The following is a 72,089-nucleotide window of genomic DNA, read 5'->3' as shown; positions in this document are numbered from 1 at the left end:
GCCAGTAACTGGTTGGCTCAGTACTTAGTTTTTATAAAAATAAATCATTTTTTTCGTTTTTTTACTTTTTAAAGTTGCAAGAGCCCAGCAGCTCCCTGTCACTTGTACCAGGTGTTATTGTTGGTTGCAGTGCGCCACCTCCTTCATGGGCATGCAGGCAGCATCAGTCCTCAAGAGGGCTTTAAAACCAATATGAGATGATAGTTCATGTGTGTTCAGCCATACTCATTCACGTGTGGCCAAATCTGAATGTGTTTTTAGTAAGGTATAGCAAAAACATTCCAAGATCAACACCCTTGATGTGCATGTGTGCAAACGCACTATATTAAATAGTTTCTATTAAGCTGTATGAAGCTTGCATGTTGGCAAGCAAACTTGTATGTTGGTAGCCAAAGCCAGACCTATCAATGTTGCCTACACTTGTTTGTTTGTGCTGCCGGAAGTCATTTTCATCCTGACTTTATGTGTCAATTGTTTGGGGCTTCGTAGGCCGGTGTGGGGTCTTGACTTCGTTCACCATGTGTTCCCTGGCTGCTATTTCTAGTTTGTGAGTTTTCATCACACATTCCCTATAAAGGGGCACTGGTGTCGCCAAACTAGAGAGAAAAGGGAAAATGTGGTATGTGTGTCCGTGCCCCTGCTTCCTTGATGGCAGTGTGTAACACAATCTTGTTGCAAGTGATTCTACAGCTTAATTCCAGGATTGCTGGCATCCTTTTTTTCTCACTGGTACAAAGGAGATGGGGCTTACCGGGATGATCATTTGAAACTCTTCGTGCCTCAAAGTCCCTCATTAAGAGACAATGACTGCACTGCCATCTCTGTACAAACATGAGTTTGCACAAAGGTCGATTTTTGGAGTTGTGAGATAATTATCACACTCTTGCAGTTTTCTCCTGATAAATTCCATTAGATCAAATCCACCAAATGTATCAAGGGAAAAGTTCCAGAAAAGAGGCAACCCATGCAGAATTTGGTGTGCTAAAAATGATTTGGTATCTTAAGCCTCCTTTACCTGTTGCAACCTTGAAATAGGAGGTATTTACCCCCATGGTAAATAATACCTCATTTGGTGATAACAGTATTTACCATGTGTTATTAGTATCCCACTTGTTACCGTCAAACTTATAACGGGCTTTCTTCTCTTCTCTAGCACATTTTAGGAGGCGTTGTCTGAACTCTGTCAAGGAAAGCTAAAGGCCTACTATCCATAATTGATACATTAGCTGGGAGAGCTTAGAGATTTGAAGAGAATTGGAAGTATGTGATGACTTGGTGATGGCTGCAAACCCTTTCACTCTACTGGTGATCAGGGATATAGGAAACTGGATTGATAATTGGGTCAGTGAGAGACCTCAATTTTGATATGAAGTACAGGTAGCTCCTGCTCTCACAATCTTGTGCCAAGAAGTAAAAGCCATTTATTGTTGAGAATCCTGGGTCATGCACTTGGTAACTTCACAAAAGTGCAAATGCTTCCCTGAGAAACAACGTTTCCCAAAACAACACCATAGTTAAGAAATAAACACAATACAATTCTCAGTTAAAAAGAAAACATTTTAACTATTAAATGGCACAAAGTTGAACTCCTATCATGGGAGATTTTCAACACACTAATTTGGAATTTTTAGCTTTTAAACAATTTCTTTTTTTTTTTAATTTCAACGTATTTTTATAGATTTTTTTACACATACAGACATGATTGCTTTATCGTTACAGGGAAAACAGTAAAACAGTGCCCTGGTTATCATTATGAAAATGGCACTCCGGGGCAGCAGTGGGATTGTTTTTGGTAATAAAACACGCAATTCCCTCAGTTAAAGGTCTTAAAGCAGTCCAATTCCATGTATCCACAAACACAGTCTTACCCACTTGAAGCAGTACATTTTAATTTGTATGAGGGCCACTTAAAGCAAATGTCACACTTGTGGCAAATGTTCTGCCCTTCTTTTATGATGCACCCAAATTACCCTCTTCCACGGATTCTTTTATGAATTCCAGGGCAGGTTTCAATGAACAAGAGCTTCTCAACCACTCTCTCAAGTGCGTTAGCTAAAGCCAATTTCTAACTGGTTCTGCTGATTTTTTCCAGGTCAGCACACATTTGATGATCCTTATGTCTCTCCCCATTCTCAACTCTGTGAAAAGTAGTCCATAGAAGTAGGTATCATGGATAATTCCTGGAATTCATGCAGCTCCCAAAGCCCGAGAATAACTAAAAAGTAGAGATTCAAGGGATGCCTGATGTCTATCACTCTGTAGTCTCTTCCGGTGTCTCAAGAATTCTTCTATATAAGGGTTTTCCAGTAACATTTTGGCTGATAGGTGGTGGGTGCTTTAACTTATACGACTGGCCTACTAATGATTGGTAAGACTGCAAGCCGGGTCAGGTGGCTCAGTGGACTAATGCATTAAATATTTTCAATTCTAATTATTTGCAACAGAAAATTTGTTGTTAATCAATTACTAGATATTGCTAAAAAGCATTGTGATGCCAATAGCAAAGTCAATAGCACTGGCTTATTTTTAGGCGTATGTCTGTTGTGTTATATGTTTGAGTGCAATAAAACACAACTCAGAGATATGCACCCAAATATTGGCCAGCTGGCATGCTTAGTGAAGTGCAAGGTTTTAGTTTTCAAATTTTTAGCCACACTCTTAATTATGTAGTCAAAACCTCTTGGAAAGGATTCCTAGTTATGCTTCTTTGCCAAAATCACTTTTAAAGACTCCGCAATTTTTAATTTCACTGTAAGCACTGGCCACTTGAGACAATGACCACAGTGATCTGAATCAACACACAGGTGTTGTTGCTTCACACCCCTCTCAGGCCTTTTGTGAGTGCTTGGACACTTGGGACATTGGGCTTCAGCAATTGAAGTTGGCTTTTAAATTACGTGTTCCGCACAGCAGCATCAGTTTTCCTCCATTCAAGTACGCTGGTGTATTAGAGAAGTATCTGGCATAGAAATGTATTCCAAAGATCTTCTCTGGAACTCTGCTCCTAACAAAATCAAGCTTTGTTCACTTTCACCGGGTACAAGTATGATCTTCCAAGCCCCCACCCCAGCACCACCTGCTTCCCTTAGGCTATGCCTGGGCTGACACACATCTGACTCAGCAGTGTGACAAATAGGACATAATGACAGTGTTTGTGGTGGTTCCATATCTGCTCAGAGATTAGCAGTGCAAAGAGGTACACTTGACTGGCAGGTCATTTAGCAACAATTAGTTCTTATAGCGCTTTACGCTGTGTCACTCTGAAAGGCTAAAAATAATAAATGTTCTGATAAATCAGGACACATGCTTAACACAATTTCTGAAGTCACAGTTGCATGTGGAACCTACTTGTCAGCCACATGCAGTACATCATTCTGAAATTGGTTCACTGCTATTCTTACAGCCAGCAATGGCCAAGTCACAGTGTTATATCAAACACATCATGTTAGTAATTATAGAATCATAGATCAGTAGGGTATTACTCATAAGTGCACATAAGACAACATTCAGTAACTGTGCAGTATCAGGATTCTTCATGAGATGTAGCAATGGTTCTTTCTCATTATTGTGCCTCACTGTCAGAAGGTTGAAGGTAAATGCTCATCAAGGATACTAGCCCCTTTGTACAGCTCTTTGAAAAATCTCCAAATACGTGGGACCCGATTTATAGAACTAACTTAAGACAAAATCCTAAACTTACTACCATTTTGGTATTCACAGAAGGCACTTACTCATTTTGGTATTCACAGAAGGCATTTAATCATTTTGGTATCCAACAGAAGGCACTTACTTATTGATGAGTAAGTGCCTTCTGTGAATATCAAAATGAGTAAGTTTGGTATTCACAGAAGGCACTTACTCATTTTGGTATTCACAGAAGGCACTTACTCATCAATGAGTAAGTGTCTTCTGTGAATACCAAAATGAGTAAATTATAGTAAGTTTAGGATTTTATCTTAAGTTAGTTCTGTGAATCGGGCCCATCCATCTGGGCACATGTGCACACTCAAACATAAGACACACATCCATACACACAAACCACAGGCATACACATTTACCACATACACAAACTGACCTTTTATTTATCAATGCACTCAAACAAGCATCAAACATTTGTGCACAAATACCCATTAATCCACATCTATTTTCCAGTCGGAATAATTCTTCAGCCTCATTCTCCATTCATCTGCTCATTCATCTGTCCATAAAAAATCTGCATTCCTCAAAACATAAATTCAGTCTACCACCCATCCAACTATTAACTAACTAATATAACCTTCCAACTCTCCATCCATCAATACAGCCATTGACGCCTCCACACATAACATAACACAACGCGACATATGTATTTGTAAATGTGTGTTCACCGTTTAAGGCATATTAGTGCTGAAATAACAGCTGTTGACACTCAACCATCTATACTTAACTGTTTTATTTGCTCAACCATTCATGCACTTATACATCCACACAACAATACTGAAACATGCACATTACATAGGCAAGGGTGTTTGCACTGCTGTTGTAGATTGTGCTGTACCTGTTATTTAGAAGATGAGGCATCACTGTTACTTCCTTAGTTTTATCTATTCTATGACAGTAGTAGGCTTGTAATGCTGCTGTAGTGTCAGGGAGAGAAGGTTTTGGTGTGGTTACCATGATCTACCTGTTTCCTGATAGAGGGAAGCTTGCCTTTCTGCCCATGATGGACCCGTTCCTTAAGGAAAAGTGTTGGACTTAGCCATCTCTGAAGGGTCAACCCCAAATTTGAATTTTTTGCCTTGGCCCTCCATTTTTCTGAACATGTTTTTGATTACTTTTTGGACTCTGCACACTTTACCAGTGTTAGACACTGCTAACGTGCTTGTGTTCTCTCCTTCAAAACACAGCGACAGTGGCTTACACCCAAATGACACATTCATTCAATTTACTTGTAAGTCCCTCGTAAAGTAGTACCAAGTGTACCCAGGGCCTGTAAATGAAATGCTACTAGTGAGCAAGCTAAGTGCTTCCCCCAAAAGTGCACACTTTTGAGAAACTAGTGCTTAAAGATATTTCCAAATTGGAACAGCAAAGGGCCTTTGTCCCATATAACATACCCTTAGCAGAGAAAAATGCCTTAAATTAGCTCAAATCCAACAATACTCTTATTATCAAACCATATGATAAAGGTGGTGGCATTGTACTTCAAGACGTGGGTCAGTACAAAAATGAGATAAGTAGACAAATATCCAATACTGACAACTATGTGATTCTCACAGGGGACCCCATGAAAGAGCTACAGATTGCCATCTCTTCCATCAGTAAAAAAGACCATGAGGTACGATATATCACTCAAAATGACGACCTCTTTTTGAATACCAAAAAACAAGAACACTAATAGTAGACAACCTCCCGAAAATACATAAGAATCAGACAATGCAGGCTGATCATTTCGGGATGTGGGTTAAGCCCATTGGCCGATATATTGACTTTTTCATTAAAGATTACGTACCCACTACCAACTGTTACATCAGAGATAGTACAGATATAATAAACCAAACTGAGCACATGCCCTTTAATTATGAATCACGCCTCTTGTGTACCTTGGATATTGAATCCATATACACAAACATACCTCAGGCAGACGGAATCGGGTCATTAGACAAATTCTAGAACAAAGAGAATGCCCACATGCTATTCCAACTGACTTCATATATGAACTTTTAGAATGAACACTCACTGGAAACATTTTCCTCTTTGATGGGCAATTTTACCAACAAGTTAAGGGTACATCCATGGGAGCAGTATATGCCCCAAACTTTGTCATTCTTTCCATCAATGATATTGAGACTCAGATCATTCTTACTGAGAAAAATCCTTTCAACACTTATATCCTTATATGGAAAAGGTAAATCAATCACATTTTCCTCATTTGGAAAGGTGATGAGCCTTCTCTCTCTGCATTTATTACATTGGTAAACACTCACTGCAAAGGACAAAAATGTACCTTCAAATTCAGTAGGGATGAGAGTCCTGTTATATTCTCTGTATTGTAATCAATTGTGATGTATATTCATGTGGAACTATTTAGCTCCTTGGCAACCGGTTTCTCTCTGGTCATGGTTCTGGAGGAGCAGTTGCTGAGGAGAGTGGCCTGTGTTTTCCAGGGGTCATTGACATATACTTAATAAATCAACTTCAGCTTTCCAGTGTGGAGTCTTCCCTTCCCATAACTGGTGACGAGCGTGGGAATGTCTTATGAAGACTTCTTGGAACAATCATCACGATCATTTGTAAATTAATTAGAGAACACCGGGATTTGAATATGACTACATGCGACCTCTGGAATAATTTTGCTTTCAAAAGGACATCTTGCCGCTAGCTTGGAGGTACCTGCTGCGCTGGACACCATCTTCACTTAGTGACTAAATTTGCCCTTACCTGCTTGGGCAACGGTCCGCTGGAATGCGCTTACAGCTCGAGCCCTTTCCATACTTCGCGCGCATCCGCTTCTGCTGAGTGCAGAATTCCGTGAAGCTGCTCATGAATCGATTACGTGACTTCTTACGTCACTGTTGCCTGAGTCTCGAATGTGACTCCTGTGTCAGCACGTCTACGCATTAACGTGCCGCCATATTGCAGTCAGGCAGAACTAATTTGACGCTGCCCAATTTGTACGTGCCGCCATATTTGAATTTTGTTCCCGTATTTTGAGTGAGGAGATACAGAGATATCATGTCAATGGATCGGTTATACGCGCACCATCACATGAGTAGCGATTTACTCTGCTGCCGTAAATTCTGGGAACAGCGGGGCATATTACCAAGCAATAGCGATAATTATCGCTATTGCTTGGTTAGAGACAAAATTTTACCGCTGAGCTGTGGCGATTTTTATCGCAGATAAACCTTGGTATTACCAAGGTTTATCGCAAATGCGATAAAAATCGGCCGCAATGCATGAATATCGCTGTAAAGTCAGCGATATTCATGCATTACCGAGCTAATGCTCTTAGCCATGTTATCCACCTCCCATTGGATAACATGGATAAGAACTGCTCAGGGCAGGTGTTAGCTTTTGGAGATATTCGCGCTTAGCGCGAATATCTCCAAAAGTTGGTAATAGGAGATAGCGATGTTAGCGACTGTTTCCAGTCGCTAACATCTTGGCACTCCCACTTTGCATGTCATTAGTGATAAATATCACTGACATGCAAAGTGGGGCCCAAGATGGTCGCTATCTCCTACTAGCTGTCGCTAACTGGTGTTAGCGACAGCTAGGTAATAGGGAGATCATTTTATCTCCGCTTTCTTGGCTTTTAAAGCCAAAAAAGCAGAGATAAACCCCCTTGATAATATGCCCCAGCGTATCTAGAATCCGTGATACATACACCTTGTGAGCCTTTTAATTTGAGTATGGTGAGCGTTTGTGAGTTATTTTGTTTTCAATTCATGTATTACGATTCCAGATTGGTGATACACACACCATCTTTTCAAACAAGAAACACTGTACTCTGTTGTTTTTGTCTGGTGACACGCATCGCTTGTCATGGATTACACAATTTGAGGAACATCTACAGGTGCTCTGTATCCTGGGCGACATATACACAGTGCACCCTGCTGTTTGGAGTTACTAGTGTCTTGACTGTACTGCACGTTACATAACTTTAGGGTCCAAGAGAGAAGCTATATATATTCTTTGGTACTAAATACAACGGAGTTGTCATGATGACACAAGCAATTCCTGCGCCACTATTTTTCAAACAGAGTCCTGGCCAACCATGCATGGGTTGGGAAGAAACTTTTGAAACATACCTTGAAGCCATAGGGGGTGATGTATATTAGCAAGAAGAAAATGAGCCTTTCTTAAACATTGTTCAGGGTTGGAAGGAAGAAATGTGTCAAAAACCTTACAGATAATTCAAGAAAACAATGCTGAAGTAAATTTGTAGGAGGAGGGTGGCAGTGAAGGTGGTGATGGTAATACTGATGTATACGAAAGTGCGTTAACTGCTCTGGAAGAAAACTTTGGAAAAGAAGAGTGTGGTTGTAGAAAGCCAAAACATTTTCACACACTCAGTCACAAGGTGAGTCCATTGAACAGTATTGGCAACTCTACGTAGGTTTGTAGTCACTTGTATGTTTAAGGATATAAGGGATTGAGATTATTAGGGATCAACTGATCAATAGATTGCATGGTATCAAAGTCCAAGAACAATTGTTAGGCATGAAGGATCCCACGTTGGAAAGAGCCATAGAAGTTGCCAGCAGGATGGAAAACACCTCTAGGTATGTGAAAGAACTGGGTGGTACGAGTGAAAAAAAAGACAACCAAGAAGAAGCAGTTCATAGTATTAAAAAGGGAGTTAAAAATGTGATGAGTCAAAGGAAATTGAAAAGATCCAAAAGATCGTAAAACCTAAATTTAAATCCAGGCTTTAGCATGTTGTTGGGGGTTGCAACACTTCCGAATTTTTGTTTGGGGCACAACATTTTCATTGTGCACTGATCACAAATCCCTTGTGGATCTTTTCTCAACTAGGGGTGCGGCCAAATTGACACCCAGAATAGCCAAGTGGCTCTACTGGTTGCAAAAATATGTTTTTGTTGTGAAGTATGTTCCAGGTACAAAAAATATAAACGCCGACTGTTTATCTAGGTTACCGTTAGATTGTGATCTGGATGAAGATGATGATGAGTGGATAATGGCTCAAATGGAGGATGTATGTGGTGCAATTAGCGAAGATGAATGGAAGATGGCAATTGATGAGGATGATATTTTGGTCAAACTCAAAGGAGTTATCTGTCAAGATCAAGGTTGGAAAATGCACAGAGAACTAGAATTATTCAAACTAGTTTGGTCTGACTTGGCCATTATGGATAGTTTGGTGAGAAGAGGTTGTAGAATCAGAGAAGATTTCTGGTGGCCTGGTATGGACATCCAAATTGAAAGATATGTTTGTGATTGCATAACATGTGCTTGCAGTGACAGGTGCCATTCTTCTCAAGAAACTGCCATAACTTCTTCATCTTTGCCTAATGGTCCGTGGGAAAAGATTGCCATAGACATTTGTGGTCTGTTTGATAACTTCAATATGAGTTATAGATTAGCGATTGTCTTTACAGACTACTTTTCTAAATGGCCTGAAGTTGCTATTGTCAAGGATGTAAAGTCTCATAGGACACCCTTCCGAAGGGAAGGGTGTCCAGCTGAAATTGTCACAGTTAATGGTCCTCAATTTGTTTCTGAGGAGTTTGAGAAGTTTTTAGGCAATTGGGGAATCAAGCATACCTGGACCCCTGTAAATCATCCCCGGGGCAATCGTTTAGTTAAGCGATTTAACAGGGTGCATGTGGACTGCATTCAGTTAGCAAGCGTAAGCAATGTGTTTTGAAGACATGTTGTGGAACTACAGGACCACTTCCTATTCTGTGGCCAAAGAGACACCTTTCACTTTACTCAAAGGGAGGGTTCCTTGTACCGTTGCTGTTCCTGCCTGGATGAACAGGACGGGTAAGCAGTGTGTGGATTTAAAGCTGTTGCAAGACAGAGTGAATGACTATCAAATGGTGTATTGTCAGAGACATAACAAAAAGGTAATGAAACCTGGGCGCGTATTCTCTAAAGGCATGGGTGTCAGAGTGTTCCAAGGTGACAAGGTAAAAAAGAGTTTGTCAGATGGTCTGATCCCAGAGGGGTTGTGGAGGTTCGTGGAAATTGTGTGAAGTTGTCTGATGGCAAGTGGTGGAATACTAGGAAGGTTTCTGTATGTAGTGCCATCGAACATGCACAAAGGATGAAATCCCAATGTGTTGCTGCCATGCACAGTAATGCCTCACACAATGAATGTGTTGTTGTTCCTTCCTCCAGGGTTGTCAGTGGTCGCATCGTCAAAACCCAAAAGATTTGATGACATTATATGGTCATAATTTTTCTGTAAATATTGTATTGTCGGCATGTTGTTTAAGGGGGACATGTGTTATATTCTCTGTATTGCTATCACTTGTAATGTGCATTCATGTGGAACTCTATAGTTCCTTGGGAACCAGTTTCTCTCTGGTCATGGTTTTGGAATGTGTAGAGTCCAGGCAGAAAGGAGCAGATGCTGAGGACAGTGGCAGGTGTCTTCCAGGGGTTGTTGACATATACTTAATAAACCAACTTAAGCTTTCCAGTGTGGAGTCTCACTTCCCAAAATTTCCCTTTTTGGATTTGACAATAAAAAACATTGAAGGGGAATTATACACAACTTTGCACCGTAAGCCAACAGAATGCAATACACTCTCAGCGTATTCCAGTCACCGCCCCAGAGCACTATGTGATTCCCTCCCACATTCCCAATTTTTAGGAATATGCAGGATTTGTTCCTTAAATCAAGATGTCTTTAAAGAAGCAGAAACATTGAAAACCAAACTTCTCGCTACGGGCTATCCACATAAGCTCATTATGAGGTCCATCAAAAGAGCATGGTACAGCCCATGCGAGGTGTTATTGTCACCTAAATCCAAGACAGGGTTACTTCTTTCTCCTAGGAAACCCAGTGCTCCACAGTGACTAAAGAAACTCAGGCCTCTAATTACGAGGGCAGAAGGGCCGACAAAATCCGAGTCCCTGCCCTTCATACTGTTTTAGAACTGAACAGAGGTCCACAGTGCAATGAAGATCCATCCTCAACATTTAAGCAGGCTGTCAAGCAGGAAGAAAGATGACATCCCAGTTTGGAACCACTTCCTGTGATCAACCTTCCTCCTGCTTCATCTCCCTATGTAATTGTGTTAGCTAACATTCCCAGCCTTCCTGCCGACATGAACAAAAAATCATATACTGGTTGAACTCCAACTTGAGTGGCTATTGGGACTTTTTAAAAAAAAACTGTTTACAAGACATGTGTGAGGATTGGTGGGATGGGCAAACGGTATAAAGGCGACATTATAGCTATTAACTTTCGAAACCCCTCTGATGTAAATGAAATATTGGGTCTGGCGACGTTATAGCTATTAACTTTCGAAACCCCTCTGATGTAAATGAAAGTTTGGGTGTAGCGAGGGCCAGAATGGTTAAAGCCAGTCTGGTAAGATCTTACCACTTATTTTTGTTATAAGCATCTGGCAACTTCTACTCTTAGCTCAGATGGGCCAGTGGCAGAGAAGAAAGAATTCTTTAGATCTTTTTTACACCCGTTAGTAACCCCTGAAAAACAGATTGGCAGTGTTGGTAGCGCTGGCAGGGCTGGAGGACAATGTTTGACAGTATAGCAAGGAGATTGACTGCACTTGGGCCTTGGAAAAATGGAGGTGTGTTTAGCTGAGAGACCCCTGCAAACCCCCCCATCCCAATCATCAAGTCACAGTACCTAGGACAGGGAGCAAGCCCATGTCAGTCTTTCAAAAATGCAAGAAAGGTCTGAAGCAAGAGCATCTGTGGCAGAAGGTGGTGAAGATCACCCATGTATTCATTTTTAAGCAGTAATTATGCCGGGCTAGCTTCAAAAGTTCTAACTGAAGATTGGCAATCCATTATTTTAGATTATGATTAGGCTGTGGGGTTTTAGGTTTAAACCTATAATAACTGATAAAACCCCACTGAAAGAAAAATTGCCCTCACCGGTGAAAACATATAAACACTGAAAAAACACCTGCACAACCACAAACTAAACGTCATTCAAAGAAAGTAAAAAGAAAGTGAAAGAGTCATTTTGTTCTTACCGAAGGGGTCAATAAAATGTAACTTTGTTATACAAGCTAGCAGTAAGAAAGACTGGCTAACATTATTCTGCTTGAGTTTTATTCTTTAGGGATGCCACTAAAATATTGTTTCCTCTTCCTTTTACTTTTTTCAGTTTTATGGCCTTTGGTCTAAAGATGCAGGGTTTACTTTCACGTTTTAGGTTTAGTTTAATTATTTTATAAACTGTAGAGAATCAGGACCTATCAAACTCACATTTGATATTTTTGCTGCATTTGATTCTTTCACTGTTAGGTAAAATGGCTAGTTTCATAAAAATCTTTCCTAATATGTGTCATCACATTTGCCCACAGAGAATGGGTAAAAACCCTTAATACATCAGACCATAGTTTCTAGTGGGTCAGTATTGCTAGTAGGGGAATTGCCAACACCTCAGGCTTTAAACATTAAAGCTAAGGTATAGTGACAAGTATATATATTACCAAGCATCTGGGATAGTGGTGAAAACGTGACACCAGACTTTTGGAAAACATGGAACGCAGTGTCACTTGTTATGCTCTGCAAAAAAGGTTCTTTCCAAGTTCAACAAAGATTGGAGTGATATGGTTTGTATTTGTAGTGATTCAGCTACGTATATAAAAAATGTGTGTGATGACCCGTCAAAATTGATACCCGAGCTGAAGTGATTCCCTGTAGGAGATCCTTGCCACTTGTTAGATGGTATGCTGAAAGCTTCTTTACAATCTTCAGAGTTAATGAGGGATGCTATTGACTTTTTAGTCCATTCTGGTGCACTGTTTTCTTATGCCCAGGAACTAAAACGCAAATATTTATCATTTCGTGCTTTATGTGGCATCAAAGAAAGAGTCTTCCAAACTGTGCCCCTTAGCTGACGGTTCTCAGCCCAAGGGGCTATGAATGCTGAGAGGGCCTTTTCACAGAAGTTTACATGGGAAGGAAAGCACGAGCGCACATGACCAAAGACTCACTGAAGAAGTATTGTATGGAGTACTACAATAAGATTAATTTGCAAAAATCTCTTTGGACCTCATCTACACTATGCGTACACTGTCTATATACCATGTTCTTTCAGTGCAGAAATCAAGCAATGACGAAAAAGCAAAATGTTCCATAAACACCGGAAAAACACTTTTTCTGTTGTTTTTAGTGGCGTGAAAATGTGTAACCACTGATAACAACTGTTTTTTAAGATATTGAAAACACTGAAAAAACCCCACCAGAATTTACCAAAAATAGAAACTGAAAACAGGACAGCCTAATTATGATATAGTTTTTATGCAGGAAACTTGGGAATTGAAAGAGGTAGCATTAAATGGATATACATGTTTTAGCTTGCCAGCGGTACTGACACCAGCCGGACGAGCCAAAGGGGGTCTGCCAGCCTGGTTCAAAGTTAATATTGGTTGCTCTATTTCTCCTCTTCATTTGGACCAGGAGGAGGCACAGGCTTGTTTGCCTTTGTTGGATAGTAATTATAGGGTCTATATGGTGAATTTTTATAATAAGATTTTTTCTAGCAAGGGTGACTGTAACTTCCGAGGTTTGTTCTCTGTTATCAATTCATTAGTAGAAAAGGTGACTGGGCAGGCTTCCCCTTTAACCTGTTGGTGTATTGGTGGTAGGTGATTTTAACACCAAACTAGGGCATTTTCCCACTTTATCATCAACTATTTTTGATCTACTTACCAGAGAAGCTGATCACAACACCATGGATGCTAGGGGTCATGTCTTGTTTTCTCTGGTGGCTGAGTGTGATCTAACTAACAAGGTCCCTAACTCTGCCAGCATACAACATACCAACTTTTATAGGGAGGGGTGTCTGGATCATAATAGAATATCTGTTTACCTCCCGGAGTATGTTATCAACTTTTATTAGTAGTGAGGTGCTTGTCCAGATCTATCGCGACAAAAATCCCATTGCAGTTCAAGGAGCGGCCCTGCAAAATTGTTGATTTGGAAATATGTCATCCGGCTCTCTTATTAAATTATTTTATTTACCTTTTGACATGAATATAAGGGATGTTATCTAGACCCACTGCTCAGCCACGTCCCCATGTTATATCTTGGTTTGAAAAAGAGTGTAGAGTGGCAAATGAATGCTTACGTAGTTCTTTAAAGCAATCCCCCATAGACCAATATGCTATTGCTGCCAGTAGAAAGATTTAGCAACTGGCACTAAAGAAAGGGAAACTGGCCAAGAAGGAGGAGAAATGGGAATCTATAGTTAGAGCTTGCCAACTTAAAGATTCTCAAGCCTTTTGGAAGGCAGTTCAGTCAGTTTTATCTCGTACGACATCCCAATACAAAGTAATGGTTCATATTACGACAGAGGATTTGCTGGTGCATTTCTCTAGGATGTATGCCACTGAAAACAGGGTTATTGAAGAAGTGCAAATAGCTAATTCCTCCTGTCTAAAACTCGATTTTAGAGAGGGAGAGGTGCTTAAAGCGATTGTTGAGAGCAGCATGTCCAGTCCTCGCGAGATGTACAATGTACGGGTTTGCTGAATTACCACCGGCAAGGAGAACACGGTGAGGAGGACGGTAGGCCAGGCATGGTGGAGTACACCAGACCAGGTAAGTACGGGTCCCTTACTCCTCACCCCTTGTTTGGGTGTCTCATGGGCAAACTACTCTATGCAGCAAAGTTGGAGTTTTTGCCTGAACTCCGTGTTCCCAGCGGAGCGTGGAAATGACAAAAATCCACTGGCGGAGCAAAGTTGCCCACCCACCGTTAATGCGGCCCAAGAAATACAAAAACCCACACCTTAAATATTGATGGTAAAAATTAGACAGGGTAAGCTCATTTTCATACTTGCCTTTGAATTCGCTGATAGGTGCACCTGATCAACCTGTATCAAAAATAGGATAATTCGCTATACTTGAGCAGTAGGCACTACTTCTTTGCTCGCCATGTCTATTGGCAAATACCTATTGCACTGATTTTAGAAATATACAATTGAAAATGTTTGCCAATTTTAACTTATGGAATGGGTATTTATGCATGCAAAGATGCTGGTGTTATTCAGATGGAGGGAAATAGATTCTGCCGCCAGTTATTAGGCGTACCCCCCTCAACCCTGCACTTCTCCATGCACCAGGAGCTAGCTATGGAGTATGTGCAGGATACTATCAATGCCGCCCATTTGATTCTCTGGTGCTCAGTTTGGGCTAACAAGGAAGCTGATCTCAATCGGGCAGTCATTAGAGATTACTTGTTTTGAGCCCATGGCTTGGCAATTCCAAGGTCAAAATATACCAAAGACTGCTTCCTAACTCTTGTTTGTGCACATTTGTTTGAGCACCCCGAGACCATTATGAAAAAAGAAAAATATTGGTTTCAGGACAGCTTTTTTAACCATAGACAGGCCACCAGGGAATTAACAGAAGTGGCCAAACCCCTGGTTAGAGATTATTGTATAATCCAGTTGGTGCCAGTGATTGCCACTTATTTACTATAAATGTCAAATGTGAACAAGAGAGCATTATTGCTGTTATGTTTTCCTTTAGGCTAATACTCCTCAACAACTTTTGGTACCTGTGCATGTGATGAGCACTCTAGCCAAACTCTATTACATTTTGTATTTTTCTACCGATATTATTTGCCATCTACAAGGAGTTTTTTATTGCCTTTGTTGCGTAGATATCAATTCCCTAAGTGTAAAGCTGCTCCATTTTTTCTATTACAACTCAATGATTGTGACACATGTTACTCAGTTGCTAGCTTTTTGAAAAGCATTTCAGCACAAAGAAGGAGTAATCTGTTTCAATAATAGTCCATAATATATCCATTTTACCATGATGTTGAATTTTTTCCTACGCCCTTTAAATCCCTTAAAGTTGCTGCTGGGGGAACGTGAGTTTATTCGTATAATATGCTGCCATTTTTATCTTGAGTTATTGAACCAAGATCTAAGCACTTTTATTCCCATGAGGGTAAGTTATCAAAGGTTTTTATTGTAAATGTTTTTAATATTCCTGTATTTATTACATGATCTCTTTTATGTATCATTTATGATCTGCCTCTGGAAGATCGAATAAAGACAAAGAAAGAAAGAAAAGCACCAGCATGTGTAGAGGAAACAATGCCTATTCTCAACAAAACTGAACTGATTTGGATTTTGAAAATGGACAGCTTCCGCTATGGATTAAACAGAACATCTACAACTTTCCACCTTCATTATTGGAACCTCTTTTATGTCAATGTAACAACTGTGTCTCGATCTACTTTGGTTAACGTTTTGAATTTCCTTCTCTTGTGTCTAGACATTGTATTACCTGTGCCTTAATTACCTGATTGTAAATCCCTGTAATTACTATATGTCTCCGCATGAAGTCATCCACTCATGATGGAAGTAACAGGGCATCACTTCCATACAATTGTGACTAAATGACACTGTGGTACCCTATTATTATGGGCAGCCACAGGCATATATACTTGTAAACTTTGACCTGAGGACTTTGCTAGCTCTCCTCTCACTTCTATTTGTCCTCGCTATAACTCTTTCTTGCATGGTGCGAGTAACATGGCACTAACTCCACATGATCCAAAAGGAAGACATAGACATCGCTGTAATGGACTCCTGCAAGTATAGCTCCTTTGAATGTCTTTCTGTCAACATCAAGACTAAGGATAACAGCCCATTAGTTTGTCACCTTCTCTATCATCCACCAGGCAACACTCACTCCCACATTTGGGGAACACTTGTCCGACCTGATTGCCCATTGCGCACTCAAAGACACTAACTACCTGATCTCAACCTACGCTGGAACTAAGCCAACAACACACTAATTCAATCTCTTAATAATCTCCTCTGTGACAATAATCTTTCCCAACACTGCTCTGAAGAAATCACAACAAAGAAGCAACCTTGGATGACTTCATTGCCCATCGAGGTGCAATTACCATCGACAACATTCTTCCAGTGGACTGGTTGGATCACCACATGATCTTATTCCACATCAACCAAAGAGTTCTATCCTTGCCTCCTATACAAGAATCCCAAATGGTCCAGAAATCTCACCCAGATTCCCCTGGGTGTCATGGAAGAAAGGCTAAATTTGCTCCTACCCAGTGGCAATAATCTCCTCTCCACAACTGATCTCACCTCGCTCTATAACACGAATATGGTAATCTTGCTTGACCAACTAGCGCATCTGAAACTAAAAAAAAAATGGAGCTGTTCCGTAGTGATCATGGTTCGACTCAGTCTTCAATGAAGAAAGGAGACAACTAAGAGCCACATAAAGACAGTGGAGGATCATGCCCCCTAGCATCCATCACAATCAACTCAAAACAGCCCGGAAGAAATACAACAGTCATATCAAGAACAACAAATCCATGTATTTCCACCCCTCACTGGATAGCGCAAAGTACAGACTCAAGGAGCTCTTTAATATCATCAGACAACAAACCTCCAAACCTGATACGTCCCTAGGGCAGGCTTCCAAAGAACGGTGCGACAACTTCGCAACTTCATCAATCGTAAGATCGCCAAGATTGAGTGCTCTCTGGACATCAATTGCGCCTCCCTTCCCAATAGCAGCCCAGTTGGGGTGTTTGGTAGCGCTCCCTTTCCCATCACTAAACCCAGTTCACTCTTCCAGCCCATTCCAGAAGAAGAGATAGTCAAACTGATCTCCACCTCCAAACCTTCATCTCACGCCCTAAACCCTCTACCTGCTCAACTCACCAAAAAACTGAAACTCTCCTTAGCCCCACTCTGGTGCAGGATTATAAACAGCTCCCTAAAAACCGGAATCATTCCAGATTGTCTTAAAGTGGGACAAGTCACCCCACTGCTGAAAAAACCAGGCCTGGACATAAATGACTTAAACAACTTCAGACCCGTCTCCAACCTTCCTCTTCTTTCCAAAATCCTAGAAAGATGTATACTCCAACAATTAACTCAACACTTGGTCAATACCAACCTCCTCGACTCCCATCAGTCGGGATTCAGGAAAGGTTGCAGCACAAAATAATCGATGACATCCACAAATCACTTGACTCAGACCAATGTTGCCTCCTCATTCTCCTAGACCTATCATCAGCATTCAACACAGTAGATCACAAACTTCTCTTCAAGGCTCTCGAAGAAAGGGCCAGTCTAGACGAGGTGGTCCTCAAATGGTTCTCCTCATTCCTTCACAACCGCTCCCAGAGAATCAAAATCAAAAGCTGTCCGACCTTCACCCAATCAATAAGGGAGTCTCCCAATGATCAGTGCTCTCCCCTCAACTCTTTAACATTTACATAGAGCCCCTCACCACCCTACTCAGAAAAGCTAACATACCTTTCCACCTATATGCTAATGATACTCAAATTTACTTGGAAATCTCCTCTGTTAATGACATTCAAAGACTCAATCAAATACTAAGGGAAGTGCAACTCTGGCTGTCAAGTAACCACTTAAAACTGAATCTGAACAAAACCGAACTACTCCTTATATCGAACAAAGAAGAGAACCCACAAATGGTCGAGTGGTTAAAAGCTATCAATGTGCTCAATGCAAACCTCACCCTGGCTGACTCTGTTAAATCATTAGGCATCACGCTAGACTCAAAACTGGACATAACCAAACACATTAAAATCTCGGCTAAGTGCACCTTCCTCAACCTCAAGCTACTAAACAAAATAAAACCTTTCATTCCGCCCAAAGCTCTCAAACAAGCCACCCAATCATTGGTGCTGTCAAGACTGGACTATGGAAATGCAGTCCTCTCGGGAATAGCTAAAACACATCTTGCTCCTCTGGAAACAACTCTTAATGCAGCTGCCAGAATGGTTACTGGAATAACAGTAGGATAAGGCATATTTGTGTGTAGTAAAACTTTACGATGCCCTGCGCTCTGATTTTAGTTTTGATCAGCTAGGGGGCAAGAACTGGCTCAGCAAGGTCGGCTTCAGGCAACGAGGTCAGTTCACTTTGGGCCATGTAAAAGTCAGCACAAACCCCAGCAAAACGACACGAGTCTTAAAAATTTGTTCAGCCGCGGTCATCGGCCTATGTGAGGGCAACCACAAAATGGCTGCCTTACACAGTATGATAACTATGGTTCGGAGCAGAATCTTCAAATAAACTGCGAATCCTTGTGTTAACATGGCGAAAACACTTGTACTTGCCGAACTCATCAGTTACGGTTCATTGTTACCAAAATCGTAACCGAACCATGATATTTTAAAACACGGGTTCAGAACTCACGGAACCTCAGACCCTCCTTTTGCCCTTACATAGGCAAATATTTAATCTATATCTGGGTCGATGTCAATTCTCATCAGATCACCAAGATGCTGTTGAAGGATTATCTTGTTTCTCTGTGTATCTCTCGAGACAGGCGGTCTCCTGATAAATGTAGTAGCACAAAGGCCACAGATGGCAGGACCGCACTGTATACAAAGACAACAGGAGAAAAGAACCGCTAGAGCCGCACCAATGATCATCAGAAGCTTCCATCCCCAAACGGATAAAAGTTCCCAAAACCATCCAGTTAACGACCAATCTCCTTTATCCACATGTATAGACTCGGAGATCTTATGCAACTTGGAAATGGCCTCGTCTACTGTCGGAGCATTATCTGGGATAAAAACGCAGCAACTCGATTGGATCACTTTACATATTCCACCTCGATCTGCGAGTATGACGTCTAAAACCATACGATTCTGTAACGTCATAAGGCGATCCGCTTGAAGCTCAGCTGTCAGATTACTAAGGGCACCGGCAGTTTCATTTATGGTGGATTCAACCACTCTCGTCAATTGTCGTAAGCCCCTACTGTTAGCCATAGGTCCCCAAAACGGCAAGAAACCCTTAAAGAAGTCTCCCACCTCCTGTCCAGCGGTATCTTCCCGATCGAAAACACCTCTGACAACTCTTGTCTTGTGGTAATCTGCAGCAGCAGTATACGTAGGAGGCAACAAGTATCCAACATAACACGTTCCTGAAAAATCAGGGGGAAACCATGTATATGCTCTGTTGTGACAAACAAAATACGTGCCCTTAGCTGCCAGAAACGGCGGGGAAGATTGAGACGTAAAAACACACGTCTGAGTACAAACACTCTTCCCCAGCTGAGCTCTCGGATTTTTTGCCATTACCTTGCAGACAAAATTGACCTCGGTGGGGTACGACCGAAATCGGAGGTGACCTCTTTCGTTTCTGCCTTTCATTCAGACTAACACTGTATCCTGTCGTGTTCCATCCAACATAAGCCGATAACTCTTCCCTGGGAATAGTCCTGTACGAATCGATATCTCTGCTCATATTCATAACTCCCTTCACCAAGGCTTGATTACTCAAGTTATCTCTCATGGAATGCAGGGGATAGACTTCTAGGGCATAAATGAACATCGTCTGAAAAGCCCATAGCGACCCATTCTGACTAAACGGTAGGATCAGATAGGGAACGACTCTATCTGTAGTATGTGGCATAAGACCACACACCCAACAATTAGTAATGTTCACTACCAGCTGATGTTGGTGCAGCAGCTGTATGAATGTGTTATGTACAAACTCTGACCGTCTAATCTGCTCATGTTCGGGTAAGATATGAAAAGAATGCAAAGAAGTAGTAGTAGGAAAAGTCGTAGGTTGAGAAACGGGTGCAGAAGTTAATTGAGTAGAAAAGACAATCCAACCCACCAAAGTCAACGTCATGCTAGAAAACATCAGAATACATGTAATCAGAAAGTATTTGTTATGCATTATTTTACATAGTTTCATCTTAAAGTTAATTTTCTCAGCAGCTCTCTCGAACCCAAAAAACTCCATTCTCTAACTGGGCTGTTCGCGGCGGTTGGTTTTCTTCTGCTCAGGAGTGCGTCTGTCAGCCCAGGGAACGCCCTAAGACCAACCAGGACTGTCGACCTTGTGTCTACACGGCTGCAATCCCAAGACTTTACACCGCGACCCTACAGCTGGACCCGGATGGCGGTTGGAAAAAAGAAAAAAAAGGTCAAAACAGTTTTTTGGGCTGAGAGAGTGCAGTTCTAAAATCAAAAAAGGAATTATTTGTTCTTTATTAGTCCATTATTTCTAGGTCGTAGATTATAACGTTTTTTACCAAGCTCTGTCTGGTTCTGAAATAGCAGTTCAGGCTCGGTGGTGTCCAATCTCAAAGATGAAGGCACAGCTGCTTGTAAGACATCATCGTCTTCTTTCTGAGTCACTCTCCATACTAACTCAGCGTCGCTGAACGGTGTGAACTTTGGCAATCTTTCGGTCTCGGTGTCTGCAATACCGTAGAGGATCCACTGGTCGTACGGCAGAGGTAAAGGTACCCTCTTACAGTGTACGCTGTGGATCCAATTTTTCTTCCCAAAGACCTTTCCAGAGGTTCTTGTAGACAGCAACACCTGATGAGGGCTGGTCGTTTTTGGTCCGTTGAAAATTTTTCACGAGAACCCAGTCACCAGGATTGATGGTGTGACCTGGGTCCACAGAGGCTGGTGACAGGTTATCGTGAACCTGTTGATGCAAGACACGTAATTTAGCCGTCAGGTCATACAAATAGTCCACCAACACAGGATAGTCAATATCACTAAATTTTGTTGGTCTCGGCACTCCCCACACATTTGCCGGTCGACCAAAGACAATTTCATACGGACTAAGTCCGATTCGGGAATGCACTGTAGTTCTAGTTGACAAAAGTGCCAACGGCAAAGCATCGGGCCATTGGAGACCAGAACTCGCCTGAATTTTGGCTAATTTTAGCTTCAAAGTGCCATTGTAACATTCCACTAATCCAGCTGATTGGGGATGATTCACAGCATGGAATTTTTGTCTTATGCCCAAACCCTCACACACTCTCTTCATGATCTTCCCCACGAACTCTCTTCCATTATCACTCCATACCATTCTTGGCAACCCAAACCTAGGGAAATATTCTTTGAGCAAGACTTTAGCTGTGGACGAGGCCGTATTGTCTTTTAGGGGGTATGCCTCTACCCATCTAGAAGAGGCACAATCAACTACAAGGACGTATTTCAGATTGTTGCATCTTTCCATGTGGATAAAATCCAATTGCAGAACCTCAAACGGATACGTCGGAGGCGCAAAGTGACCAGCCGGAGTTGGAGTTCCCTTACCTGGATTATACATCATTCACACCATACAATTTTTGACCACATTCTCAGCACATTTAGGAATTCCAGCATTCTGTCATACTGGAGCCAACAATTTACAAAATCCTTTCGCACTAATTTGAGACCACCCATGTGCCATCGTAACCACCGCAAGCACATATGCATCCGGCAACATCCATCTTTGGTGTTCTGATAACTCAACCCAACAACCAGTCAAATCCAATCTACCCGTAGTTTCTCTCCACACACTCTTTTCATTTTCAGTGGCTTCAGCCTGCATTGATTTCACACTCTCAATCATGTCTTCACACATTCCAGCTGCACCAATCCATCTCGCAGGCCTTGCAACGTACATTCGACTCATCACATTTCTCGCTGTTTCTTTCGCAACTTCATCCGCAAACCTATTACCACAACCAACATCATCCGTAACCTTCCGGTGAGCACTACACTTCACAATCGCAACTTGCTTCGGCAAAGTAAGTGACTCCAGATGCTCATTCACCAACTGCCCATGTTGGATCTTAGTCCCATGCGATGTGAGAAATCCTCTTTCTTTCCACAAGCGTCCAAAACTGTGTGCTACACCAAACGCGTACTGGCTATCAGTATACACATTCACTCTCTTTCCCTCAGATAAAATACACGCTCCCGTTAATGCAATCAATTCTGCTGCTTGCGCCTTATTATAGCTCACTCGTGCTGTTTCAACAATCGTACATAATGTCGTCACGGCATATGCTGCGGTCGTATCGCCATTTGGGAGCTTGTAGCATGACCCATCAACCCATAGCGTACCATCAGGATCCGCAAGAGGAGTATCTTTCAAATCGATTCTCCCCTTCGTTTCCTCCTCCGTCCTAAGAAAACAATCATGCTGTTCCTGACCATCTGTGTCCACAGAAATCGGCAACAATGTCGCTGGATTCAATACATTACACCGCTTGATGTGTATATGACTAGCCAAAAGCGTCAACTCATAGCCCGACAATCTCGCACTAGTAAGGTGCTGAGTCTTGGTTTTATTTAACAAAGTATCGACTGCATGTGGAAACATCACAGCTAACGTGTTATCCATCACCAATCCAGCAGACTGTCGGATAGAAACAGCCGCTGTAGCTCTTAAGCAACTTGGCAATGCTCTAGCTACCGGATCTAAAGTCGACGAGAAATACGCACATGGACGCTGCTTATCACCGAATTGTTGAGTCAAAACTGACAATGCACAACCCTCTCTCTCGTGGACGTAGAGCGTAAAAGGCTTACTGTAGTCAGGAGTACCCAACACTGGAGCAGAACACAACGCATCACGCAATTCAGAGAAACTTTTCTGACAATCGTCAGACCAAGGAAGAGGGTTCGGTATATCCTTACAAGTCAATTCCAACAGAGGTTTTGCCAGCAAAGAAAAATTCGGAATCCACTGTCTACAATACGACGTGATACTCAGAAAAGCACGTACCTCTCTCTGCGTACTTGGCACAGTCATTTGAGCAATTGCTTGAATTCGTTCTGGGGTCAACCTTCTTCCCTCCGCCGACAAGAGATGACCTAAGTAGGTCACCTCTTGGCGGCAATACTGCAACTTTGAAGGTGACACTTTATGATGCAAGTCAGACAAATGCCATAACAAAGAAAGAGTAGCTTCTTTACAAGTTTCTTCATCATCAGCAGTCACCAACAAATCGTCAACATACTGAATAAGCGCAGTACCAGCAGGCAACACTAGAGTATCAATCTGAGTTTTCAAAGCCTGGCTATAAATGGAAGGACTTTCGCAATAGCCTTGAGGAGCGCGTTTAAACCGGAAGCTTCGGCCTCCTAAAGAGAAGCCAAAAATATCTCTGCTCTCCTCAGCGATTGGGATACTGAAGAAAGCATTCTTCAGATCTATAACCGAAAACCAGGCAGCTGAAGCAGGAATCATAGTCAGCAAAGCAGTAATGTCTGGGACAACCGGAAACTGTGGCACGACAATTTTATTAACCTCTCGAAGGTCAATCACAAACCTGTAGACAGGTGGCTGAGAAGAGTCAGTGCGCTTCAAGACAGGCAAAACGGGACTGTTACACACATTACCTCTCGTTTCTTCAATCACACCTTTCTCAATTAAATCATAAATGATTGCTAAAAGCGCTCTTTCACCATCGCTAGAAATCCTGTATTGGGGAATACGTGGCAATTTAACATTCGCTTTGAGTGTTACAACATAAGGTGGAATCTCCAAAAGACCCACATCATTAGGACCAGTAGCCCAAAGAGTTTTGGGGAGAGAGCGCAATTCCGGTGGAAGCCGATCTCTAGACAAATACATCGGAGAGATCACTTTCTTACCCAATGTAAGCTGTACTCCCGAAGGAGAATAATGTAATGTTGCATTCAACCTTTTCAACAAATCCAAACCCAACAAATTCTCACCACAACCTGTCATTAAAATGAGGTGCTTCCAATTCACAAGGCCCTATAGAAAGAGACAAGGGACTAGAAACTAGATTACGAACTGGGGCGCAAGAGAATCCTACCGAAACATTCGTTAAGCCAGACAAAGGTGCGCCAGGGAGTTTAGAGTGCATGATAGAACTTTTTGCTGCACCGGTATCCAAAAGGAAAGGCGCTACCACACCTGATGTAACTACTGCAACATAAGGCCCACTCTGATCTACTGGAACCGACACTACTCCCTCTCTTTGTCCATGGCTGTCCTAGCAATCATTATAGTCAGCATTCTCACTCTCCACATAATAGTCATCAGCATAGTACTGAGTCGACTGACCAGACGCAATTTTCTGTTGATCAAAACAATTCATAGAATTTTGTGGGGGAAAGGAACGTTCGTTCTGAGGAAATGCACCACGTCCTCTACCCCTAAACACTTGCTGAAAACCACCACGACCTCTTGGGGCCGGCATACCACTCGCGCGCTGTCGTAAAACAGGGCACTCATTTTTATAATGACCTTCCTCCCTGCAATACGCACACTGATTCAAGCCCAAGGGAGGTCTTGGAGGAAAATACCCAGCCGTCTGTTGCGGTTTCTGAAACGATGAGGGTTGCTGAAACTGTGGGCGTTGCTGTGATTCTTGCTGATTCGAGCGAGGCGGATACGCCTGCTGCAAAAGAACCATTGTCTTTAAATATTTTGTCTTTTTCTCTACTCTTTCTTTCTCGTCCTTATCCCTATTCTCGTAGTACTGTGCGGTCCCCAATATCTGGGCCGACGAGGAAACAGCCCAAGAACTCTCCGAATCTTTCAACTTATTACACAGTTCAGGAAGTAAGTTGAAGACAAACTTATCTACGAACAATCTTTGCCCACCTTCCGTACTCATATCCTGACCACTATGGTCGATAAATGTCTCCTCAAATCTAGTGAAGAAGTCAGATACACTTTCGTCCTTCTTCTGCTGACATGCTGCTAACTTGTCCCAATTTACTCGTAACGCTGGCACCATTGTTTTCATAAGATCTATAATTCTGCCAGGTAGATCTGCCACTAGAGGCTCAGGCTTAGAACCACCAACTTGTCTAGCGTCTGCAGCAGCAATATTGACCCATGAATCACCTAATCCAATTGCATGATCCTCATGACGAATGTTTGCCCATAGAGGTTGAGGTACTACATTACCCAACAGCATATAAATATCTGTCAAATTCATGATGCATGCGTCAACTGTCTGGGACAATTCTTTGTAATAGCCAGCTGGATTCTTACGGGGATCAGGTAAAGACTGTTTAAGGGCCAAAACTTCTACTCTCTTCCATGGCACATGTACCCATACTCTCTGAAAATGAGGCAGAACAGGTGGATTAGCGTTTGCGTCCCCTTCTCTCCAAACCGGGGGAACCTCTCTCATTGGATATTGTCGTACTTTTCTCCTAACTGCGGAATCAGGCTCAAACAGTCGCTGAGAAGGGAAATCGCTCCTAAACGCAAGAACCATCGCAACCGCATCCTCAATCCCGGGACCCACTATCGTCCCTTTCGCAAACTCAGACTGGACATTTAGCAACTCTACCGGGATTTAACCCAAATCATTATCTGACCATTCCTCACGGAGGAAAGTAAACATTACATCAAACACATATCTCTGTTTGGGTGCTTCCCACTGCAGGAAGACATCGATAACTGACTCTAAATTATACCTCGAAACATTCGAAATCCACCTGCGAACCAGGGGATCCACATTGTCCGCTCTTCGGGACTAGGTAACTGACTACGCAGTTGTTTACGCGCAGAAACGGGGGTCATACTCGACGACCCAAAGAAAGGAGACAAAAGACCGGTAACAGTTTCGGTCATTCTTTGTCGAGCAGAAGGAGAAGCTGTCATAAGGACGGGAGACAAAGTATTTTGAGGTGATAGAAACGTAGCAGTGGTAGGAAGAGAAATCGAAGGTACAGGAGAGTAGGACGAAGAAGTTTGAGGCAGAACTGATAGCAAAGTCGGCGGCCCCAGAGGAGGCTGCACCGTAGGAGGATAAACTAACTGAGGAGGGGCTGGCGTTTGAGCAGGACCAGGGGGTGGAACTACTGGAGGTAGAACTACTGGGGGTGGAAGAGGTGCCGTAGCGTTCTGTGCATAAGGGGGTGGTAACTCAATAGATGCGACATTAAAGGGTCCTTTTCAGGGTCCTTTGTTGCCTTCTCAAGAATAGGTGGCAATGCTGGGTAACATTTATCAATAGCCATATTATGTTGCCTATCGGATACCTCAATTGCTCTATCTTCCTCGTCGTCTTTAAACTGTCTGGCAGCTTGCATTATCGACAACCCCTTTTCTCTCTTATCTTTTTTAGCTTGTTTGATTTCTCATTGTCTGGCTTCTTTACGCCAAAGGCGAAAGGAGTCAAACATTGCCGGCCGGGCTTTCTTTCTAATTAATTTCGTTTCTAAGTTATCCAAAATCTCAGTATCAAAACTACCATATTGGGGCCATCATAAAACCCCATCTTTTCTGGTATAGCGGACCCATACTTCATTGAACGTAATGGGGCCCACGCCGTGTTTAGAATAAAGTTCATAAGTCGGCGTTCCAACTGGAGGTATCGGACATGAATCCTCCAGTCGGGAGTCCTTGTTACAACCACAACAGAATATTCTCCTAATTTTGCTAAGACTAGGCATCTTCGCTCACTAATCTAGCTTCAAACTTCAAGGGATTATCTGCAACGATAGTCTCGCAAATATACGAGTCCCTCGGCTTTGGAAATTGCAATACCCAAATCAAAGACCCAAAAACTAAGTATTCAAAGAACCAAAAACTAAAGAACAACAAAGAACTGGCAGCGACCCACGTATACTTAACTGAGGTATCAGTCACGTCATCAGAAGACCCGTCTATCCTCTCGCTTTACAAAGCTGCACAAAGAGGGTCCAAGACAGTCAGGGCAGCGGTCCTTCGTAGCCGTCTAGAAAGCGGGAAACCTCGCAGAAAAGACCTTCAGTCCACGTTCGACATACCGGGGTCAATGGAGTGGGGGCCCTCTTCCGGAATTTCCTCACGAAGCTCCTCACAATCTTCAGGCTTGGACCGGTACCGCTTGATGTCGCCCCGCGTTGGGTGCCAACTGAAGAACCGGGTTATTTAGGACCCGGCGGCGCCAGGGGCACGCCCAATGTCTTCGGGTTCACCTGTCTCAGAATTCAATACAGAGACACGGGACTCTTCGTGGTGACGTCAAAGATCGAATTTATTCACTGCAGCCAGTAACAGAAATCCTAGAAATCATCATGGTATGAGTTCTCAGGAGACTGCTCACTCTTACAAAGCAAGTCATCCCTTTTTATGTCAGAAATCGCATTCCAGACAGAACACCTAATATTTACAAACTGTCCAATCACATGTATCCACACCAAAAGTATCACATGACGGTAAAACCCACTTTTCAGTTGTCCGGCCCATGATCAATCATCGGACAAACTCAACATTCTCCTCTAGACAGCCCGAATGAACCCATAATAAAAGAGGCCATGACCCATATCATAAATAGACCATAAAGAAAGAAACAGAGACAGGTAACAGTAGGATAAGGCATATTTGTGTGTAGTAAAACTTTACGATGCCCTGCGCTCTGATTTTAGTTTTGATCCGCTAGGGGGCAAGAACTGGCTCAGCAAGGTCGGCTTCAGGCAACGAGGTCAGTTAACTTCGGGTCATGTAAAAGTCAGCACAAACCCCAGCAAAATGACACGATTCTTAAAAACTTGTTCAGCCGTGGTCATCGTGAGGCCAACCACAAAATGGCTGCCTTACACAGAATGATAACTATGGTTCAGAGCAGAATCTTCAAATAAACTGCGAATCCTTGTGTTAACATGGCGAAAACACTCGTACTTGCCGAACTCATCAGTTACGGTTCATTGTTACCAAAATCGTATCGGAACCATGGTATTTTAAAACACGTGTTCAGAACTCACGGAACCTCAGAAAACCCCTTCAAACAGGTAAACGTGAACATCTGGCAGCCAAACTCAAAAAAGCAGGTCAGAACAGGAACCTCAGAAGCTCGAACACCCTACTTCTCATCCCGCTAAAATCACGAAAACAAAATAAAACGCAGCCAGGTCCTTCGCCGGAAATGCGCCCAAAATCTGGAACTCGTCCCCCCACATCAGAACTATTCCCTCCTTCGCTAAATTCAAAAGTCAGCTCAAAATCCTTTTCCTCCATTGATCCCTAGCGAACAGATAGGAGCAGTCGGAGTGCTGAAATTGACAAGGCACCCCTCTCGGATGCGATGTTAACAAGACCCTGAAATGGAACTCTTCATCATTGTCATTACTATTATTCTTCTCTGGAGTGTCTCGCTTTATTGTACTATGTTCTGCTCTCTTTTGCTCTGCTCTGTAACTGATGTGAATCGCTCCGATACCCTCCGGTCAGGCTAGCGCTATATAAAACTTCTTAAATAAATAAAATAAAAATAAAATATTTTCACCATCCAATATGCCTGGGTGTATACTCAGGTTCCAGTTATGTAAGATCCGGTGTCAACACCCCTTCTCCATATTCCTTTGCTATTTTCTTATTTTTTATTATTTTATTTCAAATAAATTCATTGAATCACATCTTTTCCATGCACAATTCACCAATTCCACGGAAAGCAGCACAATTGCCAGGCACTAGACCAATATGATCACAGTGCTTTGCATGCACAACTCATAATTTCCATGGAAAGCAGCACCTATGCCAGGAACTAGACCAATATGGCCGCCGTAGTTCCTTCCAGCACCTGTCCCATTTCTAGCTTGTTCACAGCAGTAGATGCAAGCCTCATTTGCATAGCGGCACAATTGGCACGCAGCCGGCAGTTCTCCACATGATGCGATCCCATCAGTAATTCATATGGTAAGCACCTCTCCACAGCCTTCGTTTTGTCTTTTGCCTTAGATGGCCCTCAGTGATTGCACTGGACTGTTTCATCTCACGTTCACTACTGTGTTTTAAGAAATTACCAGTGCTCTCTGCACGCAGTAATACTATGTCTGCCTCCATGCTTGATCATTAGATCGGGGACAGGTCCCCATTCCTGATTTTCTCAGATCAAACTGGCCATCACTGACTCCTTGGAATTGCGGGACATGTGCGGTAAACAGCGAATACCCCTAAATGTTAGGTCAACTGATCTCTGTCTGCCGATGTCACTACTCCTCTAGTCAAACAACGTTTGACAGAGATTGCATTACCCCTCATGCGTAAGGTGCATGCAGCATTTACACTCCACTAAGCAACTATCTCCCTTGACAACAATGAGACTATCCTTATACAATCATCTTCCCACAATCTGGTCATTTTTGACACCATTTTCCCCATCATCAAGAACACAATGTCTTCCTGTGTCTTCTAAGCGCTGCGAGGCCTCCGGGTGGTTATGCGCTATATAAGTGGAATTTTCAATTCAATTTCAATTACTAGCCCCGGTATTTCATAGTGAAGTGGGTGATGCCATTCGAGAATATTTTCTATTGAACGAAGGTACCATTATCTCACAGCTAGTGCTATGTGACGCCTTTAAGGCATTTATCCGGGGGGTCTGTATATCGAAACATGCCGGCGTACTCTGGTCCATACGAAATGACATGGAGAGAATTGAGAAAAACCCCAGAATCTCTGCGTGACCGCACAAATTCACGGAGACCTCCGTAAATATACCATGGTCCGAACATACAGAGAAGGGTAGAGACCCAGCAGAACGCTTGCTCCCCTCCTCCGGCCTCAATACCAATTCATATTCATCACACATCTAGACACTAACATCTGCACTGTACTAACAAGGGGGTAAGACATTCCTGCAGACTTCCTCTCATACTACGTTAATCTGTACAATACGCAGGAACCGCCGGTGGGACAGGCCCTAATAGACTATTTACAAGAGATAGCAATGGTCTGGTTGGAGGAGGGTCAGCATAATTTCTTGGCCTCCCCTTTTGATTAGGATGAAATCAAACAAGCAATAAAAGAGATGGGCAGTAGCTGTGCCCCAGGGCCGGATGGCCTTTCAGGAGAATTTTATAAAGCATACCAAAATGAGTTGGCGCTGTGATTGCTGGAAGTATATGACAAAGTTTTTCAGAATGGGTCCCTATCTCCGACAATGCGGGAGGCCACTGTGACACTGTTGCTCAAGCCAGGTACATCGACACACCAATGCTCATCATACCGACCACTGTCAGTACTCAATCATAACTATCAAATACTGGCCAAAATATTAGCGACCCGACTGGGATTACTGGTAAATACGAAAAATAAACAAACGTCCCTACGGCCCAGGGTTGGGAAGAGGACTGGCAGCTGATAAGAGGACCCACTAGTCCCAGCAAGATTTAACTTTTCAAGTTATACAATGTAAGTAGAAAGATTTCTGACAATGAAGTTTTATATTAAAAACATTTCCATTTAATATATCATCAACAAACACATTCGATGCATATAAGTGCCATTACAATAAAACTTTAAAAACTGTGATGTTTCACAGCAACAATTTCTTAAAAATTATACAAAAGATCACATAAAAGAACCAAAAAGTCGACGCAGCGTTTCGGTATGTTGCAATACCACCTTCTTCAGGACAGTTCTCTAGTCAAAGGAAACATACAATTATTGATCTTGTTAACAGATTGTTTTACAACTTATTTCACATTCTTTATTAACATGTACACGGACCCCTATCAGTTTACTACATTGCATGCATTATATACTGTATCAAAGGGTCTCATTAACAATCGATTTTTAGGCACTCTACAGGGTATGCTAGTGGATCTTATCTGTTTCAGCTATGGCCAGTAGTTAGGAGTATTATTTCACCCGACTTACAGTCAGGGAAACTTTCTTCTGGTTGGATTAATTAATTTCCAAAGTCCAGCAAAGAATTATTCATGATTATGGGTCATTTACCTCAATACCAGTATATGCTTTCGCCTAAAAACAACAGTGTAACCTTAATAATGATAAGTAAACTTTACATTACAGATGGTGAATTAGAAAACCACCGGCCGAAAGCAAGCATCCAATATATCAAAAAGTGGAAATCAAAACCACGGTTGGATCTGTTGAAGTGTAATTAATTGTTTAGGTAAGATGGTGCTGAGAGAACCTTGGGTATACTGTGTTGTTCAAGTTCTGAGAAAATAGGACACGGAACACTAAATCAATCCTCAATGTTTCTGTTCACAGCTATCCGTTTTTAATGTACAAATAATCGGTGGCTCCTCCGTACATAAAGAACCCGAAAGGGTACATCACTAAGGTAACTACTAAGTCAGGTATATGTAGTTAAAGAAAACAAGGACTAAAATAACCCGTAGTGTAATAAAGGCTGTTTTCCCCTTTCCCTGCCTTTATTTGATATCATAGCCTCATATCGTCGAATCAGACGAAGACATAGAAATCTGATCATCACAAGACGAAACGAGGGCAAGGGAATTCACTATTCTACTCTTTGAAGGTAAATATCGAGCAATAATCTGAGAACACAGAGAAGAGAGACCCTAGAATGCAAACTAACAGGGAATGCCTCTAACATTATCTCCAAAGGTGGAAGTGTCCGGAAGCGGTAGAAGTAAGACAAGTATAAAGTCTTTTCTCAGCCCCAAAGAATACTCCAGGCTGGCCAGAGATGAAAAACCTAGGCGAAAGCATATACTGGTATTGAGGTAAATGACCCATAATCATGAATAATTCTTTGCTGGACTTTGGAAATTAATTAATCCAACCAGAAGAAAGTTTCCCTGACTGTAAGTCGGGTGAAATAATACTCCTAACTACTGGCCATAGCTGAAACAGATAAGATCCACTAGCATACCCTGTAGAGTGCCTAAAAATCGATTGTTAATGAGACCCTTTGATACAGTATATAATGCATGCAATGTAGTAAACTGATAGGGGTCCGTGTACATGTTAATAAAGAATGTGAAATAAGTTGTAAAACAATCTGTTAACAAGATCAATAATTGTATGTTTCCTTTGACTAGAGAACTGTCCTGAAGAAGGTGGTATTGCAACATACCGAAACGCTGCGTTGACTTTTTGGTTCTTTTATGTGATCTTTTGTATAATTTTTAAGAAATTGTTGCTGTGAAACATCACAGTTTTTAAAGTTTTATTGTAATGGCACTTATATGCATCGAATGTGTTTGTTGATAATATATTAAATGGAAATGTTTTTAATATAAAACTTCATTGTCAGAAATCTTTCTACTTACATTGTATAACTTGAAAAGTTAAATCTTGCTGGGACTAGTGGGTCCTGTTATCAGCTGCCAGTCCTCTTCCCAACCCTGGGCCGTAGGGACGTTTGTTTATTTTTCATACTGTTTCTCCTTGTCCCCTGATGGATTTTTAAGGAGACCTCCTTTTTGTTTATATGTATCTTACGGCTTGTTAGCCGGGGAGGTAGTTCACACAACCTCAAATTGATGTAAATATAAGATAACGATGGAAGGCTTGAAAACATACAGCTATAGCGAAGATCAGTTTAACAAAATTATTAATGGCACTGCCAAAAATATCACGGCAGTCCATATAGATAATACCGATGAAGAGCAATGGAGAACCCTATGGAATCTGAAAAAGAAAGTTATTAGAACAGAACTACACTCAGACTTCCTTATAGACTATTGTAAAAAGGGCATTATACCCAAGGGTCTCCAAGTTACCAACGAAACAGGCATATTCATCAATAATGAAAAATTTATACGAAATTGGACCCTAGTGGCCAACAGATGCAGCCGTGACTGGATGCTTTTAATCATAGAAACTGCCACTGATATTCTGATCATAGAAAGGCAAGAAATCAGAGACTTAGAACAAAAACTGAGTGACAGCACAGCTCTTGAGGATGCAAAACAAAAACTAGATGACATCATGACAGACATCACAGGCTATAGAGATTACTTAATTAATAAGAAATCCAATAAGTTAAGAAATGACATAGCCAAATTTAACCCGGAGCATGTCTATCCATATCTACAGAAAGACTATTACGAAAGACCCCGAGATAGCTTCCAAAATCGTAGAAACAGGCAACAACACCAGACACCACAGTTTCAGAAAAAAAAGGTCCGTTTCTTTGACACATCCTACACTAGTTCAGAATCAGACAATGAAAATCAGGCAGAGAGCAGATCAACTAGGGAAAAGGATATCACAAATGGCCCAAATAAAGAGAGACTATCTTTTTTAGAGCAACGCCAGAACCAGAGAGGCCAGAGAGGGAGAGGGAGGGGACGGGGCAACTTTACCCCGCAACCCCAATTCTACCAACGACCTCATACCAGGAGCCAAAAAAACTGGGAAACATAAGGACAAAAAGAGCCTCAGTCATTAATCTCTCTGACAGGGAACTTACAGATATAGAAACATCAGTCCTAGAAAAGGGTTTGGGTTTTGCAATTGCATCACATGTAGATAGGTTCAATTTAGAAAGAGACCTTCAAAACTTCTTTCGTAAAATTAGGCTTAATTCATATTTTGAGGGTAAAGACAGACTACCTGTTGTGAACAAATCAGGTCTTAAACCTAAATCTACCTGGACTCCGCATCAGAGTCAAATAGACAGGGATATTGAGGCGTTCGAAAGAACTGTAGAAAGTAACATACAAGATCTGTTAAATCAGAAATCATGGATTAGCCATAACCTTACACTAGAAGAAAAGCAGGCTCTGTCGAACCTAGAAACCAGTCACAACTTGATAATTAAGCCGGCCGACAAGGGCGGGAGTATAGTGATCATGAACACCAAACAATACAATGATAAAATAATGTCAATGCTAAATGTCACTGAACATTATCAAAAAATAACCCGTAGTGAATGGACAGATCTTAATTCTAAAATAAGAACCATGTTACAATTGGCCAAAGAAGATGGGGTCATCTGCGATGACGAATACAAATTCCTAATGACCACCAACCCAATAATCCCAGCACTGTATGGCCTTCCGAAGGTACATAAAAACATAGAGGACCCACCAATGAGACCAATCGTCTCTTGCATTGGGTCAATCACTGAGCCTTTGAGCAAATATGCAGACATTTTTCTGCAACCACTAGTCGTTGCTCAAAAAGCTTACATTAAGGACACTGCAGCGATCATTCAGAAAGTAGAGGGCCTACCATTCAATCCTGATACCCAGTTCCTAGTGACACTGGATATCGAGGCCCTCTACACAAATATTCCCCAAGATAGTACCATAAAAATGATTGAATCCTTGTTGCAAAAAGACGATATGGATCTGAGTCCAAATGATGTATTTATCATAGACTGTGTAACCATGGTCTTGAAAAATAATATATTCATCTTCCAAAAAAGTTTCTTTTTACAAACGAAAGGCACCAGCATGGGAGCTACCTGTGCGCCGAGCTTAGCGGGCCTATATGTAGCTCAATTTGAAGATATCCATATTTTTAACGAATCTGCCCCCTTTTATGAAAACATAACGGGGTGGTCAAGATATATAGATGATATCTTTTTTATATGGACTGGCACAGAAGAAAATTTAAATGCATTCATTGACTGGCTGAACCTGGGTGACCAGAATCTTAGATTTACATCCAAATATGACACAAGACAATGTGAATTTTTGGATATAATAATTAAAAATGTAAATCAAGAACTGCAAGTGGAGTTGTTTACGAAAACAACTGACAGGAACACCATGCTACACTACACAAGCAACCACCCTCCATGCCAAAGAGACAATATACCCTTTGGACAGTTCTTACGCTTGAAAAGAAACTGTACACAAACACAAGACTATGATAAACATGCAACAACCCTTATGGATAAGTTCATAGAGAGGGGATACCCGAGACGCATGATCAGACATGCATGGAAACGAGCAAAATATTATGATAGAGAGTCACTCTTAGTGAAAAGACAAAGACAGCCACAGGAAGGGAATCAACCATTGATTTTTGTAATGAATTTTAGTTCAATAAGTTACAAAGTAAAAAATATAATAAACAAAAACTGGCATATGATCAAAAACAAAAAGAGGGAGAAACTGCCTAAACCGATGTTCTCCTATCGACGAAATCAAACAATCAGGAATAAATTGGTCCATACCTATAGAGAAGAAAGTTTCATAACTCAACCAAGTATTGATAATGCCCCCCTCCCAACGGGAACTTTTCCCTGTGGTAATTGTACAAATTGTGAGGCAATCATAAGGGGCTCGGATATAAAACACAATGACACTACCCACAAAGTGCAATCTTTCATCAATTGCAGAACAAAAGGGATAATTTATATGATTAAGTGCCCTTGTGACTTAGCCTATATAGGAGAGACCTCAAGAGAGATCCGGCTTAGGCTTAACGAACACCGATCTGCAATAAGGACAGGCAAGAAAGGGGCACCCCTGACCGAACACTGGACGACAGCCAACCACAGAATTACCGATCTTAGGTGGTGTGGACTGGAGTCAGTCACCATCAATAGTAGAGGTGGTGATCTGGACAACAAGAGGAAAAAAAGAGAACAATACTATATGTCGCGCTTTAATACAGTCAGGAAGGGGTTAAACAGCAGAGAAGATTGGGAGCGTATCTTATAAGACACTCTATAAACATAATAGAACAGTAGCATCGATATCACTTCCAAAGGTATAATTTTGCTTCTTTTTCTTTAAAAAATCATGTAGCCATGAGACTGGGAGCATGGAACAACTATAGATAACGAAGCGCACGGATGTAATATCATAGACCTTAAAAACTATGGAAGGTACGAGTAACTATACCATCAAAAATAGAGAGACACCGTTCCATATTTTTTATTTATATTTTTATTGTTGATATGTTGTGCACCTATTTAAAAACTAGATAGTAAAGTGAGCGTAGTTGATATCAATAAAGTTTTTCCGATCCGATGTCTATATCAATAAAGCTTTATACAACAAAGCAGATAGGAAAGCGAAAGCCTTGCGTGGTTCCCATAGCAATGAACTCAACAAAAGGTTACGTAGTACCGCGAGAGCACTGCCGGAAATAACATCACATTTTTAATATAAAGAAAATGCCGTCAGAATAAAATTCGATCCATCCATAAACTAGAGAACAACACCGGTCAAGTTGATACTAAAAAACTTCTCCGATGCACCGCTCATATCAACTAAGCTTTATAAAATAAAGCCAATACGACGGTAAAAGCCTCACGTGGTTCCCATAGCAATGAACTCAGCCAAAGGTTACGCAGTATCGCGAGACCATTGCCGTAAATGACAATATAAAAAAACGCCAACCCAAACTAAGTAAATGAAATTGGCGCGAAACGGGAGACGTACGAGAGAAGCAGGGAGGCCGACCACATCCATACAGGTGAGGAGATACAAACTCCGCGGTCAGGGAGCATGTTACTATTGATAAAGGATTTAATGAGTGGGAGCAGGGTTACAGATTTGATGAGGTTTTCTTTATAAATCCGCTCTTAACAAACTAAAGAACGCCACTTAAGCTAGAACAGCGTTGCAGGTATGACAAACCCTGGACGCACGTAACATAGGACAGGCATCCAAACTATGAAGGTGACAATAAAGATAGATATTTAGCATATTGCAAACAGAGTACTGATATTAGCAAAGGTAGTACGAGCGAGAGGAAAAGAAGGAAAAAAAACAACAGTGTAACCTTAATAATGATAAGTAAACTTTACATTACAGATGGTGAATTAGAAAACCACCGGCCGAAAGCAAGCATCCAATATATCAAAAAGTGGAAATCAAAACCACGGTTGGATCTGTTGAAGTGTAATTAATTGTTTAGGTAAGATGGTGCTGAGAGAACCTTGGGTATACTGTGTTTTTCAAGTTCTGAGAAAATAGGACACGGAACACTAAATCAATCCTCAATGTTTCTGTTCACAGCTATCCGTTTTTAATGTACAAATAATCGGTGGCTCCTCCGTACATAAAGAACCCGAAAGGGTACATCACTAAGGTAACTACTAAGTCAGGTATATGTAGTTAAAGAAAACAAGGACTAAAATAACCCGTAGTGTAATAAAGGCTGTTTTCCCCTTTCCCTGCCTTTATTTGATATCATAGCCTCATATCGTCGAATCAGACGAAGACATAGAAATCTGATCATCACAAGACGAAACGAGGGCAAGGGAATTCACTATTCTACTCTTTGAAGGTAAATATCGAGCAATAATCTGAGAACACAGAGAAGAGAGACCCTAGAATTCAAACTAACAGGGAATGCCTCTAACATTATCTCCAAAGGTGGAAGTGTCCGGAAGCGGTAGAAGTAAGACAAGTATAAAGTCTTTTCTCAGCCCCAAAGAATACTCCAGGCTGGCCAGAGATGAAAAACCTAGGCGAAAGCATATACTGGTATTGAGGTAAATGACCCATAATCATGAATAATTCTTTGCTGGACTTTGGAAATTAATTAATCCAACCAGAAGAAAGTTTCCCTGACTGTAAGTCGGGTGAAATAATACTCCTAACTACTGGCCATAGCTGAAACAGATAAGATCCACTAGCATACCCTGTAGAGTGCCTAAAAATCGATTGTTAATGAGACCCTTTGATACAGTATATAATGCATGCAATGTAGTAAACTGATAGGGGTCCGTGTACATGTTAATAAAGAATGTGAATAAGTTGTAAAACAATCTGTTAACAAGATCAATAATTGTATGTTTCCTTTGACTAGAGAACTGTCCTGAAGAAGGTGGTATTGCAACATACCGAAACGCTGCGTCGACTTTTTGGTTCTTTTATGTGATCTTTTGTATAATTTTTAAGAAATTGTTGCTGTGAAACATCACAGTTTTTAAAGTTTTATTGTAATGGCACTTATATGCATCGAATGTGTTTGTTGATAATATATTAAATGGAAATGTTTTTAATATAAAACTTCATTGTCAGAAATCTTTCTACTTACATTGTATAACTTGAAAAGTTAAATCTTGCTGGGACTAGTGGGTCCTGTTATCAGCTGCCAGTCCTCTTCCCAACCCTGGGCCGTAGGGACGTTTGTTTATTTTTCATACTGTTTCTCCTTGTCCCCTGATGGATTTTTAAGGAGACCTCCTTTTTGTTTATATATAATTACTGGTAAATACTACACTGTGCCCCTATCAGGCTGGATACATTCCGGGCCGGTCTACGACACTTAATCTGCGTGCAATCTTTTCTGTGATGAATCAAATGGAATCCACACTGCCAGCAGCTGTTGTCCTCCTCGATGCTGAAAAGGCCTTTTATTAATCGGAGTGGCCATTTTCAAACATGGTAATGCAGAAACTGCCGATCCCAGTGGGTTTCTTAAACCTAGTCCGCCTCCTGTATGCGAATCCTGTTGCCCGATTGAAAGTGATGTCCCCTCTTGCCCTTACTATTTATTATTGCTATGGATCCCCTTGCCCGCAACATACAGGAACGACATCTCCAACGAGGGCTGCAATTACACACAGGTCCACTAGCTGCGTCGTTCTATGCTGATGACATGATGCTATTTGTGCGGAAACCGCAGGACAACCTGACTCCATTTCTGAGAGAAGTAGTCCGATTTGGAATTAGTGATAAATTGGACTAAATCAGAACTTTTCCCATTGACGGCGGCAACAACACAAGAGCAGTCCAAGTTCCCCCTGACATGGTTTATGGATCCCCCAAGTACCTAGGTATATACCTGCAATGTAGTGCCCCGGAAGTAATCCAACTAAATTATGGACATGCAGTATACCACCTCTCGATGCAGGTTGGCAAATGGATTAAGCTCCCCCTCTCCTTAGCAGGTAGAATAGCCCTATTGAAAATGGTGGTACTGCTACATTTTTTATACCTCTTTTTAAATATATCGATTGCTTTGACTGCAAAATTCTTCAACACGTTACGAACAATGCTCATTCATCTCTTCTGGGCAGGCAAACAGCCGCGGATAAGCTGGGACCAACTAACTATGCCATACGAGCATGGGCGATTCGGCAGCCCAGATAACTGACAGACAACCCGTGGCTACCCCCCCACCACCGAAGCCCTGACCAAACGCAAATTAGGCAAGGATGGAATCCAAACAGTTGGAGATCTATTTAAGGACTCCCGCCCATGCACCGTAACGTAGCTAATCACACATGGGGATGTTACATACATGGACATGCTCCTATAGCACAGAGTCCAAAGATCACTGATTGGAGCGATACTGAGTGGGCAAGTGGAACCATAGGAGTTCTTCCCTCTCACACTCATTATTGTATCACCAGAAAACACCAACCTAGTCTCACACTTATACCACCTATCACTATCCCTTCACCCTATGGCCGGAGCCAAAATACAAGCAGCCTGCGGAAGAGACCTAGGCATACCAATAACAGACAACATTTGGTACTATTGCTTTGCGCGAACACGATACATTTCAAACAACCATTGACACAAATTACTACATTTTAAACATCTACATACAATCTATGTAACCCCGAAATTGCTGGCTAAGATAGATCCCAGTGCATTACACGTGTGTGCTAGGTGTGCCACGGCCGAGGCTCACTTTCACCATATATATCATGGAGCTGTGCACCAATACATACATACTAGGTGGGTATTTTCCTGCATGTATCACTTATGGTTGGACAGGTGGTGCAGCCTACTCCCTTGCGGGCATTGTTGGGCTACATACATCCATTACCAAAGGCTATCCGGAGGTTCACTGTGATAGCTATTCTCCTTGTAAAGCGTCAAATCTCTATACACTGGGGAAAGGTACATGCACCAATGGTGAGAGCCTGGCACTGAGACATGATCCACTGTGATACTATGTGCAAACTATATGCCACACTATTACCACCCACCTCCCACCCAAGACATTTGGCAACCCCTTAGAAATTACTTACTTGAGCACCTCCTTGATGAATCCTGAGGCGAACATGTGAGTGCAGATGAAGGAGTAAAGTGCTAGAACATTGGGATGTGCAGTGCGTTAACACGCAGAGCCTGAACACAGCTGATATAAAATGAATTTTGGCCTACTGCAGATATTGTCAATAGGACTGTACCCAAACACACTACACATATTCTCTACTAACTAGAGATCTTACACCTTCCTTTCCGAATTGCTTCTGTACCTTGTTTTACTGTTGTGTTATGGATGTTTTCCTTCTTTATTGTCATGATGGTATATTCATGCTGCTATGATCTGTAACCTATTGGGCACTTTACGTGTGACTGTTATTTAAAAAAAGATCAATAAAGATTTTTTTTTGAAGAACACGTCAGTAACGAAACCTCACTCTCCCAAGGTCCCCCTATTTCCTCTGGCAACCCCCAAAATCCACAAAATGTGTCCTCTCACAACTTCGACATCTCGGATTACCCTTCCCCTTCCTTTCTTTGCACCGCTATAGGGACCTGCGTACTGAATAGCAACTCTTCTATGACATTAGGTGGACCAGAATCCCTCTCCTCCCATCCCCTAACTAGTCAACATGCTCACCACTCTCCTAGATGAAACAGGTCAGACACACTTAGCCCCTTTATGTCACACCATCGCCCCTTCTACACCTGGACCCCCATGCCCATTATTGTTGACACTCCTGCAGTGCCCATGTCTCTCCCCATAGCCATACCATATTCTGATCTCCCTAACCAGGCCAGTATTGTGACTCATAAGACCCTTGTACCTCTTTGTAACCAGTTGCTACTCTTCCCACCTCATGACACACTTCACATCTCTACCTCACCTCCACATCTCTCTAACCTTTCCTTCCTAGACCAGCCCCCTCACAGCTCCTGTCCCCAAATACCAGGAACCCGCTCTTACACAGCTTTTGAATCAAGACTGAACAAGATTTCACTTGCCCTTCAACAACTTAGGGCTTATGTTCAAAAGCCCTTTACACCTCACCTCTGGGTTATCTGGTAATCGGAAGTCTAGTGGGCCCCCAAAAACTGAGTGCCTCAACTACACACATCCCTCGAAATCCTGCCCCAGGCTCACTGCATGTCCCTTACCCACTGTGGCCTCATCACAAGTGGTCCCCACACATGAAAGATGGAAAACCTTCTTAATAATGACCCCTCTCGTCCCTTCAGAGTTAAAGACCCTCTCCAAAACAAGAATATTTATTATAACCCTTCTACCCTCTCATGACCCATATTATACTGTTAACACAGAGAATGTGTGCCAAATTGAAGTGATACACTCTGACCTGTATGTAACAACCTCTCTGGTGCCCCAACACTATTCCTGCCTCAGATGATCCCAAACCAGAGCGGTTCAGCAGTATGACATGCTGCTGACATTGCTTCCCTCACCCTTGCTGGTGACCAAGACATTCTAGTGCTGACAGAAACATGTCTTAACAATTCATCTGCACCTATTATCGACGTACTAGTGCCCCCTAGCTATGACATCAGCAAGCTAGCTAGATTGGGTGGACACGGTGGAGGAATTGCATGTGTGCATCATAACAATCTACCAGTCAGACAACTGCTCTCAGATTCCTTATTGTCATGTGAATACCTGTGCTTAGAAGTCACATGAAACAACAGACTAACATGCAAATTCCACATGCTCTACCACCCTCCACGAGACAATCTCACCTTCATAGAACAGATCATGGAAATCATCTCAACAAACAAGGAGTGTCACGGCATCTACATCTTTCTGGGAGACTTTAACCTCCATTGGAATGTCATGATGACACATCAGTGAATAGCCTCGAATCTTTCTTAGTAGACCTCAACCTCACTCAAAAATGCGATAGCCCTTCTCACAACAAGGGATTTACATTAGATCTGGTCATATGAATTTTAAGATGCAAATTGATGATTGAAATCATTGCTACTTTGCAAAGGGCTTTCTCCAATTGTATGTGTTTGTCCTGTATAGGATTAAAGAAATAATTATTTGGAACATAAGAACAAAGAGACAGAAATAATTTTGGTCTTGACAAAGATGGGAGTATAAGCAAGATACCATCGAAACGCGTTGACGCTGGGGTTAACACAATTCAACGACTAACCAAACCTAGTTGAATGTTATTGAAATCAAAACATTGATTAGGAGGTTTATTATAATCTGTCTGGAATGTCTACTAGTATTTGACAAAGGGGTTATGTCATACTGTTGTGTTGTCTCTTCTTTTTATGCTGGCCATAATTAGAAATTGGAAAGTCATTATTGTAGAGCTTTCTGTGTTAGAAGTGTAGTATTTGTAGAAAGACTAAATTGTGTTTTTTTTTTTTAAATGTACAATACAAAATATTTTTAACTGTTTGTATTATGGAAAGGTGTTAGTTTCCTTTTCTTTTAATTATTGAATAAATGTAATAACTTCATAGCAATTTTAGTTTGGTGAAAAATTTAATTTTTTGATGTTGGTTTGACTAGTGTATTAAAATTTCTCTTGGGTCAAGGGAACTCTGTTTTTTGCTAACATCGGTACGATCAACTCCATTCAACTTGAATCTTTTGCCCCTTGTGACTTGGGCGGATGATGATTGCATCTCCTTCCTCATCACAGAATCAGTGAGAACCAATAAAGCTCAGCTAAAGAAACCCAGGCACTGGGAAAGAAGTCTTAAAAACATTAACTTATATGATCTAATTTCCCACACTGCTAACATCCTGGCCCCACCTCTTGACAAGTCTGATGTTTGTGACCTTACGGACCACTATAATTGCTCGATGACTAATATATTAGACTCAATTACACCCCTACAGCTAAGAAGAATGCCCTCCAATATCTCCAGACCTTGCTAAAATGGTAGATTAAATACTGTATAAAGAAATCTGAGACTAGCAGAACATTTGTGGAGATCCTCTCCCTTGACCATCTCACTCAGCTGAGATCTCTGAGAAATATATATAACAAATGCATCAGATGCTCTAAAGCTAGTTACTTTAGAAAGCAACCAGCGCAAGCCAAAAACCAAACGAAAAAATTGTGTGAACTCATCAAGCTTCAATCAAACAGACAACCTAACCCTCCCTCGAAGGAACTCTATTTGCAGCCTAATTGTGAAGAACTTGCCGTCTTCTTCCATGAAAAGATAACAAAGATTGAACTGGAACTAAGGACAGCTTTGGAGAATCTATCCCCCCTCTCGGTTTGGTGTCTCCCCACCAGTTCTGGTTCTCCCCCCCAAAAAACAATGCTGCTTGGATGAAAACACCAGTCGCAAAACTCTGACCACTCTGAAACCATCCAACCATTTCAACGATCCCTTGCCATCAAACCTCTTCGATTAGATCAGATCATCCATACTCCCTCTTTGGACGAAAATAGTTAATGCCTCTCTGCTTCAAGGTTCAATTCCAGATTACCTAAAATCAGGGCAGGTATTGCTCGTCCTTAAAAAGCTGATGGCAGACCATACTAATCTTCATAATTTTCGTCCAATTTCCAACATTCCTGCTCTGGCAAAACTCCTAGAGAAATGCGTACACACCCAGCTATGTAGCCACATTGAACAATTCCAATTGCTGGGTCAATTCCAATCCGGCTTCAGTCAGTGTCGTAGCATGGAATCTGCTCTTACCCACATTGTTGATGATGCACTACGAATGTTGGACCAAAATGAATAATGCCTTTTGATCCTCGTCAACCTATCATCAGCTTTTGACATGGTCAAAACTGATACCATATCGATCTACTAGAGCATAGGATGGGGCTATCAGGGACTGTGCTAAACTGGTTCTCCTCTTTCCTACACAATAGAACACAAAGACTCAAGGTGAATCCGTTTTTGTCTAACCCCTCTCTGCTCACTCTGGGGGTGCTAACGAGGTCCATGCTTTCATCCATCCTCTTCAACATGTTCCTTGAGCCTCTTACAGAAATCTTGAAATTGTCAAACATCCATAATCACATGTATGCAGATGACACTAAACTGTACCTGAAAGTCTCCTCCCTAGGGGACATCAGGTCTCGCAACTCAGCACTTCAGGAAATGCAAAGTTGGTTGACTCTCAGTCACCTGAAATTAAATGCTCTCAAAACAGGATTCCTCCTTATAGCCCCAGCCAACCAGTCTTCAGACATTGAAGAATGGATACATCAACTAACAGCTCTAAACTGCACTCCAAACATCATTGATTCCGCAAGCTCTCTGGGAATAATGATAGATAAGCATCTGAACATGGAGAAGCACATTAGTGCTGTCACCAATTGAGCAAACTTCCAACTGAGCATCCTAAGGAAAATATAACCGTTAGTACCCCACAATGACTTCAAGATTGCGGCGCAAGCCTTAGTGATCTCTAAACTTTATTATGGTAGCGCAACCCTCTGTGGCCTTCCTAGATCTAAGGCAGCGCCACTTAGGGCCTCTCACAACTCCACTGCAAGGCTCAATACTAACTCAAAACATTATCATCACATCACACCTGAGTTGAAGTCACTAAAATGGCACATGTGAGAAGCAAGGATACATCATAAAAATTGCATGTACGACCCACAAAGGTTTGCATTTCAGCACCCCAATATATCTTGCACAAAAACTTGAGCTCTCTTGGGGCTCTAGATCCTCTATGGGCTCCAGCACTTTACTGCTCTAGCAACCAAAATTCCACAAAAAGAAAACCTACAATCAAGCATTCTTTTTTTAAGTATTGCACTAAGAATTTGGAACTCCTTGCCACCTGTAATGAGACTAAGTATTCCACGGCTTCCTTCAAAAGGGAAGTTAAAGAGATACGACTAGAGATATTTCTGGGATAGCCACATTAGTACTCGCTAGTTTACACTTGTATTTATTGAACTATTATGATTGTTATGATTTGTTACTCTCATTTTTTGTCTGGTTGTGCTATGGTTTCCACTTCCTCTACTACGTAACTGCCAATCTTTAAAGCCCTCTGATCACGCAATGTGGTCTTGTTCGCGCAATATAAAAGTTTTAAAATAAATAAAAAAATTAAAATGAATGAACCTATATTTTAAAAGACCTCACCTCTTTTTTTCTCTCTACCCTTCCTGTTCACCTCAACAGGTGCTACGATCCTTCTTGTACTATTAAGATATATCTTAGACAAAATATACGTTGTCCTGATGATGATCCCATATTGCTAAGGTATCAAAATGCTGTCGACTCACACTCTGACCCGTTTAATTTTTTATAAACTTTTCAGTTGGGTGCAAAAGTGCTGTGTTTTTGTAACAAGTGAAGCTCACCCTCCATATGTTTACTGGTCACATTTTGTGTTTTCTTGCCTGTATGTTTGCAGTTGTGTCAGTTTAACACCTGTTTTGGAAGTAACCCAGGAGGGGTATACTCCCTATTCTATGTTTTTTAGAAAAATGTAATAGAAATCTCTTGTCTATTGTCATTGGAACAACTTTTGCAAATTATCATGTTTCTCTAAATATTATGTGTACATTTATTAACTAGGGACTGTTGTTTGTGTGGAAAAGTAAATTTTGCCATGTTCTGTGTCCCTACGCGTCCTCCATCATATGTTATCTGTGCATGATTAATATGCATATGTTATTCCCCATGTTCGATTAAAGACGCAATTACAGTTGTGTCCACCTCTAGTATGCCAGTTTCCAGTTCTCGTGAATAATACGAATATCAGGCCCATGTAAAGTTACGTTGCCACGTTTCTCAGTGTGCACGTTATTCCATTGTAAAATCTCCGTTTCTAGGCCTCAGAAGGGCCTGGACACCAGATTCAGCTCCTGTCTCCTGTCTCCTGAAGCCTCGCTGAGGAGCGATACAGCCCCCACCTGTATCCTCGACCATTCACTTACTTCCTGCCTCGCAGTGCCTGGTTCAGCCTGGCTCTGCCTCTGAGTCTGCCAAGAGTATGTTATGCTTCCAGTTATCAGTCCAGCCCTCCTTCTCTGCATTCCTAAGCTACTGAATCGCATCAATAGTTTCCGTCATAGTCTAGCTTTTACGTCTCCATGTAAGAGAAATACTGCATTTAATGATCATTTAATATTCTTCATCACGCACTACATGTAGAATAATGCATGCTCCAGTCTTAGAGTCTGTTAGCTTTTCCCCTCCTGACTTCTAGTTTATATCAACATGTTCCCTAAACATCAGATACTAGATAGGGTTTAGGTACATGTCGCCCTGACTCTCCAGACTTCAGTCTCTGCTCCTAGCACAGAGTTCATAGCCCCCAGCTTCTCCTAGTAACACGTCATTGCCAGTTTGCGCGCACCACCAGGTTAGAGGTCCCGGCTCCTTAGGTAGCCCCCTCCATGGGTTTCGCCCCATTCATGACATATTCTGTTACGTTTGCATCACATGTCCATGTATACGCCCTGTTACACCCATTTTTCACCCTTATCTTTCGCGACTGCTACGCGTCACGCCTATTGCTCCACCCACTGCTACGCCTATTGCAATGTAATGCTATGTGTTTGCGCTATGTATATATGCTCATGTACTATTATTAAAATGTCATCCCTTCCTGCCTTTGTCCCGATCCTGACCCCGACAGCGCTGTCGGGCCCTGCCATCCTATTCCTGTGCAGGTGGTTCTGTTCCTGTCCTTTATGCTGTAATAAACCTGCAAAACTCCTACTACCTCGAATCTTGACTCTTATTTATTGAGCTATCTGTTATTACTATGCCCAGACAAACCTAGATCAGGTATTATTTATTTATATACCACATAATGGCGCCCGAACAGGGACTTGCCCTTTCCCCACGCATCGGTGAAGCCACGCCGACCCCCTGACCCTCTGCAGTCGTGACGGAACTCTTCTGCGCACCGGCAGATATTTCTGCTTCAAGTATCCCTCAGGCCCACGGAGGAGACGGAGGAGGCGGTCCAGCATCCAGACGAGACGGTGGAGGAACGCGGCGAGTCCCGACCAGAGCCCAAGCCGAGAGTCCAAGGTCCGAGGTATCCGGAGGTCCACCCGTAACTGAAGTCCGAAGTTCGTCGTCCGTCGTCGTAGCAGCCCAGTCCGATCCGAGGCCTTCCGTTCTTGCTGCCCGGTGAGTACCGTCGCTGGGGTAGTATCTAGACAGGGTCAATCTAAATTGACTCTGGTCTGTGGGTTGGTGGTACACAGACCCACAAACGAAGTGTTCACCTAGGTGGATACGGGTCTTGATGCGTCCCTTTATGGGACCGGTATGTTCCGTACTGTTTCAGCAGTGCATCCAGTAACTCTAGTCTGTTCCGTTCTCGAGAAATTCTTGTGTTTCTGTTCTCAGTATTCCAGGTAATATTCTGTCCGAACTGTTATGTTATGATGTTGTTCAATGTATTTCCAATGTCGTGGTATGCCTGAATTGTTCTCCCAATTGTTATTGTTCCTCGTCTATTGTATTGTGTTCCGATTCAAGTTTACAATGTCTCTCTTTTCGAGATTACGTCAGTTAAAAACTAGAAAGGGTTTGTTAGAAGAAGCAGTTCCAGTTCCGCCTAGGGACAGTCCAGGTCATTTTATGTATCAGAAGCATGGCATAAGTGCCATATTATATCTAGATTTATGGGTAGATTATACCAAACAGTTAGAAGAAAAGTATAGATGGCCCGTATCGGGTACATGGGATGCCGAGTGCATCCTGAGAGTAGAAGAGGCATTATGGAAAAAGAAAGCCAGACAGTCACAGAAAGATGCCATCGAGTTATGGCGCAAAGAAGCTCATAAAAGAACCGAAAAAGAAATCAGAAAGTCAGAATTAAGTAGAGAATCCTCAGAACGAGCACAAGAAAAAGAATTAATCGAGATAGGTGAACGAATTAGAACTGAACAATCAGAGAGACAGAGGAATGCCCTCATTAAGGGTATGTACCCTCTTCTTGCCGAGGGTTTGCCAAAAGCGACCCCGGAGGCATCCAGTAATTTTCCGGCACCATTAGTTCCGACCAAGCTACGTCACAAACAGACCGCAGCTGATATTTTCATTTCGTCCTATTTGGACGACACGGTCCCAGAATATGCAAATCCTGTTCCCGCTCCACCAGTCCCCGTAAATCAGGCACTCCCTGCTCCTCCAGACACCGGGGCACCCCTTGCAGTACCTGTTACGGTCCCCCCGGTCCAGCCCGCCATACCAGTTCAGCCCGCATTTCAATTTCCTGCCACACTAGTACGAAGAGGATCAGTCGACGACTCTAGTTTAGGGGCCGCAGGAGGAGGTCCTCCTCAAACCCCGCCGCCACACAAGCGTTTAACGACAGCCGAATTACATATGCAAACGTCACAGCGTACGCCCAGGTATCAGTCTGTTGCAGAAATAAGAAAAGCCCTTAACGAATGTGGTTATGATCCAGTCCCAGGCGAGGATAGTATGGTTTTATATTCATTACGTGTAAGAAAGGTGACCGAGTATCTAGTCACCCTACCAGATATGAAAGAAGATCTAGACAGAATATATCGTTTCATCCGTACAGGGGATGATCCAGAAAGCATTGGCGAAGCCATGTCTCAAAGGAAAGCTGAGACCCAGCTCATGATATTAAAGTTTCTGATTAATTGTCTAATAAGAGAACAAGATTACCCGTCCAAAGATCAAGCCGAAATGAGAACCCTGACAAAGTGGAGTGATAATATAGCCGAGGGTAAGCACAAGACCATCGGTGCTATAGAGAGTATGTATAAGAAGATTCGTAAAGAAATAATAAGGATACACGAACAACGTAAAGCAGCACAAGTAAGCGAGAAAGAAAGTAACTCTGATACTGAGGAGGTAGAGGACGAGAATCCTGACAGAATAGCGTATGTAGGAAAATCTAGATTTCCAGATCGCCATTTACGCCTAGAACACAAGTCAACTTTCCATCATCCAGCACCAGAACAAGGTTCTCTAGAACAAGTGTTTCAAGCTACCGATCACATTCTGAAATCACGAATCGGTTACAGTGAGTTAAGTACTATGCATGAACAAGAACTAGTCCGATCAGCAGTCCGATGGACTACTGATTCTACCACTTTTCCAGACGAAATAGTGGCACAAATGTTTCTGAAACTGCCCCCAGCCGAGCAACGACTGGTGGGTATGTATATGATCCAGCACCTCATTACATTGTATGAGGGTCAACATTCTGATCCAGGTCCGTTACACGATGTCCTGAACGAGTTACTCCAGTATAAATGGAAAGGTTTAGGTACCGATTTGATTAGTGTCATTCTAGAACAGCGCCACAAATATAGAACGTTTTTGAATCCGCATTTTGTTCATGTCTCACCCCCAGAAAGTAAACCATTTTACATGGAAAGACAGAATCCGTTACGAGAAGTCCACCCAGTTAGAGGAACGGGTGGCGAACTCGAACGAGTGTTTGTTTACACTCCGATTACAAAGATGGAACTCCTAGAGATGAAGAAATTAATTCCCTGTCATGATAAAGATCCAGCAGGGTTCCATCGAGAATTAAAAGACATGCTCCGTATGGGAGAATACACGTATCCAGATATACTTAAAATGTTAAAGGTTCTGCTGCCCGCAGGGGTGTATGAGAAGCTCAAGGAAAAAGAATGGGAGGTGGGAGAGAAAAAGATAGATTGGGCAGTTCTAGAAGCCGAAGACAAGGCACGAGTACCAGGTACCGGTCTTGGAGATAAATGTAAAGAATTACCTGAACTATTAATACAAGTTTTGCCTAGGTTATTGACAACTAGAAAAGAAGACTGGGATGCAATCTCAGCCTGTAAACAGAAACAAGACGAAGACATTAGTGATTTTTATTCTAGATTTGAGAAATGTTTTAGCATCAACAGTGGTCTCAAGACAAGTAGTGAGTCATACCCTCACCTTTTTGTTACTAAATTAGTCGAGAATTCAAGTCCACCAATTAAGAATCGAGTTTTGAAAGTCGAAAGTACCTGGCAAGCTAATACCCCGTCCCAGATGTTACAGATGCTCCAATACCACCAGAATAGAATCAGAGAAGAGCAAGAACACGAGAGAAAACGTATGAAAGACACGAAAATGAAAGTACTAGTTGCACAATCTGTTCCTCAAGACAGTCAGAAGAGGGGTCCGAATCAAGCCAGTCATCCTGCAGCTCCCGTTAAAGGGAACTGCAATTATTGTAAACAGCCAGGTCATTTTATAAACGAGTGTGCAGTTCTGAAACACAACATAGCTACCGGTAAGACTAAAGAAAGACCACGTCCGCCTAGACAAGAACAAGTTACACAGACTCCTCAGCCACAGAATACACAACAGACAGTTACAGCACCGCAGCCTATCGCTGCAACACAGCATGTTACACAGCAGATGTACCAGTATGCACAGTCTGAGTATCCAGAGTATCAGCCATATTCATGAAACAGCCTAGAGAGGGAGGTAGGCTTGCCTCTCATCGAGATACCTGTAGATCAAGAAGGTCCCTATGTTCACAGTCAAGTATTAGGGAAAGACAGAAAGTTTTTGATCGATACAGGGGCAAGTAGGACCACAATTAGCCACGCCGAAGTTCCAGGGGCTCCGCTCTCAGGCTCAAGAAATGTTTCCCTTGGATTTTCAGGAAAACCCATTGTAAATGAAATATCAAAGCCAGTTACTCTAGAAGTAGGTCCATTGTCCCGTACTACTGATCTGTTACTTACTAAGTCATGTCCAGAAAATCTATTAGGCATTAAAACACTGAAAGAGTTAGGTGCAGTTATATGCTGTTCCCCAGAGGGAATACGATTGTTCCTACGTGACTTCAAGGGTCACTATGTATTACGAGATTTTGATCCAAGATTGTCTAATGTTCCGCAGCATTTATGGGCGCAAGGTCCAACTGATGTTGGTTATATGCAAATCACACCCCATCGTGTGACTCTCAAGCCAGGTGTAGTGTTACCACGAATTAGACAGTACAGATTGCCACCTGAGGCTGTAGCAGCCTTATCCAAAATTATTGACGAGCTCATCGCTCAAGGAGTAGTTGTAGAAACTGACTCCAATGTATGCAATTCTCCGATCATTCCAGTCATGAAACGTACTGATCCAAATGCACCTCCAGTATATCGATTAGTGATTGACCTACGAGAACTTAATAAATGTATTATTCCCCAGTATCCGGTTGTCCCAGATATCTCTTCCCTATTAACAGCCATTGATTCCGAAGCCATGTTCTTTACTGTAATCGACCTCAAGAACGCGTTTTTCAGTGTTCCCATTCATCCAGACAGCCAGTTTCTTTTCGGATTTTGTTTAAATGGAAGGAGCTATATGTTCACACGAGCTCCTCAAGGTTTCACAGAAAGTCCTAGTATTTACAGTCAAGCACTTAAGAGACAACTAGACAACATTCACATGCCAACTGACACTGCCCTGCTCCAGTATGTCGATGATCTACTGGTCACAGCCCGTTCTGAACGTGCTTGCGAGCGAGCATCCCTCACAGTTCTGTATTTCCTAGCCGAGATGGGGCACAAGGTGTCCCCTTCGAAGCTTCAATTCTGTGTCCAGCAAGTGGTATACTTAGGACACTTACTGTCCAAGAGGGGTAGGCAGTTGACACCAGACCGTATCCAGTTAATAGCGAGTCTTCCTCAGCCCAAGACCCAGAAGGAGTTACGTGCTTTTATTGGCCTCACTTCTTATTGCAGACAATGGATTCCTCAGTATGCATTTCTAGCCAAGTCACTGATACAGTTAACGACACAGGAGGCAGCCGTATCGACTGTCCTCCCTTGGACATCTGAACATACACTCAGTTTCAATGAGTTAAAGAAAGCCCTATGTCAAGCTCCAGTTCTAGCTACACCAAACTACAGTAAGCCTTTTACACTTTTCGTCACAGAACGCGAAGGTACAGCATTATCTGTTCTCACACAAGATCAAGCAGGACAATACAAGCCATGTGCTTATTTCTCGAGCACATTAGATCCTGTAGCCCAGGCTCTGCCTGCGTGCCTCAAGTCAGTTGCAGCCACAGCACTAGCTATCAGACAAAGTGATTCCATAGTATTAGGACACTCCCTGACAGTACAAGTTCCACACTCCGTGGAAGTACTTTTAAACCGAACACAGACTCAGCACTTGACAATTGCACGTTTAACAGGTTATGAATTGACACTGTTTCAGCCACACATAGAAATCAGACGCTGCAACGTTTTAAATCCTGCTACATTGTTACCATCAGTTACTTCGAATTCTGCCACACATGACTGTGTGGAAGTAGTTAATATTACGATAAAGCCAAGACAAGATCTGACAGATATTCCGTTACCAGACCCCGACCTGACACTTTATGTGGATGGTTCATGTATGAGAACAAGTACAGGAGAACTAGTCGCCGCGTATGCAGTGACTACCGACACCGAAGTTATTGAAACACACCGTATTGACACCCTGTCCGCTCAAGCAGCAGAGCTAGTTGCTCTGACACAAGCCTGCATACACGCCAAGAACCAGACAGTTAATATTTACACCGATTCACGTTACGCATTTGGAGTTGTACACGACTTCGGAGTGCTCTGGCAAGAGAGAGGTTTCATGACTTCTCATGGAACCAAGATTCAGTATGGTCTCCTTATTCAGGCTCTGTTAGATGCCATACATTTACCGACATCCATTGCTATCATGAAATGCAAAGCACATACGAAAGTTACTGACACTATTTCCCAGGGTAACGATCTAGCAGATCGCACAGCCAAGCTTACAGCACAGACTCCAGACATTCCAGTTAACATGACACACACTCCAGATCCGACTACATGTATGACAGTTAAGGACCCTACACAAGATGTCATAGACATACAGTTACATGCTACTCCCGAAGAAATCAAGAAATGGTCTGAACAAGGAGGGGTCCAGACAGATCAAGGATGGTTAACGAAAGGAAAAGCCACATGGTTTCTCCCCGACTCTATGGTTCAAGTCATTATTAATACCGCACATAGTCCAGCACATTTAGGAGAAAAAGCTATGTTAGACAGTATTCAGAACATTTGGTTCAACAAGCATTTACGAGCTGCAGCCAAGCAGAAAGTCCGTACCTGTATGATATGTTGCCAGTTCAATCCAGGTAAAAGTGTCCCGGTAGAACAAGGTGGATTCCAGCCCCCTGACCACCCTTTTGAAGTCCTCCAGATGGATTATATTCAGATGGAGCGATGTCGAGGTTTCAAGTATGTCCTTGTAGTTGTATGCGCTTTGTCCAGGTGGACAGAAGCATATCCAGTTCCAGATTACACAGCCGCGACCACTGCCAAGCAGTTGGTTCGTGAGTTTTTCCCCCGTTATGGACTCCCTAGGGTCGTATATTCTGACAATGGCCAGCCATTCTCATCTGAACTCATGAAGCACGTTTCCCTATTGTTAGGGTACCAGTGGAAGTTCCATTGTGTACGCCATCCTGAAGCAGCCGGTCTCGTAGAGAGACATAACCAGACTTTGAAAATCCGTATTGCAAAAGTTTGTCAAGAGAAAGGTGTGGACTGGCTAGTAGCTCTGCCAGTCGCTTTGTTCTATATGCGCATGGTCGCACATTCCAGATCAGGTCTGTCCCCGTATGAGGTCGTTTTCGGCCGCCCCCCAAATATGTGGGGTACTCCTAGACCCCGAAGTATTACCGATGTTTCAAGTAATATGCTGACAGATTACCTAGCTTCCTTGATGTCTGCCCTCAACTCTTGTCGTTCACAGGTTGCCGCCGCATTTCCAGACAATACCGAGGTGGCACCGCATGAAATCGTTCCAGGATCCATGGTCTTGGTTCGCAATTTTGACCGCTCAAGTCCGCTGGAGCCACGCTGGAAAGAGCCCCGACAAGTCCTCCTCGCCACCCGTACAGCAGTGAAGTTGGAGGGACGCAAAGGCTGGGTGCACCTTTCGCACGTAAAGAAATTTTATGGACTGAAACTCGTCTCAAAGAACATTTCCCAGGATTTGAAGGATTGCCAAAATACTATTCTCAAGGACTGTCCCGCAAAGAACAATGATACTGCACCCTCCCTGTTAGAGAAAACTCCACAGCAGGAGTATAAGTTAAAACTCCGGTCTAGTAAAATAAGTCAGCCAGTTTGATTGTCTAAGTCCTCCCCTAGGTGAAACGGTTAGACTGTTTCTGACATGTATAAAATAGACCCCCATAGTGAGAGAGTTAGTCAAAACTCAATCCGATGTATCGTTTTTCTATGTTTCGTTTTATTTCTCAGTATTATGATTTCCTGCACCAGTTATGCATTCTACCTGTATTTTCCAGTTTCTCATGTAAATAAGTCTGCCAATGCTACAGTAGAGCACACGTTTAGTGATCTACCTCCTCATGAACTCTCTTACCGCCTCGCTATGCGAAATAATTCTTTCATCCGCATGTTACATTATTCACACCAGACCAGCAATGCCACTAATTGTTGGGTGTGTGGTCGACTCCCCCCTTTCCAGACGCCGAAAGGAGTTCTGCCACTCTTTCCTTATCCATTTTCACATAATGGTTCGTGTGGAGCATGGTCCACGTTAACGTCATCCTCAACAGATATGTCTATTCTTAACAGTACATGTTTTCCAGACAAGCAAGGTCTTCCCCACAGAACAGGTTTAGATCTAGAAAATGAAGTTTATAACTTAGGTAACTATTCTTCGAATTTCATGGTCCTGAATGTTCAGTCTGATTCCACTCCAGACTTACCTGCTATTTCAGTACTACCAGTCAAAGGCGAATTATGTGTCCGAAATAATGGTTCCGTACACGTAGGACATAGTGATTGTACTACTATTGTCAAATATAGTGACAGTGGGAAATCTATTTTCAAAGCTTCACGTCATTCTTATTTTATTTGTGGTCAAACTGCATATGTTCGTCTGCCCCTCGATTGGGAGGGAACCTGTTACATTGCCTTCCTACTGCCACCTGTTTTCCTAGCCCCATCTGATTATCATAGAAACACACATCTAGTACACATTAGACATAGAAGGGAGATCGAGTCCCCAATTGTCGATTATACTGAAACTGCTCTAGAACAGTATACAGATTTCAACAGAGGTTTCTTTTTCTTTATAGGACCTATCCAGAATAGTAAGCTAATCCGTAGGTTAACCAGAACCCTTGAAGTAGTAGTCAATGAGACTGCCTCTGCTCTAGGTAACTTAACTGAAGAGCAATCTGCTATGAGATTTGTCGTTTTACAGAATCGTCTCGTCCTTGACGTCATATTGGCCGATAGGGGCGGGGCCTGTAGAGTCATCGGATCTAGTTGCTGCATTTTCATTCCAAATAACGCGCCGTCTGTTTATTCAGCTATAACCAGACTCCATAAAAATGCCCATCTGTTACACCAAGATCCAGGCACCTGGACATGGTCCGGTTGGTTCTGGAATATAATTTCCGCCTGGGGATGGAAAGTCTTGTCCTTTCTAGGTATTGCAGTAGCGATCATATTTAGCTGCTGCCTCTGTATACAATGTGGCCCTGCGATTTGCGGCATTTGTGCTACCTCTTGTATTCCTAGTCCCAAGCCCCGTTCTAAAACACGTTCCCAGAAAATTCGAGACGAGCAAATGATACTGTATGAAATGATAGATGGTATCATGAGTATTGATGTTTCCTGAAGGAAACGTAGTGACAAGGAGGGAATGTGGAAAAGTAAATTTTGCCATGTTCTGTGTCCCTACGCGTCCTCCATCATATGTTATCTGTGCATGATTAATATGCATATGTTATTCCCCATGTTCGATTAAAGACGCAATTACAGTTGTGTCCACCTCTAGTATGCCAGTTTCCAGTTCTCGTGAATAATACGAATATCAGGCCCATGTAAAGTTACGTTGCCACGTTTCTCAGTGTGCACGTTATTCCATTGTAAAATCTCCGTTTCTAGGCCTCAGAAGGGCCTGGACACCAGATTCAGCTCCTGTCTCCTGTCTCCTGAAGCCTCGCTGAGGAGCGATACAGCCCCCACCTGTATCCTCGACCCTTCACTTACTTCCTGCCTCGCAGTGCCTGGTTCAGCCTGGCTCTGCCTCTGAGTCTGCCAAGAGTATGTTATGCTTCCAGTTATCAGTCCAGCCCTCCTTCTCTGCATTCCTAAGCTACTGAATCGCATCAATAGTTTCCGTCATAGTCTAGCTTTTACGTCTCCATGTAAGAGAAATACTGCATTTAATGATCATTTAATATTCTTCATCACGCACTACATGTAGAATAATGCATGCTCCAGTCTTAGAGTCTGTTAGCTTTTCCCCTCCTGACTTCTAGTTTATATCAACATGTTCCCTAAACATCAGATACTAGATAGGGTTTAGGTACATGTCGCCCTGACTCTCCAGACTTCAGTCTCTGCTCCTAGCACAGAGTTCATAGCCCCCAGCTTCTCCTAGTAACACGTCATTGCCAGTTTGCGCGCACCACCAGGTTAGAGGTCCCGGCTCCTTAGGTAGCCCCCTCCATGGGTTTCGCCCCATTCATGACATATTCTGTTACGTTTGCATCACATGTCCATGTATACGCCCTGTTACACCCATTTTTCACCCTTATCTTTCGCGACTGCTACGCGTCACGCCTATTGCTCCACCCACTGCTACGCCTATTGCAATGTAATGCTATGTGTTTGCGCTATGTATATATGCTCATGTACTATTATTAAAATGTCATCCCTTCCTGCCTTTGTCCCGATCCTGACCCCGACAGCGCTGTCGGGCCCTGCCATCCTATTCCTGTGCAGGTGGTTCTGTTCCTGTCCTTTATGCTGTAATAAACCTGCAAAACTCCTACTACCTCGAATCTTGACTCTTATTTATTGAGCTATCTGTTATTACTATGCCCAGACAAACCTAGATCAGGTAATATTTATTTATATACCACATAAGTCTTATTACTAGTGAGCCTGCAGCACTCATTATGCCACCCTCTTAAGTAGTGTTTTAAACATGCTTCAGGGTGCAATTGCAGCCTGCATGTGCAGTTTAAACTGCCACTTCGACCTGCCAAAATACACTGTTTGCCATGCCTAAACTTTCCTTTTTAATTCATATATGCCACGTGTTGGATAGGCACTAAACAGCCCATAGGGCAGACTGCAACATATTTAGAAAGCTGTAACTGTGTCTATGACTTTTACATGCCCTGGTAGTAAAAAACTCTTAAATTAATTTATCACTACTGCAAGGCCTACCTCTCCCACAGGATAATATTGTGTTCCATTATTACATTTATTTAGTGGTAATGTTTATGTGGGAGCAGATAGGAATGTCGAGTGTGATGTGTAAAGAATTGTAATTTAAAGACCCCTTTATGGAAAAGGTGAATTTTAAGTCACAATTCTGAAAATGCCACTTTTATCAAGTAAAAGTGTTGGAATTTTCTTTACCAAACCATTTAGTGCCTGCTGCCTGCATCCTGGATCATATGATTAGGTGTAACTGGCAGTTGATCTTTGAGTATTGCTCCCAGACAGTGAGGCAAAAGAGGAATAGGTGAATGGGTGCCGACACTAACTTCCCCAGAAATTCTTGCAGCATTCCCACTCTAGGACTAGAAACGATAGGAGACTTCTTCAGTGATGGAAAGGGCAGGGAATGGACAGACTTCCTAGAGAAGGATCCGCAGCCCTCACCTCTAGTTAAATTTCATTATTTCAGAGCCAGGAGTGCGCTAAGAAAGATGCTGGGTGACGAGATGCTGGAGCCTCCGGAGGTGCACTCATTCTCCGCATTGCTTCAGGCTACATCCCCTAAACGCTTAGTTGCAGGGCTATACTCCCAGACACAGGAGCTGTATAGGGACCGACACAATAAGCGGTCACTCCTCACACTGCTCCCAGCTCCCAGCTCCCGAGTGGTATCGTAGCGCCAGACGACATTTAAGACTGCTAAACTGCTTTAAATTGCTTGGAACTCATTTGCATTGCTCACGCTACCAGTAGTGCCTGACTGCACAATAGATTAGTAAAATAGCGCTATTGTGCGAAAGTGCGCTTTGTGTATGATTATACTGTGCTGTGCTGCCTTGCCTTTATCATTTGTCTTGTGCTTGACTGTGCCGGTGCCATTGCCAATTAGCTCGCGTTTTCAGTGATTGTGCCCCATTCCTCTTTCGATTGCGGCTCGCAGCCATCCATTTTGTTGTTTACTATTGTGCCTCCCTGCCCGGCTCCCCACCCCGCCATCCCCCGCCTCCCAGCTGCTCCGCCCTCCCACTGATACTGCAGGCTCCGTTCCTGGGATAGCGATGTGACCGTCCTGCTCCGTTCAGAAGCGGTCACTCCTCACACTGCTCCCAGCTCCCAGCTCCCGAGTGGTATCGTAGCGCCAGACGACATTTAAGACTGCTAAACTGCTTTAAATTGCTTGGAACTCATTTGCATTGCTCACGCTACCAGTAGTGCCTGACTGCAAAATAGATTAGTAAAATAGCGCTATTGTGCGAAAGTGCGCTTTGTGTATGATTATACTGTGATGTGCTGCCTTGCCTTTATCATTTGTCTTGTGCTTGACTGTGCCGGTGCCATTGCCAATTAGCTCGCGTTTTCAGTGATTGTGCCCCATTCCTCTTTCGATTGCGGCTCGCAGCCATCCATTTTGTTGTTTACTATTGTGCCTCCCTGCCCGGCTCCCCACCCCGCCATCCCCCGCCTCCCAGCTGCTCCGCCCTCCCACTGATACTGCAGGCTCCGTTCCCGGGATAGCGCTGTGACCGTCCTGCTCCGTTCAGAAGCGGTCACTCCTCACACTGCTCCCAGCTCCCGAGTGGTATCGTAGCGCCAGACGACATTTAAGACTGCTAAACTGCTTTAAATTGCTTGGAACTCATTTGCATTGCTCACGCTACCAGTAGTGCCTGACTGCACAATAGATTAGTAAAATAGCGCTATTGTGCGAAAGTGCGCTTTGTGTATGATTATACTGTGCTGTGCTGCCTTGCCTTTATCATTTGTCTTGTGCTTGACTGTGCCGGTGCCATTGCCAATTAGCTCGCGTTTTCAGTGATTGTGCCCCATTCCTCTTTCGATTGCGGCTCGCAGCCATCCATTTTGTTGTTTACTATTGTGCCTCCCTGCCCGGCTCCCCACCCCGCCATCCCCCGCCTCCCAGCTGCTCCGCCCTCCCACTGATACTGCAGGCTCCGTTCCCGGGATAGCGCTGTGACCGTCCTGCTCCATTCAGAAGCGGTCACTCCTCACACTGCTCCCAGCTCCCAGCTCCCGAGTGGTATCGTAGCGCCAGACGACATTTAAGACTGCTAAACTGCTTTAAATTGCTTGGAACTCATTTGCATTGCTCACGCTACCAGTAGTGCCTGACTGCACAATAGATTAGTAAAATAGCGCTATTGTGCGAAAGTGCACTTTGTGTATGATTATACTGTGCTGTGCTGCCTTGCCTTTATCATTTGTCTTGTGCTTGACTGTGCCGGTGCCATTGCCAATTAGCTCGCGTTTTCAGTGATTGTGCCCCATTCCTCTTTCGATTGCGGCTCGCAGCCATCCATTTTGTTGTTTACTATTGTGCCTCCCTGCCCGGCTCCCCACCCCGCCATCCCCCGCCTCCCAGCTGCTCCGCCCTCGCCCCTCCCACTATCCGCATATGTCAGATGCACTTGCACGCAGCGGTCGCGCCGAAGGTGCGCCAAAGGTAAGCCCGTCTACGCCCGTCCGCGCCTGGACCGCGCCCAGCGCCAGACCCCCTTGCCCTCGCACATCCCCCCCCACCCGCATAACGTACGCCGCCGATACCCTCTTTGCCCTTAACCCCGGACGCACACCACAATGCTGCGCAGCTACCCCAGGACACACCAATGGACCATTCGCCTGCCACTCCTGCAAGTTCTCCTGCATCTGTACCCACACCAAACCCACTTCCTCCAAACACAACTTCGACTCCAACCACCTGAAATGCATTCTGCTGAACACCCGCTCAGTCCACAGACACGCCACTGAACTTTGGGATCTACTCGACACCACATCGCCGGACGTCGCCTTCCTTACTGAAACATGGATGAACGCCTCTTCAGCACCCGACATCGCCATAGCCATCCCGAACAATTAAGATCATCCGAAAAGACCGCACCATCCAAACAGGAGGAGGCATCGCCATCTTCCATAAGAACACCATCCGCATCACGACCAGCTCCGACGACAACCTCACGACCGCCGAACACCTTCACTTCCAGATCCACACCGACCCCAGGACCACACTTAGAGGCACCCTCATCTACAGACCACCAGGAACCCGCACGCAATTCAACGAACACATCACTGACTTCATCAGCCCACATGCCCTCACATCCGAGAACTACATCCTACTAGGAGACCTCAACTTCCACCTGGAAAATAAAAACGACAGCAACACCACAACCCTCCTGGACAACCTGGCCAATCTCGGACTCAAACAACTTGTTGACACCCCCACCCACCTAGCCGGACACACGCTCGACCCGATCTTCACCTCCAGCAAACACATCTCATTCGATCACACCACGGCGCTTCATTGGACGGACCACAGTTGCGTCCACTTCATCTACAAAAAAACCACGACTCACAACCCCCCACAACCTTTTCCTCGAAGAAACTGGAACAAAATTTCCACCGACCAACTCTTCACATCGCTTACCCAAAACCCTCCTACCATATCATCGGACCCAAACCAAGCAGCCACCAAACTCATGCAATGGCTCACCCACAGCGCGGACGAACTAGCACCCTTGAAAAACCACCAGATCAAACAAGGTAGCAAAAAGGCCCCCTGGTTCAACGATGACCTCAAGAAATCCAAGAAGATCTGTCGCACCCTCGAGAAATCCTGGAGAAAAAACCCAACCACTCACAACCTGACCACCTTCAAGGACGCCATCCGCAAACACCACCAATTGATCCGGTCCACCAAGAAATCAGCATTCAAGGACCGACTCGAAAACAACGCCCACAACAGCAAGGAACTATTCAACATCGTCAAAGAATTTATCAACCCCATCGCCGGCACCAACGACATCACTCCATCCCAAGACCTTTGCGACTCTCTATCCTCCTTCTTCCACAACAAAATCGTCGACATACATAACAGCTTTAATAACCAACCCGAAGATCAGACCACTCCACCCACCTCCGAACCAAAACAGCAATCTCACAACCTTTGTGCCTGGAACCCAATCACTACTGAAGACACCATCTGCCTGATGAACTCCATCCACTCAGGCTCTCCAACCGACCCATGTCCCCACCACATTTTTAACAAAGCAGACTCCATCATCGCACCCCATCTCCGCGATGTCATCAACTGCTCCTTTAACTCCGCTACCTTCCCGGAAAGCTGGCAACATGCCGAACTCAGCGCCCTCCTAAAGAAACCCACAGCAGACCCCTCTGAACTTAAGAACTACCGCCCCATCTCACTCCTCCCTTTCCTGGCCAAAGTCATTGAGAAAGCCGTCAATAATCAGCTCGCCGCCTTCCTCGAATCCAACAAATCCCTCGACCCTTCGCAATCCGGATTCCGAGCCAAACACAGCACCGAAACCGCCCTCATCGCAGCTACAGACGACATCCGAACACTACTAGACAACGGAGAAACAGCTGCCCTCATCTTACTTGACCTCTCCGCAGCCTTCGACACAGTCTGTCACAAAACCCTCATACAACGCCTCAGCAACGTCGGAATACAAGGAAAAGCTCTGGACTGGATCATCTCATTCCTCGCAGGAAGAACCCAGAGAGTCCGCCTCCCCCCATTCAAATCAGAGGCCACCGAAGTCATCTGCGGCGTACCACAAGGATCATCGCTCAGTCCCACCCTCTTCAATGTTTACATGAGTCCCCTCACATCCATCGCACGACAACACAACCTCAACATCATCTCCTACGCAGACGACACCCAGCTGATCCTCTCCCTCACCAAAGACCCAAACACCGCCAAAACCAATCTACATGAAGGAATGAAAGAAGTAGCCGATTGGATGAAGAACAGCCGTTTAAAACTAAACTCGGACAAAACGGAAGTCCTCATCTTAGGATCACCCCCCTCTGCCTGGGACGACTCATGGTGGCCACCAGCCCTGGGTACAGCACCCATACCTACAGATCACGCACGTAACCTAGGCTTCATCCTAGACTCCTCCCTATCGATGACCAGACAAGTCAACGCCGTCTCATCCTCATGCTTCAACATCCCACGCATGCTCAAAAAAATATTCCGTTGGATCCCCACCGAAACAAGAAAGAGAGTCACCCACGCACTGGTCACTAGTCGACTGGATTATGGAAATACCCTTTACGCCGGTACCACAGCCAAACTACAGAAAAAACTCCAACGCATCCAAAACGCCTCAGCCAGACTCATACTGAACATCCCCCGTCATGCTCACATCTCCGGCCACCTGAAAGACCTCCACTGGCTCCCAGTACACAAGAAAATCACATTCCGCCTCCTCACCCACGCACACAAGGCTCTCTACGACCTAGGACCGGAATGCCTCAACACACGACTTCTACACACCCACCCGCCAACTACGTTCATCCAATCAAGCCCTCGCTGCAATTCCGCGCGTCCATAGATCCACCATGGGAGGAAGATCCTTTTCCTACTTAGCAGCCAATTCTCTCCCCACTCACCTTCGTCTTACGCAGAACCACCTCTCCTTCAGAAAGCAGCTCAAAACCTGGCTTTTCGATAAGTAATGCACCCAACCTCCCACAAGCGCCTTGAGACCCTCTGGGTGAGTAGTGCGCTATACAAATTACTGAACTTGAACTTGAACTATAAGGCCAGGTTAGAATGGCAGGCGGACTTGGAATTGACCATTGATGACAACATGTGGCGGTACTGCTGTGAGGGAACTAAATGTATCTCATTCAATGACATTCATAGGCTTATACAGTTTAAAATGTTGAACCGCATCTACCATACACCAGTACGCCTTCACAGTTATGGGCTCTGTGATGCGCCTAACTGTGAACGCTGTGGAACCCCTGAGGCTAATTTCTTGCACCTAGCATGGCTCTGCCCACCTATAGGAAACTACTGGATACAGATATTTGCAGAACTCCAGACAATAACACATGTAGACCACAGCCCGGACCCACTGCTGGCACTTCTAGGATATTCCAAAAAAATACTGAAACCCATTTGGCACTTGGTAGACATGGTTTTAATGGTCACCAAGCGAGTATTGGTGATACATTGGTCCAGAGGCCCCCCCACATTGAAACAATGGTCCAGAGATATGTTGTACTGCAACATGCAAACAGAAATATACAGTGAGCTCCTCCCACCTAGAAACTGCCTGAAGAACTTTTTTGAGCCTATATGCCACTTACATTAAGACTCGAACTCTAACACAACCAGTAACACCTCCTCTTGCGGAGGGGAATCCACTGCCACAATAGACATAACGACCTTGTCTGGTGCTTGTGTTCATAAGCTGAATAGAGTGATGCATCTGCTAAAGCAGTGGTGTAATTGGAAGGATGACCTTGTTGTTCTTTGGAGAATTACTTGTATCGTAAAGTCAAGTATTGTATGATTTGATTGTTTATTGTGAATTCTTGATTTTATTGAGTATTATTTGAATTTTAGTCGGAAGGAATATTTAAGTTGATTATGTCTTTATCCTTTCATTGTCATTGTATTGTATGGAGATTTGCCTTTTTTAAAAAATCTTTTAAAATTTTTATGATTTTGTCTGTATTGTATTATTGAAAGGGGGAAAATAAAATAAGAAAAAAAAAGAGGAATAGGTGTTGGCAGGACTAGCCAACTCTGACTTGATAGGGGGTAGAGATGTAGCCTACCACACCTGCGCATCACAAGGGCTCTCCCTGAGCACATTTACTAAGGGTTTGAAACTAGTCTTTTGTGCCCCCAGAAAAAGCTGGGGCCATGGAAGGCAAGACATTCCAAGCAACTAGGGGGTGGTAACATCTAGAAGCTTCAATAACTTGAGAGGTGACACCAACTATACATAGTGAACCCTTAGATCCACCTCTGCAGTACACTCCTGAACCTGTGCATACTCCAGAAGGACTGCAGTGTTTCTCTGCTGTCAGAAGGACTGCTAACCTGCTGCCCTGTTACTCTGCTGCCTACTGCCCTGCTTGCTGCGAAGGAAGACTGAACCTGCATCCTTCATCCTAGGCTGAATTACTCTAAGAGTAAACTGATTGACCTCCTAGTCTGAATTACAGGGACATAACAAGCTCTAGAGGCCTCCCTGCCTCTGGCCAACTGACCTGCTGCCTGGACCTGCAACTGGAACTGCCTGAGCAAAGACTTTCAAACTCTTTAAAGAACATCAAAAGCATCACTTTATTTATGTTGAAAAATATCACTGCTGATATATCACCAGTATGATGTTTTCAATCTTCAAAATATTTCTGGAGTCAATGCCTTGGAAATCTGGATTAGAATAATAATAATCTAGTTTTTATGTAGCACTTTCATCCAAAGCGTTTTATAGAACTTTTCCAAATACAACTATTATTGCCCAACTGAATTTGGTACTCATTTTGCCACCCTTGGAAAGATGAAGGACAGAGAAGACCATGCTCAGATAGAACCATGTACTTTGCAGATCACACACAGATCTGAATAGTGAGAGCCTAAGTCGCTGGACTATCTTACCTGCTTTTATAGGACCTGATTAATCCAATTCTTGGTGTTTAATATTCTACAAATATTACTTTAGTAGTATGGGGTACATGATTGTAATATTAATCTTGTTGCTGCCTCTGTTGCCAGGTGCTTTCAAGCCAAGAAATGTAAGACCACCAAACAGATGCATATATAGATGTATGCTACATGTGCTACACCAATGCCATGTTTGGTCTGCCCTGGTAAGTTTCCAGTTATTTAAATTCCACCTGCATTCAAATTTCTGCCTTAATGTTATATACCCTTGGTCTTGAAATTAATCTTGTCATGTAAAGCTGCATTAACTCCTCTTACATTTGATATCTAAAGTTATCAACAGAGATATGTCAATATATTGTCACTGTTTAGATAAATAGAAAAAGAGCTGCAATTGCCACAAGATAGGATGCTTTTTTACTGCAGGCAAATGGAACACTAAAGAAGTAATTTTGCTAACCTAGATGTTGCTGCATCATTAGCATTTACAGTGTTGTAGGCAACATCTGTAGGATAGAGACTGGCATCTGCAAAACAGATGTTCTCTGTAATGGAGGACTCTCAGTTAAAGCTTTGATCCTTGTTTCATTTTTATGTTTCATATTTTAGGTGCACATCAAGAGTAAGGTGGGTTTTATTGTTCATTATAACTTGGCACAGAGCAGACACTTGACTGGGTCTCTGGAGGAATCCGAGTTCCATAATGTTACTAAACCTTTGTATTGCGGAGGAATCCAATAATTTTATCGGCGCTTGGGAAGTATGACTTGGCAATCACCAATTAATATTTCCTATCACTGTTATCTGGAGTGAGTAGAGCTGGTGCCTGTGCAGTTTTGCAATGACTGAGGTGATACAAAATTCCCTCTCCAGTATATGCAACAGAAGGGAAAGCGATGGACTTCAGAGGGTTCAATTTACTATTCCCAATCTAGTCTTTGCAACAGTAGGGAAAGCGTTGGCCTTTGGAGAGGTTACAAATATTATTCCTTCTCCAGCCAAACAACAGTGGGGAAAGTGTTGGACTTCAGAGGAGTAACACTTAGGGGCACATTAGGATGGCACCCTATCGGAAAACGGGACCGCCCGCCTTAAGGGCGGGGGTCCCGGGAGTGCCATTAGGATGTGCCCGCCACAGTGGCAGGCACATCCTGTATTTTCAGCATTGTGGCGGGCGGTGCTCTCTGCACCACCCGCCACAATGCTGAAAATGCATTGCAGCATTTGCATGATGAAAGCGGCAGGCACCGCGCGGTGCCTGCCGCTTTCATTATGCAAATGCAGGGGGGTACCATAGGTACCCCCCTGTGTGCACCCCCCTACTGTGCTTCACTATGTGAAGTCCACCTGCCCAATGCCGCCACGGAAAGGCATTGAAAAATGCCCATGCTAATATGGCTGGCGGTGTCTGATAGACACCGCCACCATGTTATCCCTTTTCCGCCCCGGCCGCAAGGCGACCGGGGCAGAAAACAGGCGGGCGGTGTTTCCCACCGCTGCAGTCCCCTCTGCCATCGTAATATGGCGGGGGGAATGCAGGGAAGGATGTCGGGCGGATTGCCTCCGCCAGGGTGGCGGTGGCCACCGCTACACTGGCGGAGGCAATCCGCCCCACATCCTAATGGGCCCTCAAATATTCCCAATCCAGTCTGTGCAACAGTACGGAAAGCGTTGGACTTCTGAAGGGCATGAACCGTGGAGGGATAACATTTTCTATTCCCACTCGAATTTGAGCAACAGTAGGTAAACTACTTCACTTCAAACACATTACATATTTGCATAATCATATTAATTTAGAAGAGTTATAAAACTCTTAATATAAACAGTATTACTCAACATAAAATCTGTTCATATTTATAAAAAAACAAAACAATAACGGTTATTTAATTTTTACTTAAATAACTTGTCATCTTATACCCCAACAAGCCTAGCAACCTACAACTAAAATATAACTAAAATAAATAAATGTAGACTAATTTACATAATTGATCATCAATTAAAGAACTATTTAACAATTATTACTTAATTGTTAATGATTAATAGCTTAATTAACTGCCCACCCAACAGGCCTACAAATCCAAATGACCACACCTAAAATATAACTATTATATATAATTATTACACAACATTTTTTAAAAATATTACTTAATTAACTTCCCAACCTATATCCCTACAAACCTAGCAACCCACAACTGAATTATACCTAAATAATTCAGTATTTCACAATGTACATAATCAATAATCACTCCAATAATGTAATGAGTATTTATTAATTAATTAATTAATTACTTTGCAGCCCTATACCCCTACAAACCCAGTACCCTGCTCCAAACATTTAAATACAATATATGATTATGACATCATTTACATAAGTAATAATCAATTTAATAACATATAATAAATAAAACATTAATTGTTAATGTATTATTGCCTAATGAACTTCCCACCCAATACCCCTACACACATAGCAACCCACACCTAAATTATAATTAGGTAAGTGAGTATTACATACTATACATAACTAGTATCAATCACATACTTACTTGAAAATCTTTAGTCAATTAAAAATCGAGTATTACTTAATTAACTTCCCACCCTTTCACCATACACACCCAACAACCTGTATGGCTCTTTAAAATACTATTAAAAATTACATGAAACATTCTAAATCACTTAAAATAACAAACTACATTTTGAATAGTAGTAGTACTAGTAATAACAATTATTCAAACAACAATAATACAAACAATATAGGAACTAAAAGACAGTAAAATAATGAATAAACAGTATTCTAGACAACTATATTACTGCCTTAAATTTTTTGTATCACTATTTTTGTTCCCAATATTTCTGTATCTTAATATTAAAACATATTATTTTGTCAAAACACCTAGAGGTTTTAGGTAGAGAAATAGAATAGGCATACCGAACAGAGAGACGGTTCACTTTACAGGAGTCATTGGAAGGTTGGAGCCCTGGCCAATTGCCCACTGTGACCATTCCTTAAAACGTCTCTAAAATGTTTAGAGCGCCTTTGCAATCTATGCATTTTGTGTAATCCGTACATTTTACTGATGTTCACCTGTTTAATCAATGTTACACAGCCCCCTTTGAAAGCTTTGCTGGCGTTACATTATGGAAACCATATTTAATCACTGTGTAGTTTTCCCTATAAGCATCTAAGCAGCACACAGGCACATTGCTGCCCTTTATTGGAGGTTTTAAGCCCAGAATCAACGGCCACTAACGTCTGGAGCAGGTTGGGCCCAGAGAATTGGCACATGATACAGAGCATTTAACCACCAGGAAAGAAAGTACTCAGGGCTGTGCACAGTGATACATAGTCTTCCATACTCAAGCCTGAACTCTTTCAGGAGTAAAGTATACAGTGTCATCAAGTGGGATATTGGAATTGTGCAGGGAAAGGGCAAACACGCACAATGTCTGGCCACTGTATGGTCAGATAAGATCAGTGAATGAATACATAAATAGCAGGTTACCTTAAAAGAAAGATAAAACAGGGACTGTACATAGGCATATACTGTGTGCCTGATGTAAAAAGGGATAAGCAAAATTACAGAATCACAAATCTCTATATAATAATGCAATCACTACAAAATTGAAATTAGGAAGGGGCCACGGTTACAAATTACCCAATTGCTAATTGTAGATCGTCACATGCTCATTAAGGCCAGTCAGGCCCGGAGAGAACATAAGTCAGAATCCAAAGGCAGTTTGGCAAGCCAGGACCCAGAATAAGAGGTAAGAGTAAGGACAATGAAGCATAATTTCAGTGAGAAAGAGTTGGAGATCCTTGTAGACAAATGTGTTGAAGGAAAATATGTCTCAGCATTAAATAGAGGATACAGTGATGTAGGAGTTAAACATCATACCATCTATGAGATATGTAAAAGGAGGTATGACCTTCATTCCAGAGTGAAGGAGAATCTCACAATTCAAAGGAAAGAGGCTAGTGGCACTGGGGACGACACTCCAATGGAACCACCACCTACTCCTATAGAGGAATTACTCAAATGAAACTACATCCTGGAGCAGTAACTGGAGTGAGTACAGTACACTCAACTGCTCCACCATCAACATCCACGGATAAGCAGTCACTCCCCATTAATGCATGTATTCCATTAAAAGGTGCCAAACAAACTGATGTCACATTTGAATGTCTAGTATTAGTATATCTGTAAGCCCAAACAAAAAAAGCCAGAAAGCTCATAAGCCCATTATCCCTCACTGAAGATAAGCATAGTGGGATATGTAGGGACAACAATGGAATGTAAAGTGTAAGCTAGCCAAGAAGTACACTATAAACGTTAGTATGGCTGTGTGTGCAAAATAGATCACTCACAATGATGTATACCACCAATAATAAAAATGAGATGTTTTAAAGCCATTTGCATTGGACATTTCACTAAAAGTAAATAGTAAGCAATGTACTTCCTTCCAGACAGCCCAGCACCTCAGGAGGATTAAGGAGTGAGAAAAGAGTGGGAGCTGCACGTAGATATTGGAGAGCTTAGAGAGTCAACAGCTATGACCATGCCAATTGAATGACTTAGAACGACATCGAGAAATCTGGGACCCAGACTCAAAACCTGAAGGCTTACAATCTAACCAATTTCAGGCACAGGCATTAGTAAGCTGAAGATAATACTGGAACAGACTTTCTATAGACCTCAGTGCCTTGTATACAGAGCCAACAATTAAAGGTCCCAAAGGACATCAATAAGAAAGTTAGGAGTCTTAGGACACATATAAAGAACGGTTCCAGGCTATGTGCAAAGCCATCAATAATGGTTATTGATTCATTATTAATATGGAGGCCTTGACAGAGGCAATAATTGTCTTGTGTCCTACATTACAGGCAGAGCCACATTCAGGAAAGCGCACACAATGTTATCTTCTCACACCTTGGAAGGTCTGTGAATCAGCTGGCTAATGCCACTGCTTTGCGGTTTAGAAGCACTTTCTACTTCGAAGTTGAGATGGCCCATTTACAGTGGAGATATTGCATGTCGCTTAGTAAAGGTTAAGACAGCACTTGAATAGTTGCAGACAACATATATTGCAAAAGAGAAGCCAATTGCAGCTCAGGAAAGTAAGAAGGCTTCTAGCCTTTGTTGTGCCTCTGTGCAAGAGGTACAGAGTGCACACTACAATAGAAACCAGAATGGTGAGGGAGAAGGAGCTGAGGCAATTGCACCTCAAGGAAGGATAAGTGTGGGCAGAGGGATGAAGACATTAAGGGCCAGGTGGAAGGTCATTAAGAATAGTGATTTTCCAAACATCGATTTTTACTAAATTGCTATTTGGTAATCGCTATCCATAATGTATTAATCTTTAAATTTTAAAATTGCAATTCTTAGTGGGTCACACATTTAATCAATCAATCTGGATTTGTATACCGTGGCTAATCACCCTTGAGGGTATCCAGGCACTGAGAGTACCAGTGCAGGGGGCTCAGTTGAACACCAGGGCTTAAGCCCTTTTCAGAATTCCAGCATATTGAATGAGGTCCGTAGGTGAAGTGGGAGGTCATTCCAGGACTTCGCAGCAAGGTAGGAGAAGGAGCGTACTCCACTGTTGCTGCAGCGGATGCAGGGGCTAGGGGGGAGCGTCATCTACGCTCTACAGGCCAATGCCTTGCTGTTGCACCCAGGTACCGCCTGACTAGAGTGGGTGGCAGTTCCATTTCTGTTAGAGTGGCCATGGCTTGTAATGCTCTGCCCTTCGAACTACGAAACATCAAGGACATCAGGCTGTTCAAGAAACAGCTAAAACCCCCGCTATTTAGGTAATCTCGTTGCTGGGTCATCCCTCTTCCATTTCCACCATTTGGCTTCAAAGCCGGGACACTTCAGAGTAGCTGTGCGCATTTTAAATGGAGGTTAACATAACATAACAGGGAGGTGGAGCATAGGTGTCTCCAGGGGAGGTGGAAGTTTAGTCGATGGTTGATGTACACTGGTGCCTGGTTTGGAGGGCCTTCAAGGTGTGGATCAGCATCTTGAACTGGCATCGCTACTTAATGGGGAGCCAGTGGAGCCTCCTGAGGTGGGGGTGATGTGGGTTAGTTTAGGGAGGTCTAGGATGAGTCTGGTTGCCAAGTTCTGTATTGTTTGCAGTCTCTTGAGGAGGTGAGAGCTGATTCCTCTGTAGAATGCATTGCCGTAGTCCAATCAGCTGGTATCTAGTGCTTGTGTGAAGGTTCGTCTGGTGTTGATTTGGAGATACCTAGAAATCTTGCAAAGGGTGAGGATGGAGGTAGATGAGACTGCGTTTATCTGTCTTTTCCTGGTGAGCTTACTGTCGGGGATGATGTCAAGGATGTGGGCGTGGTTGGTCAGAATGGGTGAGGGTCCTTGTTCGGGAGGCCACCAGACGTTGTTCCATGAAGAGGTGTTGTTCCTGAAGATCAGCACTTCCGTCTTTTCTGTGTTGAGTTGTTGGCAGTTGTCTTTCATCCAGTCAGCGATGCTTAACATGCACCTGTGGAAGTTGGTCAGCATGGTAGAGGGGTCTTCTGATAGTGAGAGGATGAGCAGGGTATCATTGGCGTGTCACATGACCTTCAATCCATGCAATCTGACGTCATTTAGGGATGGGCAGGTAACTCCTCTCCGCCAGTGGAGTTTGTGGAGTTCTGCCACTTGGCACTCTGCTTGGCGTGTGTAGTTTGACAAAAGCTCTGCCAACCACTGGCTGAGCAGAGTTTACCGGTGTGTGGCCCTAGAATAGGTGAATGAAACCAGTCAACTGAAGAGTAATAGGGAGGCCAGCATATGGCAGCAGAGGATCGAGTAACTGGAAGCAGCACAGGGACCAAAGAAGCGTGTTGTGCAGCACCAGGAACAGTTGTGATACAGGAAGAGCTGAAAGCAGCCCTTTTTTTATATGGGACCCTTTTTGTATACAATGTAATGTATAGGAGGGGCAGGAACCATGCATGAATGAAGCTCATACGACTGAAGCATGTGTGTCACTACCATCATTTCGAGGCACTAGAGAATTCCTCACTAAAGCAATAAAATGAGGATTGGTCCACCCCAGATCTGCTTCTGCCGGGATGTCCAAACCAGCCATCATGAGGTAGGCTGGTGGAGACTGAGGATGTTAGTGCACTTGGATGTGCAGCTGGACTCAACATGCTGCTGCCTTCAGAGGCATGCTGCAACAGAATTCGGGGCACTTAGCCACAGTTAATGCATGTGTGTGTTCTACACCAGATATAAATAACAAGTTAAGAACATTTTTATCATTTATAAAACATCTCATCATTTCAAGCAAGGTTGTTTGATTATATGCATATGTAAGCTGATGTATAGTGCACAGTTACCCACTGACAAAATGTGTGATTCTTTCACCTTCATTTTGGCTAGTACATATCCTTTGT

The sequence above is a fragment of the Lissotriton helveticus genome, chromosome 9 (assembly GCF_964261635.1).
Source record: "Lissotriton helveticus chromosome 9, aLisHel1.1, whole genome shotgun sequence".
NCBI lineage: Eukaryota > Metazoa > Chordata > Amphibia > Caudata > Salamandridae > Lissotriton > Lissotriton helveticus.
Note: the sequence above shows the minus strand (reverse complement) of the source record.